This window comes from Eschrichtius robustus, chromosome 15 (genome assembly GCF_028021215.1).
Source record: "Eschrichtius robustus isolate mEscRob2 chromosome 15, mEscRob2.pri, whole genome shotgun sequence".
Taxonomy (NCBI): domain Eukaryota; kingdom Metazoa; phylum Chordata; class Mammalia; order Artiodactyla; family Eschrichtiidae; genus Eschrichtius; species Eschrichtius robustus.
The window spans coordinates 94293526-94365253 of record NC_090838.1 but is presented as its reverse complement, the minus strand read 5'-3'; the positions used below and the strand labels follow the sequence as shown (position 1 = coordinate 94365253).

General features: G+C 48.1%; 1 protein-coding gene across 1 annotated transcript; it reads left to right on the top strand.

Annotated features, from left to right (window-relative positions):
• Positions 1–19806: 19806 nt before the first annotated feature.
• On the top strand, positions 19807–43778 carry ST6GAL2 (ST6 beta-galactoside alpha-2,6-sialyltransferase 2). Its single transcript, XM_068564942.1, has 5 exons — positions 19807–20674; positions 28986–29083; positions 30555–30656; positions 33208–33382; positions 43525–43778. Exons 1-5 carry the CDS (start codon positions 19807–19809, stop codon positions 43776–43778), a joined length of 1497 nt encoding a protein of 498 aa, XP_068421043.1.
• Positions 43779–71728: the final 27950 nt, after the last annotated feature.

The following is a 71728-nucleotide window of genomic DNA, read 5'->3' as shown; positions in this document are numbered from 1 at the left end:
TGTCGTTTCCTTACCTTCTTATGCAACACCTTATCCCAGGGGCATGACTTACAGCTGATGTAACTTACAGCCCATTGTGTGTGGTGTAAGTTACGCACACACAGTGTAACTTACGTTGTTGGGGGGGGGGGGTCTTCCGGTCGCTGAGGTCGTGGGGTGGAAATTCCCAGACTTTGAGCCTCTGTGGGGCCCAAGCCCACAGAATGCTCACCCGCTGCTTCGCACCCACGTTTGTGTTCACCCGAACAAGCCCCCTTTGAGGAGGAGTGAATGTCTGCCTATCAGCACGTGCTCATCCAGCCCCTCCCCCTTCCCCACCAGCCCTGCCCTCATCCTTGGAGAGATTCCACCTGCCATGAAACACAGCCCCTTGACCAGGTAATGAAGTGTTGGGGAAAAGAAGCAGAAAGACTTTGAAGTTACATGAAACTCATCAGTTCTTTGTTTTTAGTAGGATTTTTAGAAATGCCTCAGCCATCCTTGTCTCTGAAAGTAGACGCTTTGCTGATTCTCCGTTGGGTGACATAGTTGTGTGTTCCTGGGTCAGAGTGATGATTTGCTCAGTGAATGGAGAAAATGCGGCTTCAATGATGCAGAGAAAATAAGAAAAAAGAGAAAAAAGTCAAAGGGGGTAAACACATAAGGGTCAGATGTCCAGATCGCTAACGTTGGAATCGTGACAAACATTTTCCGAAACTACACCAACCCTGCGGCCCTTCGAGGGAGGCTGAAGGAGATGCTGCCAAAGCCAATGGAATGTGAGGTCAACCTGGCTCACATCCTGACTCTGCCACTTACCAGCCATGTGACAGCGGGCTGGCTGAGGGACCCCAAGGGAGATAAGAAAGGACATGATACGGGCCCTTGGTCGATCGCGTTTCTTTCCACTTTGGGAGCAAGCTCTGGTTCTAAAAGGAAGCCTGGCCTCCCGGGGCTCTGGGGTCCCCCACTTAGTTACAGAGGTGACATGTCACCACGCACTCACTCTGAGTCTTGCTGAGCTGCCGTGCACAGTGGGCGCCCGGGGGTCCGTGCTCCTGGGGCATCATGGCTGCTGTATGTGGACGAGGCAGCAAGGGTGGGTGGTCACACGTGAGACACGCGTGCTGTGCACGTCTGTTCTGCTGGAGCACATGCTTCGTGGTCCCGTTCTCCCATCCAGCTTCACTTAGAACACACAGACTCAAAGACACAGCTGTGAAGAACTCCAAGACAGTGAGAGGGAAGCAGAGAACCAAGGCTGGCTCTTTGCACGTGGGTTCCCATGGGGCTACCAGCCACGTGCCCGTGAAGCCGGCCCTAGTGATGTCTGATGGATTCTTAACCTCTGTCTCCTCTTTGTAACATTGAGGCACTAACAGTACCTATAACTCATAGTCTGTCCTCAGGTTTAATGACTCCATTTATTGCTGACACAGTGGCACACTTGGCCCCTGGTGGGCTTTACCCTTTCCACTGCCGAGCGAGGCTTCAGACACAGATGGCCTGGTGCAGATGCAGCCGGGGCCACTCGGTGTCACGTCCAGAACCGAGCAGGCCGCACAGAGGCTTCTATAAGTCATGGAGGATAAATCTTATTAGCCCTTTGGAAATGAGTCAGTGTCTGTACAAATGAACAGCAAATAAAATAGAGCGCCTTCAGTGCTTTGAAGAGCAAGTGGTTTCATATAAGTACAAGACCCGGCTTCCAGCCCCTGTTCCTTTCCCGTGGCAGCTGGCTTCTTCCTCTGCATCTCAGCATTCTCACCTGCAAAGTGAGAGCCTCAGAGGCTTAGTGGGTCCTGAAACTTGGACATCATTTATCTTAGGTCCAGTCTTGCAAGGAGACTGGACCTAAGATAAAAGCAAAGACATAGCAGTGTATACAACAGGACGTGATGGGCACCAGTAAACCAGCTTTATCATCGCCGTCCTGTCACCTGGGCCCTGGCAGCGGTAGAGCTGGAGACCCTCTCCCCACAGCCGGGGCTTTGCCCACGTGCACCTGTCACTGCCATACAGACACTGGCTGTCTTGTAGCCGTATCGCACCCACGTAGAAGGTCTGAACTTGTACTTCCCGCATTTGTTTGAAGGACCCCGCGTGTATAAAGCCCTCCAACAGGGTGCCCTGGCGTAAACACTGTGCACAGTCGGCTTTTTCTGGGTGGGGTGAGGTGCCCTAGTTTGCTGCAGCTCCCTTGTCAACGTTCCGGAACTTTGTGAGCCACTTATTAAATTATATGAAAAACAAAGGCAGTCAGTTCTCAAAACTCGTCAGTTCCTAATGATTTTGTCACATTTTCTGTCCTGTCTCTTCCAGGAGTCCTTTACATCTATTTGCATCCGTGTGATACAAACACTGACCCGAGATGAGCTTCTGTGCATCTCTTCCCAACTCTTGAGTTCAGTGACGACACGTCAGCAGTTTGGAATTGGCCGTGGTGGAAATACTTACACCACAGAAATGGGCAGATGTTAAAAATCAGGTCTCCTCCCCCCACCCCCCTTCCCCGAGAGCCAATTTTAAAACGGTTGTCAGCACATTACTGAATGGGGATGAAATTTAGAGAAGTTCCTTTTGGAAGGTTTGTTACAAGCTGTGTCTATTGTGGACTATTCCAGAACCCACTAGAAAGTGTGGGGAAGGGAAAAAGGAAGAAGGGGATGAACATTCTTGGAGCATCTTGCCTGGCAGTACACTGATTGGTATAGAATCTAATGAAAATCCTCTGAAAGTCTGGCTGAGCTGTATGACGGTACCTCAGCCTTGCAGGGGAGGAACCTGGTCTCTGGTTGGATAACTTGCCCTTATTTATACAGCTTATCAGTGAAGAAATGCATGTCGGAAAAGTATTTGAATTTAGGTGTTTGTGACTCAGCTCCTTAACATCTTTCTTCGGTAGAATGGAAATCTAAATATGTTTTGCAAAGGTAATAGTGTTCAGTGCTCTGGGAAAATTTTTCTAAGTATAATTACACTCTCTTTTTCCTTTCATTCATTAATCTGTGCATCAGGCATGGAGAGTCCCGCTGTTGGTTCTGCCTGTAGGAGAAGCAGGCACATGTGCAGTGCCGGGTAGCACAGAAAGTGGCCAGGGAAGGATGCCCAGGCTGGTTCTTGAAAGGTGACAGCCCCAGTTTTCCTGCAGAGGAAACAGCCCTTGCAGAGGCACTTAGATGTGAGCCGGGCATTGCGTGTGGGATCCAGGGTTGCAGGTGTCAAGGTGGAGGCTGGTTTGGGGAAGGGTGACGGGGATTGTGAGATTGCGGTCAGACAGGCGTCTGCGGTTAGTTCTGTGGGTGGTTTGGGGCTTCCTGCGAAACCACCTCTTGACCGCACGGTGGGGCAGGGGTGCAGGGCCCGTCCTCTCTCCCGCCTTTGGATTGCACTCACTCACACCCCCCATCCGAGGGCCGACATCCAAAGGGAAGCTTCTGCAATGCAGGTGTCTGGTCCCTGCCCCTGGGATTTTGGTTCAGCAAGTCTGGAGCAGAACCCAGGAGGTTTCATTTTTAACATACGTGCAACAGTACACACAGAAATACGGTTCTAACTTCAGTGTCTTCACCACCAGGAAGAGAGGACACACACAGTAATAATAAGGCTCTTCCCAGCTTCACATCCCCTGTGACACCCAGTCTCCATCTGTCCCCACGATCACCTTGTGAGATGTTCAGAGCGGTCGTTACTCCTTATCTTACAGTTGAGAGAACAGAGACGGCAGAGGTTTATTAAGGAGCGCAGCTCCTGCCATAGCACCTGGGGGACCCACACTTCTCCCCATTTGCCAGCGTGTTTTCCTCGGGGACACAGGCCCCAGGAGTCCTGCCCGTGTGCCCTGGATGCCACCTCGTGGCGGTCTGCTCCGAGGCCAACCTCAGAACCATCGTGCCTTGAACAGGGGACCACCTGGGCTCCGCAAGATGTCTTGAGCTCCATTGGGATGATTCTACAGACTTTACAGCATAGTAATTTGATTCTTAATGTTCCTCCTATTCAATTCCCGCAGCATTCTGTTCAGCTACTGAACTTTATAAAATTGTGGAAGTAAAATCCATGATCCGATCTACTTAGTATCATTAGATGACAAGGAGTGTAATGCTAGTAGAAGAGATTTCTGTGGGTTTTAGGTATTTCCATCTATTTCCACCTCTTAATGACAGAGAACAAGACAGAACGAGGGTGTGAGCTTGAGCCCGGGGACCTGTGTTCTCATTCTGTCCACCACCAGCCAGCTCTGTAGCCGCAGATAACGCACTGCGTGTCCCCAGACCGTGGGTACCTCATTGCAAAAAAGAGGAAGTGGGAGTTTTTGTAAGGCCTCCCCCAGCTTTTGTGAAAGCTCCCAAGTCTCCCGGATGGAGGGGAAAAATTTATCAGCACGAATTTCAGGTTCTGTGGCTGTTCCAAGACAAACAACACATTTCCATTGTGAACAATGAACTCATCATTCTATCATTGTGTTCGTCTATTTGGGGGTGGGTAAAATAGAAATATATTTTATTCATCAAATTAATTAGATTTAAAGTACTTCAATGATGTGTTTTCTCAAGAGTTGAGTCACTTTTCTCTCCTGCCCTGCTCTGCATCCCTCTAGAAACTCGTTCTTCTTCATGTGACCCACCTGTTTAGTACCCGCGTAAAGGCACTAAATGTAAAGGATAATAAAATTGCATTCATCTCGGTCCACGCTTCTCAGTTGTCTTCACTTAGAACTGATACTTTGTTTTACTGTAGAAGTGGGACTAAAAATTTATAGTAAAATGAGAAGGGCAACCAAGTGAGAAGTGCTTTTTTAGCCTGTAAAGCAGAGTAGACCCACAGGAGCCATACATGGCTGAACTTGAACTTGACATTCTGAGAAAGCCAGAACATATTCTGGGGTGTGTTCTTTTTCTTTGAATTCAAGGTAATAACTGTACACTGTTCAGAAATGAATTCCAGATACAGATTTTTATCAAACTCATCTGACATTTTAAATAAATTTTAGGCCGATGAATTCAGTGTTTCTGTGGTAAAGATCGTAAACATTTTCCTTTTTCAAAAAGCAATCTGGGAGTGTATGTTTGTACTGGAGTTAATGCTGTGTTAAGTCATGGTAACATAGCTGCTGCAAACATTTGTAGAACAAAGAAAAAAGCCTTTATTTAAATCTTGCCAAGAGCAGAAATAAAATGAACAAACGCATACTGGCGGGAGAGGCAAAGGAAAGATTGGAGCTGTTTGATTACCGTGGTGCCGTGGTGCTGGCGTCTTGGTTAAGCTGCATGTACTAATATGGTATGACTGCTAATAATCTTAGGTCAGAGTGCTCCTTACAAGAGATGTTTGAGGAGTGAATAAATGTTGGAGCAGTGATTTTTTTTTTTTTTTCTGCTACAGAACTTTCACTTAGTATGGAAAGTAGATACAGAGACCCTAATTATTAGTATTTGTGTATTTACATAGAGTAAGAAAGAAGAAGAAATGAACATCATTTCCACTTAATAATGAAATGCTCTTGGCTGACACAGGCACCATGAAGACAGTGTTAGCGGTTATTCTCTCTAAATTATAGAATCACGGAGGATAGGACTGTGTCGTATCGTCCTTTTAATCCCCACCGTCTAGCACAGTGCCTGGACATATAATAATTGCTCGTACATTTTGTGTGTGTGTGTGTGTGTGTGTGTGTGAATTCCCATCAGGAGTGGATGGGCAGCTTATATGCCACGACTTAAATAAGAATTAGAAGAAAGCTCTTCCAGGCCAGAGAGAAATTACAGTAGCAGGAGGAGGGGCTGGGATGGGCGGGGGTGGGGAGATTCCCAGATTACGTGTTTGGCACAGATATTGAACCAGGATTCAGATGATGTGACCCCATCCATCACCTCAGAAGCTCGCAGTTTTCAGACAGCATCCTTCCTCTCCTTTGATGGACTGTTTCCCTGTCATCCTAGTTGGCTTTCGGTTCACATTCTGGTGACTTGCCACAGCTGTGGCCTCACCCTTCTGGTCTTCCTTGAACTTCTGCCCCCGACCCTTCCTGAGCTGGGCAGGCCTCTCCCCAGGGCGGGTCTGGGTTCCAGCGTTCGGCGTGGGTGCATCCCTCGGTGCCACCACCCCGTCCCGCTGAAGCCCTGCAAAACCTTTGAGCCATCGGTCAAGGCTGGGGAGTGTGGATATATTATTATGTTCACTTTTCTCTCTTCTTCCTGGTTCCATGTGTCACAAAATAAAACTTCCAGAAGTCGTACGTCTGAGCTCCCAAATCTCAGTTGTATGTCGTTCGGTTTTAGCTAAAACTATCTGTGAGGGAAGGTTTTTACTGAGCTCGGACGGGGAGGTTGAAACCCACTGCATTTTACTGCTGTCATTAGATGTGATGAAGACACTAAAATTATGGTGTTTCTCACAAGTTCTTGTTAGTATATTTCACAGAAGCCGGTGTATGTGTAGATTAAGAAACAGGTGGTTTGAACTTTATGGGAGGTCTGGGATATACCCGGAGGCTACCCAGATTTCAATTCTCAGCGTGCCAACTCCTCCCCGCCCTGCCTCCACAGCTCTTGTTCGGTGTGTGATGCGCCTGGCCGCTAGGTACCTGACTCCCCAACATCAGTTTGTCCTGGGCTAACACCTCACTGCCTGCACATGACCTCCCCAGGCCCCCCGTCTGGGCCGTGCCCTGAAGCCCTGGTCTCCCAGTCCTTCGTTCTTTACGTTCCCCGAGTGGCTAAGCATTTAGGAAAGATAGGTCTGCCTCCTGGGGCTCAGGGCCTCCTGGGAACATGGGGCCAAGTGTGGGAAGTGAGGTCAGAGAGACAAGCAGGACACGCACGCGTGTACCTCGTGGAGGTCAAGACCGCACGTGTCTTATAGGGGGAAGAAGAAAGGAGGGTTGAGAGCAAGCAACCAGCTACATGAAATCTCCATTTAAAAGTTCCACTCTGTCTCCAGAGAAGACATCCAGATGGCCAACAGGCACATGAAAAGATGCTCAACATCGCTAATTAATAGAGAATTTCAACTCAAAACTACAATGAGGTATCACCTCCCATTGGTCAGAATGGCCATCATCAAAACATCTGCAAACATTAAATGCTGGAGAGGGTGTGGAGAAAAGGGAACCCTCCTAACACTGTTGGTGGGAATGTAAGTTGGTGCAGCCACTATGGAGGACAGTATGGAGGTTCCTGAAAAAACTACAAATAGAACTACCATGTGATCCAGCAATCCCACTCCTGGGCATGTATCCGGAAAAGATGAAACTCTAATTCGAAAAGATACATGCACCCCAATGTTCATAGCAGCAGTATTCACAATAGCCAAGACATGGAAGTAACCTAAATGTCCATCAACAGATGAATGGATAAAGAAGATGTGGCACATATATACAATGGAATCTTACTCAGCCATAAAAAAGAAGGAAATAATGCCATTTGCAGCAACGTAGATGGACCTAGAGATTGTCATACTGAGTGAAGTAAGTCAGGCAGAGAAAGACAAATATCATATGATATTGCTTATGTGTGGAATCTAAAAAACGGATACAAATGAACTTATTTACAGAACAGAAATAGACCCGTGGACATAGAAAACAAACTTACGGTTACCAAAGGGGGAAGGTGGGGAGGGATAAATTAGGAGTCTGGGATTAACAGATACACACCACTACATATAAAATAGATAAACAACAAGGACCTACTGTACAGCACAGGGAACTCTACTCAGTTCACATAGGGATAGAGATATATATATATACGGATCACTGTGCTGTACACCTGAAACTGACACAATATTGTAAGTCAGCTAGACTTCAATAAACAGACACACGCACACGTGTCTCACTCTTCTGTTTCAATCCCCGTTCTCCTTTTCCATCAGCCCAGAGAGACTTTTCATCTCCCCTTGGGCAAGAGAAAACCGGTTCAGCAAGTATCCTTCCAAATTTTTGTCCTCCCCTTCCCCACCCCTTGAAATACAGCTTTTGAACTTAAACTCCAAGAATCTATGTACTGGGCTCCTGGTTCCTCTGGGACAGTCATCCTTGGGCATGGGAAGTCTTCTGTTTGTCCCTGCGAAGGCAGGAAAGTCAGGGGCAAAAGGGAACGTGGAAACAATCAGTTAGGATGCACAGTGTCCTGCCAGACTTACTTATGTACTTGGTGTCTGTCTTTCCCAAATCACTTTAGGCTCAGTGAGGGGGGATTTATTCTTTGATTTGCTCAGCATCGTATACCTGGAATCCAGCACGTAGCAGGTGTCCAGATGTCTGTGGAATTTACGAATGAAGGAAGTAGTGGAAGATCAGCGCTGTGCTCTTGGGCACACACGCACCAGATACAAAAACAATTGTTCGGCTCTTGACATGGGCACAGTGACCCAGTGACTGGCCGTGACCTAGGGTGGGTGACAATTAGGGGATGTTGTAACGAGTGGCCAATCTTCAGAGTTAGAAACTTCAGAAATGATTTCATAACCTGGAAACTTTTTACTGGTCTTGAAAATGAAAACTGGAGAAGCAAGCTAGAGGGAAAACATCCGAACCATGTCTGGGTTGCCCTGATGTCCGCTGAGTCCACTCCAGCCCCTCACACCTTCGCACAGGGGGCTCTGCGGATGGAGAACGTGGCTTTGGAGCTCACAGGGCAGAGTTGAAAGCTCCACACTGAGAACTGTCTTTGAAGTCTCATGTTTTATATTAAATCTTCAGGTTGATTTTCTATTTGACTCCGTGATATGTGTGTATATGTGTTTTAAAACACAAAAATTAATGTGTTTCTCCCAGCCCACTGTGAGCTCAGAGCTCTTTTAGGCCTTCGTAAATCACTTTAGCTTTAAGTTTTTCTTTTGCAGACTGATAACATTGTCACATGAAAGTTTTAACCAAAGCTGGCATCCAGCGTACAATGTTAGATTTCTATTTTGTGCTGATGTATTAGCAGGAATCATGACCTAAAGAGATTAGGAAATAGAGACATAGATATAAACACAATTAATGAGTTCTCCTTCTTGTTCTTACAACTTTCAGGACAAGTTTTAGGTTGACAACTTTTGTTATGTTTAAAATCATAAGTACTTTAAATCCACGTAAAATAGAGAAAATAGTAAGAGAGTTTCTGGTACCCAGATTGAACAGATGTGAACATTTTGCCATTTTCCTCCAGATCTTGTCTTTATGAGACAGGACATATTTGAGTGATAACTCAGGATCTGCCCCCTCCTCTCACCCAAGCTATTTCCCTCCCTCCTCAGAGGAGCTTCTAGCTGCAGCTTGTATCGGGTTGTCAGATTTTACATAAACAGTAGGATGTGCTGTGTTTGTTTTTGCAGCTCCTGTTTTTCCCTCAACGTTTCTCTGAGATTTATTTGCGCTGGTCTTTGGAGATGGAGCTAGAGCAGTGAGCTTGGTTTTTTAAGAGGCGGCTTTTGCCCACATAAGACACTTTCCTTCTGACGGGATTCAAGTGCCACGTGGGGTGTTCGAAGTCTCCCGAGAGGGGGTCTCCGAAGCACCCTGTCGTCTCTGGGCTCTTGTGAGATGCCCCAATTCCAGACTGCAGAGAGATTTTGGATTTTGAGTCTTCAGTGTACTTTTCATTCATTCGTCTGCTACTCAAGAATTTAAATCTAATGCTTCCCCAAGAATGTACTTTATTTCCTCAAGGGCAAAGAATCAGGTGATATCTATTCAATGTGACATTAGGTTTAATAACTATTTGCTGAATTACGGCCGCATAAATTACAATAAACTTCTGAGCAGGATGAAGCCATTAGAAGATGCCCATCAGGTATTCAGGCCACGATGGATCTACTTTTTACGACCGAAACGCCAGGCAGGGGGTTTACTGGGGGGCTCACTTAGTGCTTATCAGCTTGATCGGGGCCAGGTGTTTATCTAAACCAGGGCACAGCCATTTGGGGTCATTTAAGGGATGCCCACCAGTGAACCCTCGAGGGTATACACATGGGACCAATACTCACACGGTGAAATCCAGGCTTGGGTTACTTTTACAGAGATCCAAAACCTGGACTGAAAAACACTATTTCTTGAGCTCTCGCTGTGAGCCAGTCACTGCGCTAAGTCCCGTAGACCAACGAGGATCAGGCTGTGATGACGCTCGCTGAATGAAGAAACTGAGGCTTAAAGGATTATCCGAGGTGACGGGGTGGATGTGAACAGCCTGTCCCGTCCCAGGGCCTTCCGGTCAACCACACGCTGTAGAGTCCAACACGCAGAGTGTGGACCGGGGACGGTGGCCCTGAGCTGCCACCTGGGTGGTGCCAGCGCCCCTCACCACTGCACCCCACTCCCTGCCGGCCCACAGTGAGGCTCTGGACACCTCTCGGACGAGGAGGGGGGGCCCGCTCTTCCTAAGGAAGGGGGCTTCTGCTGCCACGGAGGCCTCCTTGTAAGAACCACCTGCCGGACACCTACACTCCCACTGCGAAGCCCACTTACATTTGAGGGATCGGGGGAAAAGTTGTACATCTCAGTGGCAGGTATGCAGTCTCCCATCCTGACTCTTCAGCATGAGCGTGAAGCTAGTTTACTGCTTCAGCCGTGAGCCTTTTTGGCACCTGATTGGTACAAAATGTAAATATTCCCATGATAATTATCGCAAAACAAACAGACCACTGTGTCCGGAACAGACGGCTGTGATTGAGGCAGCCAGAGGCCCCAGCTGGCGGGCAGCTTGCGCACCGCTGCACAGCCAGTAACGGGCATCAGGAACGCCTCCCCCTGCCCTGCTAGCCCCTGCCGCCTCCCTGCAGAAAGCCCCGAAAGCTAAAAGCTGCCCAGGGCCGCTCGCCTCTGTGAGCCTTTGCCTTTTAAACCCTTTCCCGTCTGCCTTGCCACCCGAGGACAGACCTTGGACTGCTGACCAGTTGACCCAGAAAGATGGCCCCAGGGCCTCAACGAGAGGGCACCTCCCTGTCCGGCTGGAGATCCCATCGCTCCTGGTCACCTGTCTGCTCACCAGGCAGCCCTGGCGCAGGTACGGCCCTGGCTGGAGGTGGGTAACCCCTCCCACACCGCGCTGTCCCTCAGTGTCCACGTCTGGTCCCCTCCTCTTTGACGCAGCCCAGGATGACGTCGGTCCTGGTCGCTCTTCTGCACACTCACCCGTCTTGGGACAGAGGAAGCAGTCAGCAGCATCATTTGTCTTCCTACCGAGAGAGCAAATCCCCTGCGATCGTGAGCCTTCACACCCGGAGCCTCTCTGGCAATGTCAGGGAGCCGGCCTCCCCTTCGGACTGGGCAGAAGCCGCGTGGTTGACGTGCCAGGCGAAGCTGTCTGCGGTGACCGCCAGCATGGAGCTGTGTGGTTCTGAGGCCCACCTGGGAGGCTCAGTGTATCCAGTGAACATAAAGAGGGATGTTAGGGAAAACGGGATTTTATCATCAAGGCAGGGAGCTAGGCTGAAATTCAGCATGCTACTTTGTGGCAGAAAGGAAAAAACATCTCATTCAAATTTTAAGCATGGTGCACTTTCCCTGGCTTCAAGATATAGCGCAAAAAGACAGGGTTTTGGAACAACGTACAGGAAAGGAACCACTCAGAGCCGAATGAGAATAATAATGTCTGTAAGGAGTTTGTTATAAAGATTAAACTAAAAATGAAGAATTAAAATGAGACAGTGTAGATGAGGCCCTGGGTGCAGTGTCTGGCCCATGGGGGCACCTGGTGATGGCAGAGAGTGATGCTGGTCTGGTCCACCACCCTGACAGCTACCGTTCATAATACCAACCCAGTCCGACCTGACCTAACCTGACCGCACGACACCAGTTACCTTTGCTGGGAGCCGCTCACACAGCTTCAAGCAGCTCACACTCATCTGCACTCATCACGCTCATCACACTCATCTGCACTGACATTGCCCCAGCATCCAAATTCTGAACGAAGGGAAAGCCTGGCACTGCTTTCTGTAACTTACACCTTTGCCAAGCGACCTCCCTCAAGTGGTCCAGCCCTCGCGGCATCCTTCCTCCCATCCGGGACTGCTCCATTCTTTCTGGGGCCTGGGGTCACGGGAAGACTGGCCAGAAGCCGCCAGCAGTGGGGCTGCCCTTTCCTCCCGGAGGATGAATTGCAGTCCTGCTGAGGCGGGAGGTGCGGAGAAGGGGCTACCCTCCCACCACCGCTGAGCTCTGCTGGACCCTGCTGACTTTTTCTTTCTGTTCTTGTAGACATTAGCTTAAGAATGGGCTGGGATGGAGAGATAATGCACTAGGGGGTGGACCCTTAGTGGCCTTGAGGACTCCTTACATTTATAGAAAATGAAAAAAGAAAAGAAACTGGGTCCTTTGTGAAAGGACCCCCGTGAGGCGGTAAAGAGGCTGGGACGGCACCCTCCCCGTGCTCTGCAGGCCGAGTGTGTTCTTGGACATGAGATGAGAGCTAATTTTAGAAAAATGATTCTTGAGCGAAAATGACTCCTGAAGGCTATTAAGACCCATGAGTGCCTCACTATAGCTCACACACTAAATCTTCTTTACTATTATTTCAGAGTTAAAACAAATACTTAGATTTAAGATCACCGAGACAACTTCTATACACAAAAAAAGGCACGAGTGTTTCTCCAACCAAGAGAAAAGCTGGCCAGATGGCAGTTGTAGCAGACGCATCAATCAACGTGTGTTTAAAAAAAAAAACTCTGCATTCAAGAAAACCAGTGACCAAGCTTGTCAACCTCAGGGTGTAGGAAGCACATCATTCAAATGGCATAGCCCAGAAGTAACTTCTCCTAACCCTTAACAAAATAAGAAGGTATTAACCCACAGCTGCATCGTACATAATGTCTGTCTGTGGTGGTGCTTACATTTCATAATTTCATTGGACAGCTTGTCATAAATTGTGCCTTTTGGGGAATGCGATTTCCTTCTGCATGACTTGAAGAAACATTTAAATACTCTCACGCTCCTCTGAACATCAATGCAGCAGTGGGACGCATTTCTTTGAGAATTAGTATCTAAGATCTGGGCAGCAGAATTCCGGAGCAGGTAGAACCATCAAAATGACTTCTAGCAGTGGGTCACTTTTTTGTTTTGTCTCTAATCATTGTCTCTGTGTTATCGTACAGGTTTCCTAGAGGCTTGGCTAGAAAGGCGACAGAAAGCGGGGGAAAGGTGGGATCAGAGAAAATTGGTTCAAATAGGCAGAGAGCATCCACTTGAAATCTATGCCCTAGCACGGCCGGGTGGTAATGTTGGGAATTGCTATGGGAGAGACGAGAAAGCCACACGGCACAGACGATGCATCTAACTTTGCCAGTCCTCTTCCCAGGGACCTGGCAGGACCTCAGCAGCCTCAGTCACTGTCTTCATCCCCGACAAGGCTGCATGAACCCGTGATCGATCGGGGGCCCATTTTCATCATCGCCTGGGGGCCTCTATTTGTATCTCCTGGATGCAATTTTTGTCCCCCTGCTGATGATGGGATGGAGCGGCAAGTGTAACAGACGCTACCTGTTTGAGCTGTATCATTACAGCATTTTCAGATGTGCTACAACACTAGTGGGGAAAGGTGTGTCTTTTCTGTTGTTTATCCAACATTTCTTCCCATTAGGCTGTTCGGTTACTTTAAGGAAAAGGCTGGTCCACGGCTCGGACTTGGACGGCATCCTCCACCTCTCTGTGTCCTGGATTTTTGCAAAAATGCTGGTGACTGGGGCCATGGTACACGTGAATGATTCCTACAGCATTTTGCTAGCAGAGGATTTGCGCTGCCTTGAGATTTCATCGTTTTGGAGGATGTTCCCTCAATTGACAGGAGAGGTTTGCAGTGACAGAGGGTGCAGGGCAGGCTGTGCATTATGGACAGCTGAAGCCTCGCCCGGAGCGCAGGCTGCGAGCCCACGCCGAGCATCAGGCAAGTCTCCCCTGACGAGAAGGCATCCTGTGCCTTGGTATGCTGCTCTTTTCTCAGCGTTCAAGGCCTCACAGACCCTGCCCTTTCCACCTCCCAGGGCACCAGGTGGAGGGGACCCCGGCTCCCCCAGAGTCCTGGCCCCTCACAGCCCCATCCGTCCTGCAGGGCTTTTCCTTTCCTCCCGTTGAGTGGCCCGTACCTCCTCTCATTACTTCGCTCCCTTTCATGTCTCTCATCCCCCCCACGAGGGAAACAGCTTCTCGAGCCTTCGGCTGGGAGCCAGGCGTTTCCGTGTAAAGCAGGCTCTGTGTGTGACGTTCTGAGTCCTGCCCTGAGATGTGGCAGGTCCCCTCCCAGCCCAGTTCCCGGGGCCTCCTGACCCCACTGGATGGAGGCAGCTGGGGGTCGGCTGGCCCAGGGTGCGCTGGCCCCCGGCTCCTCCCGGCAGGTCAAGGCTTCCCCCACCCCAGCCCTGGGTACACGCCTCACTTTGAGATTTCAAAAATAGTCTCTCAAGCGAATGCTGGAATAAGAAACCTCTGTTTCCTCTTCTTTAGTGATCCGCCAGGATAAGCCTCAGAGCTGTTCTCAGTGCAGGCAGCCAGGTAATAAGGATTTCCAGCCAGAAGCAGAAAGACTGCCTTTTAAATTAGCTACTACAGCCTTGCTGTGGTATAATGATTTGGTCTTTGTCCCGGTTCTAGGAATGGAGCTTCTAAAACCCTTGAATTTCCTGACTTATAAGAGTGTCTTTGTTATGCTAATGAGGTGACTCTTGGTGACCCCCAGGATGGGGGCCGATCACCAGAAAGACAAACCCTGTGATGAGGGGCTTTGGGCCAGCCTGACCTCTGGGGATGGGAGGGGGACTGGAGTGTGAATTCAGTCACATGGCCAACGGTTAGCTCAGTGATGTCCACCTAATGAAACCCCGGTGTAACTCTGGGGTCCACTGCTCAGGAGAGCTTTGTGGTTGGTGGACACATTCATGTCCCAAGAGGGTGACACTCCTCAACACCAAGGGTAGAGGACATGGAATCTCTGCCCTTGGGATGACCCCCACCCAGGCCTTGGACTCTGTGTATCCCTTCCGAAAAGACTGTGATCATTCGTTTCGCGCTTTCCTGAGTTCTGCGAGTCTTTTTAGCAAATTTTCAAACCTGAGGGTGTCATGGGGAAGCCCCCAAATTGGTAGCCACACAGTCAGTATGTTACCGAGTCCAAGCCCGCTCTGCTCGCTGCACGACAGGCCCATGAATTGGGAGACGAGGTGCTGAGGCAAGGAATACGACTTTATTCGGAAAGCGGGCAGAGCTAGAAGAAGATCGCAGACTAGGGTCTCAAGATAACCATCTTATCGGGGTTTGGATGCCAGTTTCTTCAATAGAACAGAGAGGGGGAGGAGATGAGGAAGTAAAGTACAAAGGCTATAAGATTTGCAAATATCCCCTGGAATGGCCAGCCTCGGGGGCGGGGGGGGGGGGGGGGGGAGGGATGTGTTAATTTCTTGTTCCTTGCCGCCATCCGCAGGTGGACAGGGTCCGGATGCTTCCCTGAACAAAGGCACTTCGGTTTAACCTTCAGGCAGAGGGGCGGGGTTCCCCGAGTCAGGCCATTGTGTACAGTCTCCTTTCAGTGAACAAAGGCAGCAGAAAGCAAAGGTGAAAGTAAAAGGAGCCAACAGGTAGTCAGATTTGGCTCTTCCCCGTTGCAAGAAGCGCAGGTGGCCTGGGGACCCTGCTTCAGGCTGGTGTCGGAAGCGGGGGCAGTCTCGGTGAGACTGAGTCCTTTCCCCGTGGGGTGCCCGCTAACTGCAGTGGTTGGTGTCAGAGCTGTATTGCACGGCACTCAGCTGGGGGGGGGGGAGCGGGATAACTGCTATTAAGGGTAATTTTGTGATTTCTAATACAAATGCTGAAATCCCGGAAACAGCTTTTAGATGGTCAGGCTGGAGCACCACGGTTTGAAGCACTGGCTCCTCAACGGACAGGTTTAGGAAGATCATTTAGCAGATGCTGCTCAAAGTGTGGTCCCCAGGCAGTGCCCGCCTGCACGCTGCTCGTTGATGAGCTATGGACAGAACTTGGTGAGTCCTGAGAAGCTTTTCCAGCATGGGGACATTGCCGAGACGGTCAGGAATGGAAATGTGAAGGTACTCAGATTGCGACAGTTTAGGGGGAGAATGATCCTTCCCCACAGACAGCTTAAGAAGGCGTATTTAGAATAGATGGCCTCACCTGGTACAGTCAGATGGAATCAGAACTTAGTGTTAAAAGTGTGAGCAGATGGGTTTTTATGTGCTATCTGCTGCTTGGTATCTCTGTGGCTTTGGGCAAGTTACTTAACCTCTCTGGGCTTCAACCTCCTCATCTATAAAATGGACATCGCAGCATTTCCTACCTTACTAGGTGCTGGGAAGACCAAATGAGATAATCCAGGAAAAGCATTAAGTGAGCACAGGGTCTGGCACGGAGCAAGTAAACTGCTGGCATTATTTCTTTCTTATTTATTTATTTATTCATTTATTTTTATTTTTGGCTGCGTTGGGTCTTCGTTGCTGCGCGCGGGCTTTCTCTAGTTGCAGCGAGCGGGGGCTACTCTTCGTTGCGGTGCGTGGGCTTCTCATTGCGATGGCTTCTGTTGTTGCTGAGCACGGGCTCTAGGCGCACGGGCTTCAGTAGTTGTGGCACGCGGGCTCAGTAGTTGTGGCTCGCGGGCTCTAGAGCACAGGCTCAGTAGTTGTGGCACACGGGCTTAATCACTCCACGGCATGTGGGATCTTGCCGGACCAGGGCTCGAACCCGTGTCCCCTGCATTGGCAGGTGGATTCTTAACCACTGCACCACCAGGGAAGTCCCTGGCATTATTTCTTGTATGTTCGTTTCTTGGCATCGTTGTTTCTGGCTTGGTGAGACCACGTTCTGTGTATGGGTTTGATGTATGGCTGCGAGGGAAACGTACAGGCTTGCTTTCACGTGACTGCGAGGTCAAGCAAACACTTGTTAAGTAGCCATAACTTAAACAGGTCACCGAATGTGGCTTTCACATAACCCCTCGGAGAGGCTAGACCGTTGGATGCATTCTGGGCTCCTCTCATCTGGCATTGCTCCAGTCACCGTTTCTGATGCAGCAAATCAGCTCGAGACTTAGTGGCTCAGAACAGCGACCTGTCATGATCACTCTTGGTTCTGTGGGTTAACTGGGCTCCGCTGGGTCCTCACTTGGGGTCTTACGTGCTGCTGCAGCCAGAGGCTGGCCAGGGCTGAAGTCATCTGAACGCTCCACTGGGCTGGAGTCCAAGGCAGTGAGAGGCTGGGACAGCTGGACATCCCGGGCTTGGCTGGGCATCTCTCGGTCCACGTGGCCTTTCCCACGCGGCTAGCCTGGGCTTCCTCACTGCATGGTGGACTCGGGTGAGAGAGACGTCTGTCTCTGCTGGGGGCTACTTCCCCCATCGTGAGCGTTTTAAAGGCAGGACGTGGAAGCTGCTGGACCTGGGCCTGGTACCTGGTCAGAGCCCTCCCCCTGCTCAAGGCGGGGAGACACAGACTCACCTCTCCATGGGAAGAGGGCAAAGGACCGTGTCCATCTGCAACAGGCATGTGGGCTTCTCACTTTCGCACATCTTCTTTTCCACCAGAGACGGTGTATAGCTTCCCCAGGTGACTACACGGACCTGGGGATCACCCACTTTGATTTCAGTTCTTATCTGAGTAAAACCCCCTGCCCTTGCATTATGGCCTTGCCTCCTGGTTTTCCTGGAGGCCGTTCAGCCTGTGGAGGTGGGGGAGGAGTCCCCTCTGCGAACCCCTCCCATCAGACGGGCTTCCGGAATGTCTGCTTGCTGCTGAGGCCTCCCTTACCCCACTTCCTCCCTGCCCCCCACTCCCCTGAAAGCCCCTGCCACCAGCACCTCCCTGCCTTGCTCAGAGACCTCCCTCCTCCCCATTTCTCACCACAGCACGTGGCCCCGACTTCCCAGTAGGCCCCCATCCCCACCCCCAAGGCTGGAAGGGGAAGCTTCCCAGCCTGCTTTCCCCCCAGATGGTCTCCCCACTTCTTCCAACACCGTCACCAACACACAGCTGTGCACATCTGCAGACACACAGCTCCCACCCCCAACGCACATACACACACACACACACACACACACACACACACACACACACACACATCATTCTTTCAACCAGTACTTATTCAGGGCCGGCCTGTGCTGGGCTCTGGGCTCCACAGCTTAAAGCTCCCGCAGCTCACTTTGCATTCCTTATGTTTGTCCTTTTCTGAGGCTTTGCTTGCATTCCTAAAGCTTAGGTGCATTTCTTTTTTTATTTTTCTTTCTTTAAAAATTTTATTGAAGTATGGTTGATTTACAATGTTGTGTTTAATTTCTGCTGTAGATCACAGTGACTCAGTTATACATATATATTCTTTTTCACATTCTTTTCCGTTATGGTTTATCACAGGATATTGAATAGAGTTCCCTGTGTTACAGAGTAGGACCTTGTTTTTATCCATCCTGTATGTAATAGTTTGCATCTAATAACCCCAGACTCCTAATCCTTCCCTCCCCGCACCGCCTTGACAACCACAAGTCTGTTCTCTATGCCTGCAAGTCTGTTTCTGTTGCGTAGATAAGTTCATTTGTGTCGTATTTTAGATCCCACATAAAAGTGATATCATACAGTATTTGTCTTTCTCTTTCTGACTTACGTCACTTAGTATGATGATCTCTAGTTGCATCCATATTGCTGCAAATGGCATTATTTCATTCTTTTTTATGGCTGAGTAGTATTCCATTGTATACACGTACCATATCTTCTTTATCCATTCATCTGTTGATGGACATTTAGGTTGTTTCCATGTCTTGGCTATTGTGAATAGTGCTGCTGTGAACATAAGGGTGCATGTATCTTTTCAAATTAGAGTTTTTCCTGATACACGCCCAGGAGTGGAATTGCGGAATCATATGGCAACTCTATTTTTAGTTTTTTGAGGACCCTCCATACTGATAGGAAAGGCCCCTTGTGAAGACTGGTTCATATAGGGACGGGGAAAAGAGCAAGTGCAAGTATGACAACTTCGTGATCTGGTATCAGCCGCATTAGGTGCATTTCTTATTGATATTTTGTCGTTTCCTTTAGTGCCAAGCACTGTGCTCGCTACCTGAGTAACAAAGAAGCGATGATCGTGGGCTGCGCTACGAGAAGAGGGTCCTTCTCTCTGACTCTGTATCTTGTACTTTCATCTCAGCCTCCTTCCTCACCCTCTCCCAGTTGGAGGCTCACCTAGCTCTCTCATCTCCTCCCGTGTTTAGGATTTTGACATTTGTCCCTCTTAACTCCATCAGAGGCTCATGGTGAGAGCGACTGGTATATCTCAGAGGCTCATGGTGAGAGCGACTGGTATATCTCAGAGGCTCATGGTGAGAGTCTGTATTTGGTATATCTCAGGGTCCCCCCCGTGGGTGTGTGCATCTCTTAGCCGAGATGGATTCTAGTGGAAAGGCCTATGGGTAGACTTGACATCACTCCCTTTTTGACCTCCAAGGAGCTTTCTAGTCAGGGAAGTCTCCTGACTTCGAGAATGAGGAATACGTGGTCTCTTACCTTCCGTCTGGGCAGGGCCCAGCCTCCCGTCTCGATTGTCCTGCTATTCTCCTCTGGGAGTATCGGGCCACAGGGAACAAATCTCCACTTGCTTACCTTGGGGGGGGGCCATCTACGTCCTGCCTCAGTGGGACCCCTTGTCTTGCAGACGTGATGAGGGTGGGGGGGCATATGACCCCTGAATTTAGCCGAAGCTCCGGATGATCCTGGTTTCTGATGCCCCTTCTAACCCTCCCGAGACCCTCTAAAGGGACCGTCCCCAGCGCTGTCCCGCGCGCCTCACCGTGACACCCGGCTGTTTTTCAGGTGCATCCCGCCTCCCGCCGCCTCGGGACACCAGGTGCTGACCCCGCGGACCTGCCATGAAACCACACTTGAAGCAATGGAGACAAGGAACGCTCTGCGGGGTATTCGCTTGGGGTCTCCTCTTCCTGGTGGTCTTCCTGTACTTCACCGGCAGCAACCCTGCCCAGCCCGCGCCCAGCTCCTTCTCCTTCCTGGAGACCAGGAGGCTGCTGCCCGCGCAGGGAAGGCAGCGGGCCATCATGGGCGCCTCGGAGGGCCTGCCCGAGGGCGCGGACGCTCGCAGGGGGCTGCCCCGCACACACCCGTATGGCCCCCTGCACGCGGGGCCGGGCGACCTGCGGGCGTGGGCCCCAGACGGCTTTGAAAATGAAGACGACTTCCTTTCGCCCCAGACGGGGAGAACATCGCAAAGCGCTTTCCCCCCGGAGGACGCCGCTCCGGGCACGTCGGGGGGCCCGGAGGGGGCTCGGTCGGCGCGCCGGGCCCGGGGGCGGCGGGCGAAGCGAGGGGCCCGGAGGCAGAGCCGGAGCGCGGCGCCCGGGGTGGGCGAGGACGGGGAGCGGCTGTTCGCGTCCGCGTCCCGGGCGCTCCTGCGCCGGCTCTGGAAGGGCGACGCGTCGGCGCGGATGCTGGACCCGCGCCTGCAGAAGGCCATGGGCGCCTACCTGCGCGCCAACAAGCACGGCGTGCGCTTCCGGGGGCGCCGGGCGGCCGGGCGGAGCCGCGCGGAGCTGCTGTGCGCCCTGCGGGGCCGCGTGCGGGTGCGCACCCTGGACGGCAGCGAGCCGCCTTTCTCGGCGCTCGGCTGGCGCGCGCTGGTCCCCGCCGTGCCGCTCGGCCGGCTGCTCCCGCGCGGGCTCCGCACCTGCGCCGTGGTCACGTCGGCCGGCGCCATCCTCAACTCGTCCCTGGGCGAAGAGATAGGTGGGTCCCCGCGGCCCCGCGGCCCCCCGCCCCCAGGGTGGCCGCTCCGGCACTGTGTTTCTGGAAGGTCTTAGGTCTTCGTCCTTCCCTGGGACGGAGTGAGCCTCGGCGGGTGGAGTCCCAGCAGAGGTCTCCTTTGCGGAGACTCGGAGCAGAGACGGGCATCCTCCCAGGAGCTGGGGGCCCGGGAAGGGGAAGCCCGCGGCCCTCTCACCGCCCCTGTCTCAGGAGCCACCTCCTGCAGAGCCCACGTTCTGCACTGACAGCTCCCAGCCGGGCCTGCACCCCTGATGAACCCTTAATGTGGCAGGATTATGGGGGAGCAGAAAGGACAGCAGGGGAAACCCCACTGGCGACGAGCCTTAGGGGGCAGCTCCGAAGAGGAGTTTGCAGGATGATCATTTTAATTCGCTCAAGGACTAAAATCCCTGTCCCTGGGCTCTGCAGAGAGCCCGACAGCTGGTGAGAGCATTGATCCGGTGGGCACCGTCACCTCCAAGGTTGGCACACACCCAGCCTCTGGGTCCCAGCCGCCTCCCAGGGACCTTCTCCAGGATGGCAGATAACCAGTTGCAGCCTGGGCTTCCATCTTCCCTTCTAAACTGTCTTCAAATCCATGCCTGAGCCCTGGAGAACACCCCTGTTAGTCTGGCCTCTCCAGAGAAACAGACCAGTGGGATATGTGTAGAGAGAAAGATTTATTTTAAGGCCTTGCCCCTGCCGTCCTAGCGGCTGGCAAATCTGAAGTCTGCAGGGCGGGAAGGTAGGCTGGCTGGAAATGCAGATTAAGAGTTGATGTTGCTGCCTGAAGCCCCAAATCTGCGGGGCAGGCTGGCAGGCAGGCAGCTCGGGAGGGTTCCTGCATCTGGATGCAGAAGCCCTTCTTCCCCAGGAACCTGCAGGCTAGTCTAACGCCCCGAGTCCCCTCAGCGCCCAGCCCATCCTGGTGCTGCACCCGTGACCCTTTAGGCTCATTTAGCAAACACGCGTGTAGCCTCTACTCTGTGCTGGCTTCCGTGCTACGTACCAAGAAAACAAGTGTGGATCAGACACAGCGTCTGCCGTGAGGCCAGATGTAAAACATACATTCTCACAGGTGGATGGTGTTAGCTCGTAGCTGACCTGGACGTGACCTTCAGGGGGCACTGCCCACTTGATAGAAAGGAATCGTTGTTTCAGGGGCCCATTCATTGTTCCGTGTCCTCGAAGAGTGGCTGATACTCCAGAGCCATCTTGAAATAGGGTGACACCCTTATCATCAGGTTGCATAGCCCAGACCTCCTCCCACAGGCTCTTGGGAATGAGGCTGAATGTGAAAGTTTTAAGAAGTTGAAAAAACAAGGCCCAAGTCTGGACTTGCAGCCAGGGGTCCCAGTGTCCCCGAGCTGACATTAAGCAGACTCATAATCACGCTGTCTGTGTGTCACATAAGCTTGCAGCCGAAGCCGAGTCGAGCGGCTGCTACCAATTAGGAAGGAGCATTGGTTCAGAGGCCCCCAGGGCCAAGTAAAGCCACACTTCTCTCTGGTTTCCGAGGACCATGATTAATCATGGAAGAAGGAATTTAAGCAGCACGCTTTAAAGCAGGCGGTGACTTGCTCTTGGTTTTTTGGGGGTTTTTTTGCTTTGTTTTAAGCCCCACCGCATCATAGCTGCACATTTGCCGTGCTCTCACCTGCCTGGAGAATTCCCTTGCTCTATATTCTGGTGTAAATATCCCTGACCCCTGACCAGAGTCTTGTAAACTCTCCTCTATTCAGAATTTGGAAGAGAGTGTGAAAGACACTGGGAATTCCACATTTCTGGGGAACATGGCACGTCATTTATATCTTTGTTAGTTTCTAGTATCCACATTTAATTGATAGCGTCTGCACTTCTACAAAGGTTCATGATTAGAATCGTAGAAAGGTAACTGAAGAACAAACACACTCAGAAAATTTTTTAAATTCTCTATTGTTTTGCCTCAGTTCCTTGGAATCCAATTTTATAGCTATCGATACCTTTTTAAGAGTGTGTAACGTAACACAGTTCAACTTGTAAAGACAAGAAGTCTCGCTTTTTTATAAGCTGGCATCTCTCAGCATCAGCCCTTGTGCCTGCCATGTGCTGACATCTCTCCTTCCGACTCTCCTGAACATACAGAGGCTTATCAACACACAGTTGTTAACACCTCTCCTAAAGAGAACAAATTCACATAGCAGAGTCCTTCGGGAAACTTGGAACCGGGCATGCTGTACTATTTAGCTAAATTCATCTTCACCCCTAAGCATCTACTTGTGAATTGGCTAAGTGAAGATTCGAAGTCTTGCAGGAGGTCGTGGTTTTATGAAAAACTGAGGGCAGAGCTAGAAAAGTTCCTGCGGGTTGCCCCCTGTCTGCCCCCCCCCCCTTCCTTAAGGCTCAGCCCCTGCCCCTCCCCCAGGGGACCAGGGAGGCGCCAGGGTTGCAAGTGGTTCTGCTGGCTGCTCCCTGGGCAGTGCCGTCCTGTTTCCCCAGTGCTGTTAGACTGAATCATACCTTGTCATTGTTTAAACACCTCCACTTTGAATATGTTATTGAAAAGCAAACTGAACTGTTTTGGAAACATGGAACATTCTTTTCTAGAGTGGTGAGATGATCTTTTTTTCACCCATTCCTGTAAATAATAATAATCTGGTAGTGAGATCACTAGCAGCAATCCCGTGGAAACACACTGCAGATGAGAAAAGTACTCTGAACTTAACAGCTGTCGCCTTGAATGGGAGGTCAGGATCTGTTACTTGAAACTCGGATTCTGGGAAGTGTGTGGGAAATGGGAGGGTAGGGAGGAGGCTGTGTAGGGAGGGGGCATCTTCCCGTAGCGAGCTTGGGATTTGGCGTCCTGTTAACCTTAAAAAAGCAAGAAAGCAGGTCATGTAGTCATTCAACAAGCATGGGTCCCCAACTCTCCACCCGATACTGTGCTCGCCACTAGTGACAGAAAGATGGATGGGGCCCAGCCCTAACCCTCAAATCCTCTGCTTGCTAGTGGGAAAGACAGACTATAAACAGACAATTCCAGTATCACGGTTAGAAGGACAGAAAGATGCGCAGACAGACAGAGAGGACATGACTGCGGAATCCCGCCCCACCGCGAGGGCAGGTGTCTGAGGAGGGGAATCCAGGCCAAAGGCCAGCAGAGCAGTTGGATGAGAAACAGCGCAGTGTGTGGGTGATAAGGGCTGGGGACCACTGTGGGCTGGGGGTGGGGAGCAGACAGGTAAGCTGGACAGGGGGGCAGGCGGTCAACCGCCTCTTGCTCCTGGATGTCATTCCCCAGAAATTAGACTTCTCATAATGATTGTAATAATAGATACCACTTATGCGGTGTTTACTGCAGGGAAGGTCTCATCCTCAATGCTTTTATCTGTGAACAAGCCTTGCGATGCCAAGTGACAGACACGATTATTCCTTTTTTATGGGTAAGGAAACCAAGGTACCCAGAGACACAGAGGGTAGAGCCAGATTTGAACCCCAGTCTGGGTCCCAGAAACTCCAGCTCCGGCCCCTTGGCCTCATGGTGCAGAGGCACTGAAATCTTTGAAGCAGAGGAGTGATGGGTCAGTGTTTCTTTACGGAAAGATTGCTCCAGAGCCTGGATTGGAGTAAGCACGTTGCAGGAGTCCCAGTGAGGCAAGACAGACCAGGGCGGTGGGTTTGGGAGAGAGGAGAATCACCTCTTTGGCAGGCCATTCCCTGTTCCCCAAAGACTGAAGGCGCTGGCTGCCCTTGCAGACTCCTGAGCTCAGGAAGGGAAGGGGGAGGTGGGGATGCAGTGCCCAGGGCCGGGCAGGGATTTCGCGCTGCTCCGCCTTCTGGCTGGCTGCTCCTTGCAGGGTTTTCACCTTCCTCAATGATTCTCTTAGTCTGGCTCTGCTCCCAAGGTCAACGTGAAATGGCTCCAGCCTGGAAATGCCGTCTCCAAAAATGCCGCTCTGCTTTCTTCCCCTGTGCCGGCTGTCTGATCCGTTCCTCCCTCTGTAAATGTGAATGGACAGCTTAGTTTTGAAGGTGGTTATCTGGGAGAAGCACAGGCAGGTGCACATTTACGAATGTGTCCACGTGACGGACTCTCTCAGCTCGTCCTCCCCACACGTCCCCTCCCATCCTGGTCCATTCTTCTCCCGGCCAGCTGGGGGAAGTTCAGTCTCATCCACAGCAGCCCCGTCCCTACCTACCTCTCTGTGTCCTCCATGAAATTGGCTTTTAACTCTTCAGCCTCATACGACTTCCAAAGGAGTGAACCTAGATTACCCTTCTGTGCCCTGTGCTTTGTCAAGTTGTTCTAAGGCTTAAAACACACCTCAGTGTAGAACACCGGCTTTTAAAAGCTGGGACATTTTCCGGGGTGATATTATTCGTTAGGAATTTCTACGTAATCAATTAGAAATGTACCCACTGCTTGGCATTCTCAGTTTGTTCACCTTACCTCTAGACGGAGGCCGTATCTAAGGGTGGCGTGGTTCGGTGGGAGAACTGGTCCAGGAGTGCCAGCATCCTGCTTCCTGCCCTGGTGCCATCCTGGTTAACCTCTGAGTGCCAGGAGGCCACCCCACTGTCTGGGCCCCCCCCCCTCACTCCCTGCCTATGGGAGAGTTGCCCCAGGTGAGCAGGTCATATAGTGTCTGGCCTTGCACTTGGAGCCCCCATGATCCTTTCAGGGGCTCACAAGGTGAGAACAATTTTCATCATAGTACTCAGAGGTCTTTTTAACTGTTCACATCGGAACGGATGATGCAGGAGCAATAGTGGATAAAACTGCTTCTTAGCACAGATCAAGGCAGTGGTACCCAACTGTACTAGTGCCCACGGAATGTTTTCCTGCCAAGCTTAGCAGTGAAAGCAAAGCATGCCAGTTCCACGTATGGATGTCCTTAATGAAGCAGTAAAAATGATTCGTTTTATTAGAGTTCAGTCTTTGAAGTACATGTGTTTTTAAGACCAAATGGGAAATAACATGAAAGCATTTCTGCAAACCAACCCCCGATGGAAGGTCACTGATGTGATTGAGCTGTGAGTGGCACTAGCCACTTTTGTCACAAAACACAATTAAACTTGAAACAGATGACTGATAGACATACGTAATTTAGACTTGGACATTTGGCAGATATTTTCTCAAAAAGGAAGTAAGTAAGCCCTCACTTTTAGGAAAATAACTGACAGTGTTTGTTGCCAATGATAAAATTAAAGCTTTCAACCCTGAGCTCGGAAGCTTCCCAAACTTAAAAAGTGATGAGATCCATGGTGACATTCATGATATTTGATACTTTATAATGAAATGCTTCAATATTTGAAAGATCTGCATTACTTATTGAACTGATGGCTTCCAAATGACCGTTGCACAGTGTTACAAAATATACATGGATGAATCATTCTTTTTTTTTGTAATTGAAATATATTGGGATGGCCAAAAAGTTCATTCGGGTTTTTCCATACCATCTTACGGAACTTTTTGGCCAACCCAATAGTTGATTTACAATGTTGTGTTAGTTTCTGATGTACAGCAAAGTGATTCAGTTATACATACATAATATATTCTTTTTCAGATTCTTTTCCATTATAGGTTATTATAAGATATTGAATATAGTTCCCTGTGCTATGCAGTAGGTCCTTGTTGGTTACCTATTTCATATATAGTAGTGTGTATATGTTAATTCCAAACTCCTAATTTATCCCTCCCCCACCCGTTCCCCTTTTGGTAACCATAAATTTGTCTTCTGTCTGTGGGTCTACTTCTGTTTTGTAAATAAGTTCATTTGTATCATTTTTAAAGATTCCACATATAAGTGACATCATATATTTGTCTTTCTCTGTCTGACTTACTTTACTTAGTGTGATCATCTCTAGGTCCATCCATGTTGCTGCAAATGGCATCATTTCATTCTTTTTATGGCTGAGTAATATTCCATTGTATATATGGACCACATCTTCTTTATCCATTCATCTGTCAATGGACATTTAGGTTGCTTCCATGTCTTGGCTATTGTGAATAGTGCTGCTGTGAACATTGGGGTGCGTGTATCTTTTTGAATTAGAGTTTTGTCTTTTCCAAATAAATGCCCAGGAGTGGGATTGCTGGATTATATGGCAACTCTATTTTTAGTTTTTTAAGGAACCTTCGTACTGTTTTCCACAGTGGCTGCACGGACTTACATTCCCAACAGACAGTGTAGGAGGGTTCCCTTTTCTCCACACCCTCTCAGCATTTATTACTTGTAAACGTTTCTCTTTTTTTTAAACTTTTGGCCGTGCCGCACCGTGCAGCATGCGGGATCTTAGCTTCCCGAGCAGGGATCGAACCCGCACCCCCTGCAGTGGAAGCAGAGTCTTAACCACTGCGCTGCCAGGGAAGTTCCTATTTGTAGACGTTTGGATAATGGCCATTCTGGCCTGTATCAGTGGTACCTCACTGTAGTTTTGATTTGCATTTCTCTATTAGCAATGTTAAGCATCTTTTCACGTACCTGTTGGTCATCTGTATGTCTTCTTTAGAGAAACGTCTGTTTAGATCTTCTGCCCATTTTTTCACTGGGTCGTTTGTTTTTTTTGATGAATCATCCATTTTAAGAGCAAGATTAACTAATGGATTTTAATGTAACAGCACAAAAATTGATATTGTTTCACATTCCACACTGCCACTAACCTTTCAGAAACTAGCTCTTGTGGAGTTACGATGAAGTATCAGAGGAGAATATTCCTAGTCATCTGGAAAGACTCTTGAAATACTCCCACCATTTTCAGCGATATATCTGAGTCTTCATATACTTCAACTAAAGCAATATATTGCAGCAGATTGAATAGAGAAACAGGTATATGAAACCAACTCTCTTCTAAAAAGCCAGGCGTTAAAGAGATTTGCAAACATTTCAAAAGGTGCCCTTCTTCTCACGATTTTTTGAAATGTAGTTATTTCTCATAAAAATGTGTTATTTTACAGATAAATTAATAAATAAGCATTTACAATTTTTCTGTTTTACTCACTAATGTGATATATTCTGAAATCTGTAATCCAGATAAACAAAAGGTCTCTGGGTTGTCAGTAATTTTCGAGAGTGTAAAGGCATCCGGAGACCAAATAGTGAGAACCACTGCTGTGGGTGATCTGATGTTTCTAGCTCAAGTATCATTTGAATTTTTATGACAAAATCCTATTCAATAATAATAAATAATAAGGCAAATGTTTACCCACCCAAATTGCAAATGTGTGCTTAAATTGTGAAGTAAAGAAAATTGGAAGTATTGGGGGGTTTTGGCATCATTTATGCAAAGCATAGATCGCGTCGAATCTGGAGACTGGCACACCTTTCTTTTCTTTTCTTTTTTTTTAAGAGCCAGGTAGTAAATGTTTTAGGCTGTGTGAGCCATAGGGACTTTGTCACAACCCTGCTGTTACAGACGACAGATAAACACCAGTGAGTCTGTGTTACAGTACAACTTTATTTACTAAAATATGCCATAGCTTGCCGACTCCTGGAAAATTTCCCCTAAAAGAATGTTGTAGGATTTTTGGATGGCATGGGTTCCAAAAGTATAGTGATTTTGATGCCCAAAACTGGCATCCAAATTCTTCTGAGCTCTGAGCTTGTGGAGAAGGGCAGGCTGTTTCGTAACGTGGTTCTAATGCTGGCATGCCCGCTGAGTGCTGCTTAGGGAAGGTGGAAGCAACCTCCCAAGGAGACCCTCAGAAGGGATGGCAGATGCGCAAGAAGAAGGCCGGCTGCTTTAGGGGCTGTTGCAGGCTCTGGCCACAGTGCATGCAGCGTGGACCTAAAAGGCTCTTTGACAAATCAGAGATACGTTATCGCGCTTCTCACTCTCTCACAGACAGGCTTTGTTGTTTGTTCCAAGTTAAATTAGGAACGTGCATGGGGCTTTTGAAGCTGAAGAAAACGCATAGAAATTCCCTATCGCTGATGAACTCTGCTTTCAGCCCTGTTTCTGGGAAACACATTAGACTTCACAAAGCAGTCTAGATACACACATATGTCTTGAAATTTCCTGTGTAAAGCATGTCTTTAAAGACCGTGAACACATACCAAGTATCTAAATATAACTTAGATGATATAGGACCACTTGTAATGGATTGATATGTTTTTATGTTTATTTGCCCCCAGCCAGGACCTCATTCTAAATAAATAGTATGCCAAACAGTGTGTGGGTGGGTATCTGAATTTTACTGGGGTCGAGCTAGCTTCAGGTATTGAAAGATTTGCTTTCAGATATTTTCCTAGATTATGCTGATTTTTATGCAGAGGGAAAAAAAGAAGTAAGTTTGTCACTCATGTGCCCTCAGATTCCCACGATGCAGTTTTGAGATTTAACTCTGCTCCTACACGTGGCTACGAGAAGGATGTTGGAAATAAAACCACCGTCCGCATCATTAATTCCCAGGTAAGATGGGTGGACTGTTTTCACGGTGGACTGTTTTATAGGTAAATAGCTTAACTGGGTGAATGAAGAGAAATCACCCAGTTATCCATGACCGCGGCCTTGCTTATTTCTAAAGGTCTTGTAATTATAAAGAATTAGGGAGGAAAAATGCAGAGAAATGGGAATTCGTGTGTGCTGTGAGTAGGAAAAAAGAGTAAATAAGATCAAAAGGAAAAATCAGAGTAGAGGTACAAATATATATATGTAGCATATTGCATTTTGTGAACTGAGGAAAAGAAAGGTAAACAGAATAAATCATGGGGATGGAGGGGAGAAAAGCAAAGGAACAGAATTCAAGGGTCAGAAGAACAGCTCAGAAACTTTACTTTGTTATTTGAACATTTTAAAAAGGAAAACATCTCTTTTTTGTATGTTCTCAATAAGAATGTTTTCCAAAATTCATAGCAAAATTAGTCTCAGAACAAACCACACCAATTTCTAGAGTTCCAAACTGTATAGAAAAAAAATGGGGTGATGAGCGATTTATGGTGAGTTTATTGCAGAACCAAAGACCAGCTTTCTTCGTCGGGCTCTGAGCTCGCAGCCTGCAGAGGTGAGAAATAGGCCCCGGTTTCCTGAATTCAGAGACACCACTGATTGAAGATTCCTCATCTGTCTGACGACAGCTTTTAAGAGAGGAGGAGATAAGCCCCAGCAAATTAAAATACAGGTCCCTTGTGAGATACACCCTAACTTCAGAAATATTAAAATGCCAAGGAAAAGAGGGCATCTTAAAAACTGTGGGAAAATTCCATCTTAAAAATGAAGCAAATCAAATGCATCCTTTTTCCCCCAGACTATAGTTGACCAGAGGTGATTAGCAGGTGAGACTGAAGGACTCACTCAGGACCAGAGAGGGGCCCAGAGAGGGGCCCAGAGGGTGGACAGTCATACCGGCTGGATTCACGTCTCCTGGCCTCTGGGCCCAGTTTGTCCTGAGGCTGGCACTCGGCAGGTGCCTAAGAACCCCGTCCTTCTAGGCCTGCAGCTCTCTCTCCAGTGGCCAGTGAGGGCAGTTGTTGTTGATGGGGGCTTACTCAGCCAGGAGTTCCATCAGGAGCTGGTGCCTCTAGATGACTCCAGTGCAGCTTTTTTTTTTTTTTTTGGCGGCGCCACGTGGCTTGCGGGATCTTAGTTCCCCGACCAGGGATTGAACCCAGGCCCTCGGCAGTGAAGGCCCGGAATCCTAACCACTGGACCGCCAGGGAAATCCCTGGTTCTTTTCTTAAAAAAGCAAGCCCTCCTTTGTCTAAATATTTCCTGAGTGCCTTAGCGTGTAAAGCCTGCCTCTCTCCCTCCCCCCAGAAAGTCTGAGGAACATTTTTTATTTTTCTTGCTCCAAAACTCCTTTTTAAAATTTTTACCTCTTTTAAAAATATAATTGTGAAGGCCCAAACCCTTGTTTTGAAATGATTCTGCTATGTATTTGCAGATTCTGACCAACCCCAGGCATCATTTCATTGACAGCTCATTGTATAAAGATGTCATCTTGGTGGCCTGGGACCCAGCTCCTTATTCTGCAAATCTTCACCTGGTGAGTATTTCCTTGGTGCCCCTACCCTTGAGGGTCAGACAGTGGCCTTTGACCGATACATAATGGGAGTGAGTCAGGGATGAAACTTTGACAGGCAGAGTGAAACCGAGTGTGGGTGCGAATTAAATTCACATACGTTCACACGGTTTGAGTCCCGGTTGCAGTAGCACCCTTGCTGAGCAAAGTCCCTCTGACGCTAAAGTGTTTTTCTGGAGGATTTCAAAAACAAAAACAAATGTACAATGTCTAGATGTTCAGAAGGTCCTAGCGACACCAGAGGTTGGGCTGCTTAAACTCCGAATTTTTCCATTGTGAGACGGTTACATCACCTTTCAAGTAGTTACAAGACCTTTTGAAATACATGGGAAGTTCTTGGCAAGAAAGGCTAAGCTTTGTGAACCCTTATTACTGAAGTGGAACGTGTCACAGGCTTTTCCTGAGTGTGCCACTCTTGGCTTCTGCCTCCAAATCTTTTTAAGCTTATACGATACAGTGTAAACAAGGTTATTACTAGCCATCAAAATATAAGCAAGTTATCAATACAACCACGGCCTCTCTACTTGTGGTGAAACCTGGCATGAAGAGTCAGCGCACTTGTTCTGAAAGGGGGCTGGGAAGATCGGTTACGATTTAGCCCCGTGAGCGATGCTGTCAGCTGTGCCAGTGTCTGTGGACTTGTTCTGCCGTGACCCAAGAGGATGCCAGCTTCCTAAGATGAATGTGGGAACAGATCTCAGCCCCACCAGGGGGTAACTATCCAGGAGAGCTGCCCACAGTCGATGGTCCCTCTGGAAGGAGCGTTCTGTCACCATGCGTCCTAAGACGGAGGCTGGACACACAGCTGGCATGATTATAACTGTTCTCAGCTAGGAGTTCACATCAGCATCATCTGGAGAATCACTGTTCAGAGTATCCGTCAGAGCCCATTTCCCAGGAATCCGGGCATGTCCAGCCTCCAGGTGTGGTTTTTTAAAAAAATATTTATTTATTTATTTATTTGGTTGCACTGGGTCTTTGTTGCGGCAGGTGGGCTCCTTAGTTGTGGGATGCGAACTCTTAGTTGCAGCATGCATGTGGGATCTAGTTCCCTGACCAGGGATCGAACCCGGGGCCTCTGCATTGGGAGCACGGAGTCTTCACCACTGAGCCACCACCAGGGAAGTCCCCCCATGTGTGTTTTCGAGAATGCTCTCTGGTTGATTCTCCTACACACCATCTCCTGAGAACCAGCATCAAGTGGGTGTTTGAACCTGTCAGCTTCCTTCCAGCCTGAGGTTCTGCGGTTGTAAGTTCTGACAGCTTTCTTGCTGTTGGTGGAGCCATGAGAGCCTCCGGCTGTTGGCCCGTGTTCCCTCCTGCACGGGAAGCAGCCCAGCCCAGGGCACAGGGCTGTCCAACCGATGGACGTGGGCAGAGGGGCTTGGCTGCTCTCAGGGGCACGGGCTCTGATTCTGCTGTGTGAGGGTCTGGGGGAGACGGTGCAGACTCCGAGCCCCGGGGTGCCCCTGCTTTCCCTCTCCCTGCCCCGGGGTTTGGGCGCACAGTTCACTAAAGATGATCTGGCCCGTCCTTGTCAAAATTTTTAAAGCCACAGACCCCATTCAACCAGGGACTCTTCCTTGGGAGCTTCATCCGAGCCCATCTTTACCCAAGGTGTCTGTTTGAAAGGCCCGTCAGAGCCCTATGAGCTGAGCCTCTCCCCACACACCTCCAAATCCCATTTCTCGGTGGCACCTGAGACACTCCTGAACCTTATTGTTTATTTTTTCCTTACAGTAATTTATGTGTAACCGATTAAGTGCACATTTTGATGGGTAGTAGCAAGTGTATACAGTCCTGCATCCAGCACCACAATTAAGGAACAGAATCTTTCCACTGCTCCAGAGTCCCCCTGTGCCCACCCATCCGTCTCCCAGACCCGACCCGAAACCCAGGCAATTACTGACATCTTTCTGTGCTAGAGATTAGATTGGGAAAACATATTTCTGAAATACAGTGATTGAAACTACGGCCATCCGGCCATGTTTTTTGTTTTTGTTTCTTTTTTTTCCCTTCTTTTTCTTCTTTTTGTTTTTTTCTATTTTTGTCCTTCCTTTTTTTTCTTTTTGTTTTTTCTATTTTTTTTTTTTTTTTTTTTGGTTTGCCCCTGTTTTTGTAAATAAAGTTTTATTGGAACACAGCCTCGCCCATTCATCTTGTACCCTCGGTGGCTGCTTTCCAAGTAAATACACAGCAGAGCCCAGTAGTTGCAGCAGAGACTCTATGGCCCTAAAACCCTGATGTGTTTACTATCTGGCCCTTTCCAGAAAAGTCCAGTGGCCCCGCCCTAGCCCTTCTCCCTCATTTTACTAAAGAATAAGGCACCAGCCCCCCAGGCCAGACCCCACCTCTGTACTCACCCCCTCATCCAGTGCAGAAGTGCCTGCAGAAGAGGGGGTCCGCATCCCCTCCCAGCCCGACCCCTCAGCCTCTAAATACCCCCCAAGGTGGGCGCTGCCCGGCTTCCTCTTCCCGGCGTGGTCCTCTGACTGTGTTATTTTTTCCCTCTTAGTGGTACAAGAAGCCGGATTACAACCTGTTCACTCCGTATGTTCAGCACCGTCAGAGAAACCCAGACCAACCGTTTTACATCCTTCACCCCAAGTTCATCTGGCAGCTTTGGGACATCATCCAGGAGAACACGAAGGAGAAGATCCAGCCGAACCCGCCGTCCTCGGGCTTCCTTGGTAGGTGGATGCCAGAAGGCGGGACGGCTGGGCGGCGGGGTGAGGCTTAGGGTTTAACAAGTATACATTCATGTTAGATGATAAGAGCACCTAGAAGGTGGCTTTAGAGGGAACACAGATGAACTGAAAAGGGCACAAGGACACTGTCCTAGTTTCCAGTGGGCACGTAACAACTGCCCCAGCCCAACCTTTCCAAGGGTGAAACGAGAACTGCTTTACCTTCCCTCGTGACGGGTGGGTCAGGATGGGCCCGGCTGGGTGACCCCTTCGTTCCACAGGCCTCGTGGGGTCACTTGCAGGTATTCAGCTGCGTCATGGGGTGGCCTCACTCCCCTGCCTGGCCCCTCGGTGGGGACGGCTGGGAGGCCGGCTCAGCTGGACTGGTGACCGTGTGCCTGCAGGCGGTGGCCTCGTGGGAATTGGACCCTTGACGGAAGCTCAGGGCTCCTGGCAAGTGTTCCAACGACAGGAAATCGAAGCTGCGGTCTCTCAGGGTGGAGGCCTGGGGACTCTCTGTGGGTCACCGAGAGACTCAAGGGCTGGAGACCCCAGGGCCACCCCGGACCCACCACCCACTCGCGTGCACGTTGCTGATGTGGGCCCGGATCGAGGATGGGAGTTTGTGGCCAGAGGACCACACCCCAGACATTGCAAGTTTCCTGGTAGGTCTGGGCTTTGAGTAGCCGGATTCTAGGGCCATGTCCCACTCTCTCCAGCAGACCCGCCAGCTGCGATCTGAGAATGGACTTCCTGTAACAAGGGCATCACACTTGGCTCTTGTGTATTTTTCTGCAGACAGGCTTCAATCCACAAGTTTGTGGTCTTAACCCACATCTCTTCCTGTGTTTCAGCCTCTTACCCCAACATTTCCTTGGTTTTACCTGAATAGGGTAATATTAAGGGAGGTCTTAGATCCCCTTGGCAATATGAAAGCTGCAGTGGAACCAGAAGATAGTAACTTTGTCCATAAACCACTGCTAATGTTCTCCACCCTAACTTGGATGAATTTCCACCCTGCACCTTAACTCAGGCGCACAGTAGGTCCTCATGACTAAAGGAGCATTTGTGGAGGTGACACGCGCTGGTGAGGGATGCAAGGCGCAGGAGTATCCGAAGCGAGGCTTGTGGGTTTTGAAGCGGGTTCAAGGTACTATAATAATGTGAAATATTTTACGCAGAATTCAAGACAGATTAACGACGCTGCGTGCTATTTTCCTCAAGCATAGCTCCTCCCACCCATTTTATGTCGTGCCGTCAAGATGCTTTGTTTCCAAGTCACTTTGCGAAATCCTAAGTGCTGTATCTTTTGTGCGGTTTCACGGAATCCTGCGGATTTAGGGAAGAATGTGTAACGGGGTGGAATGATGCTGAGATAGCATAACAGGGACGCGGCCATCTGATCAAGCCTTTTTGCCATCCGTGCCTCCCCGTGAATTCCTGTGGCCGATATTTGATTACAGCGAGAGCTTGGGAGACCAGTGAGGGCTGTCAGGTACCCTTACTGTCGACTTGCAGTTTGAAAGTTTCCACTGACATAGTCGTAGCTGGAGAACACTGTTTCCTCACGTGTTGAAAGAAATCCTGCCACGTGTGGACAGCTTCCTTTCACAGCTATTTGCTGGGCGTTTGTTTGGAGTTTTCAGGGGCTGCTGCTTGCCTGGGTGGCATCCTTTCCGGGATGAAGGGGACTGCCGTTGGATGTCACTGCAGGGGTGGCGGCTGGGCTGAGCGACAGTCCTTCTCTGCTGTCACTGGGTTTCCAACCATGGGCGAGTCACTTACTCGTGTGAAAGTCCCTGCGCTCCTGGGAGAAAAGGGAGTCATAACACCACCTTTTTATCAGGCCGTTCGCAATCGTTATTATTTTCTAGCACTGTCCCGTCCAGTAGAGCGGCTACTAGCCACAGGTGGCTGCTTAGATTTAAGTTAATTAGGATTAAATAAAAGGAAAACTTCTCTTCCTGGGTGCACGAGCCCCATTTCAAACTCTCAAAGCTATGTGCTCCTGGTGGTTCAGTCCTAGGCAGTGTAGACGGAGACCGTCTCCACCACAGGGAAGGCTGTAAAGGACAGCACTGCCACATCGTGCTGACCACAAAAGGATGAAAGGGAGCTCGTGGAGAAGGTATCAGGGTCCCACTGGACACTGCGCCCTGTGGGTGGGGACACACGTGATAGAAGCTGTTTGCTATTATCAATCAGATTTCCTGAAGATAAATTCCCAGGAGTATGAGTGCTGAGCAAAGGGGATGGCGTGTCGATCACTGTTGGGAAGCGATGGCTTTTCTGCTTTTTCTTTGAATTCTGACCAGAGGCCATATTTGTCCTCCCGGGTCACAGAAGAACAGCCTTACAATAGTCAGTGCATCAGAGACGTATGCCGTGAACCGTCCGCTTCTCCAGAGCAGCAGTGAAGGGATTCTTACCCCTCCGGCACTGCACCTGTATTTTTAAAATTAGAAGGAAGTAGCGTGGATCCAGGCGATTTACATACTCCATGGACCGGCTTCTCTGGAACAACTCCTTCACTTCGTTAGGGCCCTCACCCTCAGCCCGCTGGGAGCTGCTTGTTCACACATGAGGGACATTTCTCTTTCATCCCCAGTTGGATACTGGAGGTTTTCTCTCGTTCTTTGGTACTAGGAGGTGGTTTTTGACCGCACCATGGCCTGGCTGAGGATAGGGAATCATTTCCTTGGAATCCCATTGTTTCGGTGTAGCTCTCATACAGACAGATGTTGTCATAGAGGGTCCGTGAGCTCGTCTGGGGTCCTGCAGCCTGGCCGGATGGTTTTGCCACCTGAGGTAGTGGGGCCTCCAGCCAAGCAGGAGGCCCAGCTCCACCCCCTGGGGCCCGGGGCTGAGCATTGTCAGGCAGACGGGCCTGGTGCACCGGCCCGACCAGCAGCATAGAGCGGGGACCCCTCTAGCCTGCAGGGGACAAGGCCTTTAGTGTACAAACCCCCAATGCCTCCTCCTACCTCTACTGATTATATCATAAGGAATGTTTCTAGAATTCACAGATGCAAACGCTGTAATTTCAGCCTAGTTAATACATGCACAAGAATAATATGCTTAAAAACAGGTCATAACTTGCTTTCTTTTCCATTTTATTTTGAGTTTGGGGTTCTAATTTTCCAATATATCATCCAAACTCAGATGTTAACACAAAATAATAACACATTAACCCAAACTGATAAGCCGCTTAACATCCATATTTATGAGTGTGTAAAATCAATCACATTATGTTGGTCAGGAACAGTTTTTTACATTTCCCTGTAAATAGTGAATCCTTATCAAATAATACAATATAAATGAGCTAAAAACTTGGCTTTCAAGTATTACTTATGCATTATATGATTTTACTTAATATAGTAGATGCTTCTTAAATTATTTTATTTCATGAAATGCAAATTTCCAAACCACTTTTTAATTACAGATATTTTCTGGAATTATCACTTAAAATGTCATTTGTGCTCCTTCAATAATCTTAAGTATAGTTCTCATAATTTTCCATTTTATGATGAATTTATGGGGAAACCACAGAAGAGCTGCTAGATTTCCATTAGATCAGCATATTCAATACACTTAACCTTTCACCCTCACCCGTCATTCCGACACATGTTTTGCAGTGTTTTATTGGACATGCTCAGAAATTTCTAGTTTACCTCACATATGAATTATGTTCAAGCGTTACCTGGAATGGATGAAAGCCAGTATTTTTCCCGTCACTTGCATTAGGTTCTGTTTATATCCATAGCTTATTTTGCTCCACGTTAAAAGGATCCGTTCATCAAGGAAAAAATTCTATTACTGTGAACGATTTGGGGTGTTGTTACTTTAAATATTTTGCCAGGTGCAAAGTAAGACGATTTTCGTGTGAGCACAATTAAGGTAAAGGCTCAGTGATGAAACTCTGCTGGACTCTGACACGTATCAAAGGCATCTGTATATATGCAAAGTAGAGTTTTACAGGGGAACCTTATTCATTCAGGATCTGTGATCATCTGAACTTGGGTGGAAGTTTGCTTTTTATCCAGGTTTTGGACAAATAAGTGAGTGTACATACTGCTTGTTATGCTGAGTCATATCATGTGACATTTTATTAAGACTATTGGAAATGCTTTTTAATTGGTTTGATAATTATATTGAATTATACAATATTTTAAAACCTGTCATTTGGCAAATGAATGCCTCTTGAGTCATAATTGCCCAGGAAAATTTGTACTTTTTTTTCTTCAAATGAATCCCTCCTCATTTGTAAAAACTGGCCAAAAAACTGAACATTAACTGAATTATGAATTATGGTCAAAGATTTTTAAGAACTGGCTGCATGCCCATTTTGATTGGCTTGGAAAAATACATTAAAAAGTGTCTCAGTATTGAACCGCCCATCAAAAAGTCTGGCTCCACGTTGAAAGCAGTAAAATTTTATTAGTGATGAAAGCAGTTACTTTTTGGTAGTCCATAAACAAAATTATGTAACATAAAAGTTCCTTAAGTGATTTTTTAAAAAAATTCTTTACTGAATAGCACAGCATTAGATGGTTTGTATTCGTTTCGCTTTTTGGGTAATCCTGAGCAGTCCTAAGAAAGGAAATGAAAAACACACAAAAAAACATTTTTAGCATAACCAGCTGTGAATTCCCCGTGTCGGCCTGGCATGGGGAAATGATTAGGAGCTAACATGATACTGTGAATTTCCAGGTATATACGGCATCTGTGCAGAAAAGAGCCACCGTGGCAGGCCTGACTGCCGATGGCTGGGAGCCCTGCTTGCAGGGTTGACCCTTGGCTGGCATCTGGAAGCCTGGGTTTGGGGAGGCCCCCTCAAGTGCCAGGGTGGGTCACTGTGCCCAGATGCTTATGCGGCAGTGGGTCCACGCCCAGCACCTGCTTCCTTCTGGAGTCTGGAATGCTGGTGTGTGCCAGGCACAGCAGGCCTGTAATAAATCGTTGGCTACGTGCTGCGTCTGGTGGGTCCTCCTAGCAGATCATCAAACCCAGAAGTAAGCTGGGGCCTCCCAGCACGGTACCTTGTCAGTGTACCTCAGAGAACATCTGAGGACCACGTGCTGGTGTTGACGTCACTTGTGGATGACAGAGCCCAGCATCACAGCACGTCAGAAGAGATGCTGGTGGCAGTGCTCAGACACTGTTCTCAGTACAGTAGTTAAGACGCTTTCTTCAAGTTGTCCTAAGAAATGTAGCTTATGAGCTTGCCACTTATTGTGAAACTTAAAGTTTCATTCTTTAGTTGGGTTTACTTATTTTTTTTCTTAAAGAAACTTTCTCCAAATCCCCAGTTTTCAGCACTGTGCCCAGTTGAATACATGTGTGAGTTTAATTGAAAAGGCTTCTAACCGTGCTTGACAGCTCTGGTCCCAACCCTATAGGTCCCGCACTCCCTCCTCCCCACACACATGCCCCGAGCTGTGCCAGGACTGTTATACCCCTCCTGACACTGAGGTCCACCTAGGTCCCCTTTGCAATACATGAAGGAGTTTCATCTTCAGGGTTTTGTGTGTGACTAAGTACTCTTAACTCCTAGGAAAAGTGATGTGCAGATATAACCACATTTAATATGATTTTCAGTATTTATTATATGACAGAGTCTGAATCTAAACTCAAATTTATGTGTGATATCGGCCTTAATAAATTAATAAGCAGAGTATACGTATGCCAAATGAAATGACCATGCTGTCTAAAAAAAAAATTTAAATAAGAAAAAAATATCCTCCACCTTTGATTTCATAAATCTTGTCCACCTTTCACATGTACCAATGAGTTATAAGTTGATTTTCCCTTCCCTTTGAAGGTGCTGCCATACCGATTCTGATATCAGTACTACAGCTGGCTGTCGTTTAATCACTTAGAGCAGATTCGGCTCTAGCTTACATTTTAGGGTGCTCTGGACCAAGGCTCATGGTTATAGGAACCCGCAAGTTCATATGGAAGCACAAAATGAGATGCAAAAACCAGGAGGACGTACCCAGATAACTCAAAATAAGACACTTCCTGAACCTCTGTCGGCCTTCAGTTTGGACGGCCGTGAACTACCTAGCAAATTTCAGTATTTCTGAAGCTCTAGAAGTCACTTTAAAATATAAAGTATTTATATATGAAAATGCAAAAATACACCTATTTACTTACAGTGAAACCATAACTTTTTGCCCAGCCATATGATGAAATCTATATTGTCTATTTAATAAATATGTGATTTAAAATGTATTGATAGTAGTTCACTAGCAGTAAGAGGAAACCTTGTCTCTGGAAAACTTTCCAGAAAACAATAACCAGATTCGAGCACGTAGTAGACCTTTGAGGCCAAGTAGATAGCAAGGACATCTAGAGAAATTACTCAGACTTCTTCTTACTTGGGTGTGGGTAGCAGTTCAACTCTAGGTTAGTTGTCTAACACGCAGAATGTCTGTCCAGCTACTAAGGAGACACCTCCGGGATCCTTACAGTAGAGTTTTTCAAGGAATACGTGCGTGAGACCAGCCTGGTCCTCCAAGTGTGGTAAGCAGACCAGCATTGGTCCAGGAACGTTTGTTATTAGTCTACGACTAGATCAGTGTAGAAACTGAAAGTATTTGGAAGGCTTTATAGCAATTTGACATAGCATGGCAACCTAACATGTGATCATTTTTCTAGTAGTTCATTGTTCGTGTATTTTACAGAAGTATTGGTCTGTGATGGATAGGAATTTTTTTAATGGCCCTTCACCACAGGTAGTTTAGGAATGCTTGTTAAAAATTCCATTTCCTTGGGAGTTCCCTGGTGGTCCAGTGGTTAAGACTCCGCCCTTGCAATGCAGGGGGCATGGGTTCGATCCCTGGTCTGGTCGGGGAACTAAGATCCCACATGCCACGTGGCATGGCCAAAAAAAAAAATTCCATTTCCTGGACCCCAACATACACCAGGGAACCCAGGTCTCTAGGGACGGGGACAAGCCCGGGAATCTGCATTTTAACAAGCTGCCAGGTTGTCCTTTCACGCTGAAGGCTGAGAACTGCTCTCGAGGGAGGACAACAGCATCTCGCAGGAATGACAGTGGCTTCTGAAAGGCATGCACTTGGAGACTGGAGTGGCAAAGGCGACAGCTAGTGCACGCCGGTCGCAGCCCCCGTGGACGAGGCTGTGTTCTGGGCTGACAGTAACGAGAGTGTGGTTTCTAGACACAGCTCCACGCTCATTTATCAGAAGCTTTTGTGCAAAAGACACCCTTGAAGGGGGCTTCCCTGGTGGCGCAGTGGTGAAGAATCCGCCTGCCAATGCAGGGGACGCGGGTTCGAGCCCTGGTCCGGGAAGATCCCACATGCCGCGGAGCAACTAAGCCCACGAACCACAGCTACTGAGCCCGTGTGCCACAACTACGGAAGCCGGTGCCCCTAGAGCCCACGCACCGCAACGAAGAGTAGCCCCCGCTCTTCGCAACTAGAGAAAGCCTGTGCACAGCAATGAAGACCCAACGCAGCCGAAAGTAAATAAATAAATAAATGTATTAAAAAAAAAAGAAAAAAGATACCCTTGAAGCCTCTTCACTGCGCTGCAGGAAAACTGTTGTAATAAATGTACAGAGGGAAGATGTTCAGGGTGTGAAGGATTCTGGGATGCTTTGATGTGGTTCCTTGGGCACAGCTGGCCACGCGCCACGCCCAGGGAAGGGAAGGGAGCCAGTGCGAGCCCTGACGGGCAAACACTGAAGCGTCCTCAGCTCCAAAGACACAGGCCTGTGACTCTCACCCAGAGATGCACACGGCAGAGGCGGCCTTGCTCATCAAAGGTTTAAAGTCACAGGAATAAATGAATGTAATTCTCCGGGCACATGGCTTTCTCATCCACGGTGTCAATTCCTCATGGGTGATTTTGTGAGGATGAGGAGAAATGTACACACAGCAGGGATACCACGGGGGAAGGAGGGGGCAGGATAGTTAGGGAGTTTGGGATTGACGTGTACACACTACTATATTTAAAAGAGATAACCAATAAGGACCTACTGTACAGCACAGGGAACTCTGCTCAATATCCTGTAATGACCTAAGTGGGAAAAGAATTTGAAAAAGAATTAAAAACAACAAAAGAGGCAGAGATCGTATCGCCTGTGCGATGCGGGCTGGTGCCCACCCCCTCGGTGACTTGAGGAAGGAGGCGCTGGTCCTCGGTCCTCTCTTGGCTCCACCTGGATCACGGTCACAGCGGGCGGGCCCACGGACGGGGAGGGGAGAAGGGAGCCGGCAGAACTGGGAGGAAGAGGGGGACTGACCAGGGACTTGAAGTTCCGACGCAGCTCCTGGGAACAGTGTCACTTCCTAGACCTTGACCTGAAGAATCTCTGTCTCTCGTTAGGAGCATGGTTTACTTTCAGCCACAGCAGCTTTGTGGCCCTCAAGGCACATCCTAACGTCTTCTCAACAGGACACCAGGGTCCTCTCTGTCATCCTTTCTGCTTCCCCTCCCCTTCTTCCCCCCGCCCCGCCCTGCCCAAGGTGGTACCTGCGGGTTCAGGCCTCACCTCCCTGGGGACCTTTCTGGAGCCCCAGGCAAAACCAGGCCCTTCCCACTGCTCCCCTGGGCCCCTCGTGCCAGACTTTCTCCAGTTGTGGGGATTTTCATGATGCACGCGCAGTTGATCAATCAGAAATACGATTGTCCTCTGCAGAGAAACCTTGTCTGTAACAGGAGGTAACTGTGTGACTTCATGTGTTTTTCATAACAAGGGATATCCTTTCATAAATGGGCTAAGCATATTTTTTTTTTCTTTTGCTTTCCTCTTGGGGTTTTTTTTTTTTTTTTTGGCCGCGCCATGCGGCATGTGGGATCTTAGTTCCCCGCCCAGGGATCGAACCCACGCCCCTTTCATTGGAAGCGTGGAGTCTTAACCACTGGATCTCCAGGGAAGTCCGTATATTTTTTAAGTTTAAAGAATGTTAACAAAGATGATGGTGGAGCTAGGAAAAGAACGCTCTTTAGCATAGATCCAGAACGAGATCTGCTCAATGATCATATGGTTTTATAGCTATTTTGAACATTAAAAAAAAAAAGAAATGAAAGCAACTTTAATATTGATAGTTCCAGTGAGAAAAATAATTTTAATATTAATTTTGAACTCTGTGTCTCCATCTCTTTCATTTAAGCAACTATTATAGCATCAGGTTTTTTTTTTAATTATTATTTATTTTATTTATTTATTTATGGCTGTGTCGGGTCTTCGTTTCTGTGCGAGGGCTTTCTCTAGTTGCGGCGAGCAGGGACCACTCTTCATCGCGGTGCGCGGGCCTCCCACTGTCGCGGCCTCTCTTGTTGCGGAGCACAGGCTCCAGACGCGCAGGCTCAGTAGTTGTGGCTCACGGGCCTAGCCGCTCTGCGGCACGTGGGATCTTCCCGGACCGGGGCACGAACCCGTGTCCCCTGCATCGGCAGGCAGACTCTCAACCACTGCGCCACCAGGGAAGCCCCAGTTTTTTTTTATAACATGCATCTCCTTGGTATATCACAGTCCTCCTGCTGCAAATCGGTTGGACCTGCATGTCGAAGGTGGTACATGATATTCTGACTTGGGGATGCAGATCTGGCGCTGACTGTCCTTTCCTTAAGTTTGATCACTTTGTCTTTTCTTCTCTCATTCCTGGGCCCCCAGTGGTCAACTGGACAAGTGAATGTTTAATAGCATCACGTCTTAACACGCCCCCAGCCCCCAAACCGCACACATGCCACTCACTGGAAGTTAGAGCCACAAGGTGAAGCCGACGAGGCAGGGGGCACAGAGCAGGAATCTCCTGCCCCAGCCGTGCCCCTCCACCCCCGGCCCTTCAAAGACGTCCCCCACCTCGTTACCTTACCTTTAAAAAAAGCAAGAAAGCAGGTCATATAGTCATTCAACAAGCATGGGCCCCCCAACTCTCCACCAGATACTGTGCTCGCCACTAGTGACAGAAAGATGGATGAGGCCCAGCCCTAACCCTCAGATCCTCTGCTGTCTGGTGGGAAAGACAGACTGTAAACAGACAATTCCAATGTCACGGTCAGAAGGGCAGAGAGATGCACAGACAGGGAAGACATGACCGCAGAATCCGGCTGCAGCGTGAGGGCTGACGTACCCCCTCCCGAGTCGCTCACGGCTCTGGTTTCTCCCGCAGGCATCCTGCTCATGATGAGCTTATGCGGCGAGGTGCACGTGTACGAGTACATCCCGTCCGTGCGGCAGACGGACCTGTGCCACTACCACGAGCCCTACTACGACGCGGCCTGCACGCTGGGCGCCTACCACCCGCTGCTCTACGAGAAGCTGCTGGTGCAGCGGCTCAACACGGGCGCCCAGGGCGACCTGCACCGCAAGGGCAAGGTCGTGCTGCCCGGGCTGCGGGCCGTGCGCTGCCCGCCGGGAGCCTGAGGGGCTGGCCGGGCTCCAAGTCCTGGAGATGCTGGAAGGTGCCCTGGAGGTGGCGCGGCCTTCGGCCGCCAGCTGTGACTTTGTGGTGGCCACGGGGCTCCTTCCCTTTCTAAGCCATTGAGTATTAACGACTGCTTTGAATATAGAAATGGAACTCAAAGAAATAAACTAGAAAGTTGCAAAAAACTTTTGTAAAGAATAGCTAGAAAAAAAGCAAATGTCTAACAAAGGGGTAAATAGCTCCAAAATGTTAGCCTTCTCTTTCCTAGGGCTGGTTTCAGCAGCAGGTGTCAGGGATACACCTGATGGATGACACAGTTTGTACCTGGGAGCACCCACGCTGAGGGACAGGACATGTCCCATCGACTGCGCCACTTGTACGTGCACTTGTCATGAAAGAGGCTAGAGTTGATGACGAACGTCTGCATTAGCGCCCAGGCGCGTTTACACTAACAGCGGAGCCCGCGGTATATCCTTCGAGGGGTTTCCAGCCCTCGGCATCCCCATCTCTGCTCCCAGCTGCCACCGAGGGCTTTGCTCTTTGTGTATCAGACACATTTCTAAAACCATAAAGCCTTCCTCCTGAGCAGTCCAAGAAAAAGCCAACCCGGAAGAGCAGCACAGGGGAAGCACTTTGTTTTCCTGCAATATTTCCTTACTTGACTAGGAACGCCCCCAGGCGGACAGGAACATCCCTGGCAGGTAAATGCAAAATCGGGGGCTGCAGGGTAGCCCAGGGCAGGACGGCCCCGGGCCGCAGCTTTCCTGGCCTCCTGACCCGCCAGCCCTCCCCATAGCCTTCGTAACCACAGGCGCTGATGATTAGGACACCCCCGGGGGATGTGGGCGGTGGCTTCCAGCCTCTAGCTTTTACCCTGTGCTTCTGGGGATGCACACCTGTCTCTCTCATGCTTTTTTCTTGCAGGTTAATATCAGCTATTGGGATCCTGACGGTGATACACTGATTTTTCACTGATTCTTCCTACAGACAGATGTTTAGGAATCCCACCCTTGTTTTCACAGACCTGTTTTATGTCAGCAACATAACAAAGCCATGTAATTAAATACAGTTGTGTGAAAGCATCGCTCTTTAACAAATAGGAAAATAAGTATTAACATGTGCTTCAGAGGGAGAGGCAGTGAAAGGGAAGATTGTCATCCCAGTGTGTTAGCTGTATCAGTTGGTTTTGTTGTAATCTCAACTTCTGTCACTGATACATCAAAAAAATATTTTTTTTTTTTCTTTTTGGCTATAAATGTAGTGAAACAGAAACATTTTGGAATACCTTAGTCAAACATGCAATTTCAATCTATAACTAAAACCTATCTCAGTGGTACAGTTAAGACTTCTTGGCCATGACAATAGCAGCTTAATTAAATATGTTCTCCTTCGCCGTTGTGTGAACATCAGGAGAGTTTACTGCACAAGGTTTTTTGTTCCAGGATTGGTTTTTTCCCTGAGCAAGAGTGGCTGTTTGGTTGGTCTACTCAGCAGAAATCAGGTTGGGTCCCAAGCATCTCCTACAGCTTATTGTTATAGTGAAGGAGGGTGTCATTGAAAAACTTCAATCATGACAATATCCACTAGAAGCCCACTTTGAGAGCTCTGCTTCCGGATCTGTGAGAAGGGATGGTAATTCTGTTCAGCACATTGGCTTACGTCTGAGCAGATGTGGCCAGGCCACTTTCCTTCCTGGTTTCCTGAAAGAGCGTGCTCCTGTCCAGTGTCCGGTGAGTAACATTTCGGTGACTCTGGGCGCTGGGAAGTGGCTGATGCGGGGTGAGCGGTCCAGCCACCCTGGTCCCCCCCTGGACCCTCCAGGCTCTGCCTTCAGAGGCCCACGACACTGAAGTTTCTGTAATAATCTTCCTACTGGATTTCCCTACCGGCCTCCTTATGTCCAGGACAGCCCCCCCTGGTGGCATGAGATCATGAGTAGAAGAAAATTTACTGGGGGTCAATGTAAATATTCAAGTTCAAAAGCCCCAGAAAACACTGCAAAGATCTGTAAGTATTGATACCCTTTATTGTGACACATGTACTTTTAAAACGTACTTTCAAAACATACTTTCAGTGTCACCGAGGTTATAAGATTGAAGAGAGTAAAGAAAATTTAATTAAAAGTTTTGGATTTATTATGGCCTTAAAGACCCTTGGGAACCAAGGTCTGCTAAACATTGAGAAAATGGGGTACACGTATTAATACAACGTGGGCTGGGCATTCTTCTATTTAAAAGTTTAAATTGTTTAACTCCTTAAAAGTATTAGGAGGTTTTAGTTGATGTGCCGGCTGCTTCTAGTATGAATGAAATCGGCCCTAAGAGGCAGCGTTTTCCCAGACACTGATGAAGCCCTCAAATGCCACGACGGCAATAAACACCCGGCCTTCCGTGGAGCAGTTACAGGGAACGGCGCCCAGCTGCATTTCTTCCAGGCTTCGCCTCTTCCAGACCCTTCGCCCTCTGCTGAGGAGGGATGTTTGATAAACCGAAGCCATTAGGTGGCCCTTTTCTTCACTCTCAGGACTGAAGGAGGTCACGTTGCTTTACATCTCGAGGTAACTTCACTTGATCTTTTGTTGCTGCTATTGTCACAATGAAACAAACACTGACCAAGAATAACAGCTCACCTGCATCCAGGTCCTTCCCCAGGTACAAGCGGAAGGTCTAACAGGTGTGGCATCCTCACTGTCCCCAGGGACGCCAGCGCTGGTCCTGTGTGTCACCTTACAGGGCACAGGGCCCGCGGGTTGGCAGGTAGGGGTTGCAAGTAAGCATCCTACCCCCTCAGGGCCCGCGAGGGGCTTAGGCTCATCTTTCGGTCCCGGGGTCTACCCTCGTCTGCGGGACGCAGGGCTCAAGGAACCTCGGCTCCATCCTCCCCATGTGTCCCTCGCCCTCGGCCGGCCGCCGGACCTTTAATCCACCCTGGGCTCCCCAGTAATCTTCTGTCATGGTAGCCGTAGCATCTGCACAAAGCAATGCTGAAATAAGCGTTAACCTTTTCCAAATTGGGAAATGAAATCAAGTGTTTAAAGCCGCCCCGGGTTACTCTGTTACATGATCACGAGCCGGTTCATTCTGGTGGAACAGATTAGCACCTGATGTTGTGGGTTGACCCTTCCGGGCAGGACCACTTACAATCACTGAATTAATTAGGTCCCATCTGGCTGCGGCAGTGGGATCGGGCTCACGTGAGTAATGCTAGGTGATGGAGGAACTTCGTGTGCACAAGTGACATAATGAAAGCTCGCTCTCTCCAGCCTTTTTCTTAGAGATCAAGGCACCGTGCGTGGTTGAGACTGGTGGCCAAAGTGACCTGGTCTCATTGCTGCTTAGCTGTGGGAAGAAACGGAGCCAGGAGGTGGGGTGACTATCGAGAAACACGTGACTGAATGCACAGGCCAGATAGGGTCTGCATACATTCACTCAGGTTGTCTGTGTCGACTTCTCACTTTCTGATCCTTTAGGACTCTTGCCCAGTGGTTCCACAGCTGATGAGGGCAGCTGCATGTAGAAATTCAGTGCTTAGGGAAAGTGTACCTGAGTTCAAACTCGTGCTTTGTACTCCAGATATTTCCTTTGTGAAATTATTCTGCATGTTTCTGTCTCTCGGGCATTATTTTACACAACTGGTAAATTATTTTACACAATTGGTAAATGAAAGGTATTTATCTTTCAAGGAAATAAACTGTAAGTTCTGATTCTTGCTTTATTAAGTGAATGAAGCCTTTTTAGGAAGAAGAAATCCAACAAATTAGCTTGGGCTAATGGAATTTAAAGAATTAAAGATATTGATATAGTTCTTACTCTTGTTATAAAAAGTGTGCATGTAGATATAGTTATATAATTGTATATATACGTATCTACACACATGGTGGCTTTTATATTGTCTTTTTTCATCAAACTTTATTTCTGAAACCTTTACAATAAATTGTTTTAATTATGCAAACACCAATTTTTTACGAGAAATAAGCAAACGTTACATAGCCTTCTGTCAAACAGAAATCCAGTCTTCCCACGCACTCATATTTCACACATTCTGGCTACATTAAAAAGTCTGGCAGAAAAATTAAAAAGGTGCTCTGAGGGTAGAACTATGACCTGAAGGTTGTATCATTACCAGAAGTCTAATTGAACTCTGACCTTTGATGGGTAATTGATCTATAGCTCATGGCTTTTGCAAGATTAGGGGAAGAAACACTTATTTGGTTCTATGGAAAGTAGTCTTCTTACTTGGTAGGTTTCACACAAATTAACTGCATTGCAACTGTTAAAACCTAACATTTATGATACCACACAGCCTGTTTTACTCTAGATAAAAATCCTTATGAATTTTTTCCGGTGGAAACCAGTGAAATTTTTTAACAGCTTTGGGAATTTTTTTGTATGATAATTTTAAAAATTGAGATGTGTACTCTTCAAATGAATTAACTAAGGCTTGAGGTTTTCCAGGAGCCACCTTTTAAAAGTGTTTGTACACATTTTAACACTTTGATATTTTCTAGTTTGGTTTTGTATATTTTTACGTGTACACAGTGTACAGGCTTTTTTCTTGTAAATAAAACGTTTTCATTTGTCTAGAAGTTTCTCTGTTTTAATTTGTAGAAGTTGCACAAAATAGTGAGCCACCCCTAGAAAAAAAATGGCACAAAGTTGAGACCTAATTGGAAGACTGTAAAAAAAAAGTAACACCAGCAGGCCTTCAAACACTGAGCGTGGACACAGCCCGGCCTGAAACAGAGGTTACGTCAGTGTTCCTCACCCAAGGGTTCACTGCCAGACCAGGAGAGAGGCCACGGCGAAATCCAGCAGAAAAGGCAAAGTTAGGCTAACAGGTCCTGATGTTGGCTTAGTAGGCCAGCATTCTGAGTAACTTATTGCCTTGAGGGACGCTGCCAGCGTGACAGAGCTCTTAGTCTTAGAGAATATAAATAAGTTATTAGAGGGAAGACTCACCCACTACCATGTCACATTAGCCCTGGTATTTTCACACTTGCCACGTGAAGGGAAATCAGTTAATTAGGCTCCTAGAAGGAAATTCCCAGAGGTTTGTTGTTTCCGGTTAGAATGTGAAGAATCCTTGAAGGGGAGCGTCCAGGGTTCTGTGTGAGGAAGGATGTGGGCAGCTGGGGAGCCGGGGGCCCTAAACCCCCTCTGCAGGACGTGCTGGCTCCGAGGGGACACCCACACCTTGGCTTGCCATCATTTTTCTTTCCCCGCAAGATGGAAGATGCCTGCTTCCAGGTAATTAAAATGCAGGCCGGATTCACAAGGACCGAAGATGGGGCCCTGGAAGGATGCCGGGATGCGGCAGCCCGGGACCGAGGTGTGTGCACAGGAGACGTGGCAGCAAACACAGGAGCAGGGGGGCTGAGTACCTCTGCCTCAGGCTGGCGACGCGTCGGGGTGACGGCCCTGGGCGCTCCGTGCTGTGCTCACGAAACCCCCGGTGCACAGAATCCAGCAGGAGGGAGGCCCTCCGGCAGCAAGCCTCCGCTGACCCCTCATCCGAGCAGGGCTTGGCAAACGGTGGCCACCGCCTCCTTTTGTCAATAAAGTTTTATTGGGCCGCAGCCACGCTCGTGTGTTGACATCCTGGCCGCGGCTGCGCCAGACAAAGAGCCCGGCAGTTGCAACAGAGACCGTATAGCCGCCAAGCCTAAAATATTTATTATCTGGTCCTTTACGGAAAGGATCCGCGGAGCCCCGATTGTAAGTACAGTATATGAGACTAGTTAGGCAAGCCTTGTGGCAGATGGCGGGTAGGTGGTCCTCACAAACCACCTTGTAAGGTAGGTATACCATTAGCTTCAGGAAAGCTGGGGTCAGCGAGGTTGATTCATCAGCCTGCAATCCCACAGACAGGAAATGACGGAGCCCGGCCTGCGGTCCCCGTCTGACTCAAAGGCCCCGCTCGGAACCCTTATGTCAGGCTTTTTATTTTATTTTTATTTTATGTTAGAGTATAGTGGATTTACAATGTTGTGTTAGTTTCAGGTGTACAGCAAAGAGATTCGGTTATAAATATACATGTATCCATTCTTTTCCGGCTTCTTTTCCCATATAGGTTACTACAGATGTTTGCTTAGCGCCCCCTGTGCTCTCCAGCAGGTCCTTGTGGACGGGCTTCCTAAAGCAGCCTCTCCCTGAGGTGCTGCTCTGCTTCTCAGATGCCCCACGGACCCAGCTCTGGGAGGCTCATTATACTGTGAATATTTTGAGAAATTGTGCTTTGAAATTTATGGAGCAAACAGAGTTCTCTAAATCCCCAGAACACTAACAGGTATCTGAACAGCATGTGTCAAGGGCAATTTCTATCTTGCGATCAGAAGCCAGTCTCTGTGTTTGTCACAGCCCAGTGGAAGGAGGAGGTCTGACGTGCATGGAGAAAAGCCAGCACAGGGGAATGGCACCCATCAACTCCACTCGCAGCTCCCGTCCTAACTACACGGTGTCATGCTGGAGAAGCAGACTTGGAAAATGAGACACGAGGTGTGAAATGATCACAAACGTCAAAGGGACAGAAAAATCAATGACTTTGAAAATACATCCTCTCCTGTCACGGCTGCCTTGCTGGCACCCAGGAGGGTGGAGGAGAAAGAAGGTTAGAAGAGCCGCGTGGCCCTCGTCCGCTTTAACGCGATGCTGGCACGAAGGGGTGCGGGATCGTTCTCATCTACGAAGCCGGTTGGAAGGAGCCCAGCAGGGCACTGGCAAACCCGCAGGAGACATTCGGAGGCCTTGGCGGCCACGCTGGGCCCCAGGAGAAGACGAGCCAGCAGAGATGGTACAGCCGCTGCCTCTCTGTAGGGACCAGACAGGCTGACTCGGAGCTCATCCGGAATAACGGGCAGGCAGGGGGACCTGGACAGCTGTCATCTAACTACACCCCAGGTAGGTAGAAGAAATGCGACTCGGGAGGGGAGGGGAGAGATCAGCTAGGAGTTTGGGATGAACAGATACACACTACTATATGTAGAATAGATAACCAACAAGGACCTACTGGAGAGCACAGGGAACTATATTCAATATCTTGTAATAACCTATAATGGAAAAGAATCTGAAAATGAATATATACATATAACTGAATCACTTTGCTCTACACCTGGAACTAACACAACATTGCAAACTAACTATTCTTCCCGTTTAAAAATGGTTACAACGAGAAGAAATGTAACTTTAGTTTCTCCATAACTAAACTTAATTTCTGTCTTGAATCCCCTTCTCAACCCAAGGTGAAAACTACCATTTTTCATCTAATCTAAGACATCATTCAGCATGAGATGCACCTGTCTTTTGTGAACCACTACAAACAAAAATGCTGTCATCAAACTAGTGGACCCTTCGGTGTGTGCTGTGAACACAGTAGCCACACGCCACCGGAGGATACGGAACAGCTGAGTCTCATCAGAACTGAGACGTGGAGTGTAACATACACCCTGGATCTCTAAGACTTAGCGTGAAAGGATGAATGTAAAATATCTCAATAATTTTGTTATATTGATACGTTGAAATGAAATTTGAGATGGAAGGGGTATTCGTGGTTCCGGGAGATTGGAAGGCAGAATAACTTAATAAAATTTAGAAAGCTGGCCCACGACAGGAGCAAGATCTAATCCAAGCAGCTGGTTCCACAGCCCCTACTCACTTTGCTGCGATGCTTCTGTGTCACCGGCTGCTTGAAGGAGGCCACTAGGACACCACTGAGCCGCCAGGCCCACTAGACCACCATACTTAACGGTCGTCACGAGACAAATAATCAGAATCTGAAAACCAGCCACCCTCACCCTTCCCCAAGGAAAAAAGAAATCTGGAGAAAGGAATCAGCACTGAACCTGGCGCTGAACACCCAGTGTGTAGCAGATTCTGGGCCAATGTGATCCCATGAATCCTCAACAACACCCTTGGGAGGGATCGGCACCCCCATTTGAGACACAAGGAAACTGAGGCCCCAGGAGCCTTGGACTGGACGGAGCTCATCGTGACACAGCAGGGTCTGAGTTCAGGCCCTCTCAACCCAAAGTCTGTAATTGTTTCACCTAACCTTTCTGTCTAAGGAACAAAATGAATTCCAAGGATAAACACTGGGGCTCGCCCTAGGCAGAAGACATGGGGACACCCGCCACGAATTCATAGTATTTCCAAGGAAATGTCCTTCACTCTTCTACAACCCAACTTTGCTGACACACCACCGAGTACGAAGCCTCAGGGAATTCCACACAGCTATGAAAGCCATGGCTAAAAAGACAAGTAATAAGATAGGAGAAAGTGCATGGTATAATGTTAAGGTCAACAAATAGGATAGAAGCTGTATATTATAATTAAAATCTCTTTCTCATGTATGTACACACACATACGCATATATTACACATTTATATACATATGCACATATATGAGCCATACGTAAATACATAGATGACTTAAAAATATTTTAATAGGCCAAAATAATTAGAACAAGCGATTATCTCTGCATGGTGGGAAAATGGGTGGTTTATATCTTATGATCTTACCTTACTTATCTTAATTGTACTTCATTTTACACATTTTTAAAAGATCTATTGAATATAATTACGAAAAGCAAATTTTAAAAATATTTAGGAGGTCTTGTGCTCTAGTGGGAAGAGATGGGCTTTGACAGCATGGCTGGTCAGAGAAGAAAATCCATGTCCTGCTTTGTGTTTGTTCATTTATGTGATCCAGGTATGACAGGGGATCAGAGCCCCCCAGGTATTCGCAGCAGTACAGGCTAGCTCATCACCCAGCACCCAGCAATGTCACCACCAACTGCCATCAAACCCTGTGGCAAGCACCTGGGGTCACATTATTGATTAGAAAGGCAAGGTCAGTGCCTGCTTCCTGTGCTAGCTACGCGAACTTGTGTACATTACTTGTTCTCTCTGAAGTTCCGTTTCCTCATGTGCAAAATATGTGCAAGAGGTAATAACAGTGCCTACTCACTGAGTTATTGCAGTGATTAATTTAGGCAGTGCATGTAAATTATTTATCACAGAGCCTGACACCTAGTGAAGCTGTTGCTGGTGTTATTGTTATTTTTATATTTTGATCTCCTCAGTCTAATATATCTAAATAATTAATAGAAGAGAACATTCACAGATGCTAAACATTGCAGATGGTTGCTTTCTCAGGGAAGTTTCATCTGCTTAAATTTTTTAGGTAAAATAAAACTATGTCTTTGTGGTGATGATTTGTTTTCAAGGCTCTCTAAACAAAACTCGGCAGGAATCCTCTTTCATGAAATAAGAAAGCCCAGGTCCCTATGTTTGGGATTCTTTTTTTCTTGTTTCTGTCCTTCTGTGCCCACACGAGGGTCAGCACCTGCTGTCAGGACGCCTGCGGTTTATTGCCCCAAGGAAGCTGTTACTCATCCCGCAACGATTCTGGTGAGCATACACACAAACTCTCACTAAATGGAACAAAGCAGCAGCGAGTGTTGTAAACAGCTCGGTTCCTATTTGTTTCCTCTTCTTCACAGCTTTCTGCTCTCTTTGAACGTTCGCACTGTTGGTGTATCAGTTATCTGTTGCTGCAAAGCAAGCTATAATGGCTCAAAACAGGAGCCGTGTGCTGTTCCTCCCACTGCGAGGGTCCGTCGGGCAGTTCCTCTGCTGGCTTCTGGGTGGCCTCCCGGGCTACGTGCAGCTGTGGAGTCACCCAGGCTGGACGGTTCATCTCATTCCCACATAGGACGGATGGGGACGGGGGAGGGGGAGTGAAGGAGGGATGGTGTGGGTGTTTGGCGTTAGCAGATGCAAAGTATTACACATAGAATGGAGAAACAACAAGGTCCTACTGTACAGCACAGGGAACTATATCCAATATCCTGTGATAAACCATAATGGATGGGCTTCCCTGGTGGCGCAGTGGTTAAGAATCCGCCTGCCAATGCAGGGGACACAGGTTCGAGCCCTGGTCTGGGAAGATCCCACATGCCGCGGAGCAACTAAGCCTGTGCGCCACAACTACTGAGCCTGCACTCTAGAGCCCGCGAGCCACAACTACTGAAGCCCGCGCGCCTAGAGCCCATGCTCCGCAACAAGAGAAGCCGCCTCAATGAGAAGCCTGCACACTGCAAGGAAAGAGTAGCCCCCGCTCTCTCTCAACTAGAGAAAGCCCGCACACAGCAACGAAGACCCAACACAGCCAAAAAAATACATAAATAAATAAATATATAATTAAAAAAAAAAAAAAAAGACTAAGATGATAAATTAAAAAAAAAAAAACAACCATAATGGAAAAGAATATGAAAAAGAATGTGTGTGTATGTGTGTGTGTGTGTGTGTGTATATATATATATATATATATATATATATATATAACTGAGTCACTTTGCTGTACAGCAGAAGTTAATAAAACGTTCTAAATCAACTATACTTCAATTAAAAAATGCCACAGTTTAGGGCTTCCCTGGTGGCACAGTGGTTGAGAATCTGCCTGCCAATGCAGGGGACACGGGTTCGAGCCCCAGTCTGGGAAGATCCCACATGCTGCGGAGCAACTAGGCCCGTGAGCCACAACTACTGAGCCTGCGCGTCTGGAGCCTGTGCTCCGCAACAAGAGAGGCCGCGACAGTGAGAGGCCCGCACACCGCGATGAAGAGCGGCCCCCGCTTGCCGCCACTAGAGAAAGCCCTCGCACAGAAACGAAGACCCAACACAGCCAAAAATAAATAGATAAATTTAAAAAAAAAAGAAAAACTTTAAAAAAAAAATGCCACAGTTTATAACGATAGGTGATAGACTATTAAATTTGCTGGGAGGCATTATTTATACTGTTTATGAAATGTGTCTCAGTTAAGAGCATTAGCCTTGGGTTCATTTTCAATCATTTTACTCTTAACTGTACTCTTAAAAAAATTCCTGAATAAAATACGGGTTTTTGCCACTCACAATGGAGAGGGAACATATCAGAGAAGAAAAGGAAAATAACCATCAGCATTGAACAGACCAGAAATTGTACGTGGGTGCCTGTGTGAAGCATTCATACAAAAAAAATAGCATTGGGCATGTCCTGTGCACCAGGTATTATACTATCTGCCAGGGCATTCGGAGGAGAGAAACACAAAGTCTCCGTTCTCTGGAGATCTCACAGAAGAGCTATACATAAGTGTCAACAAGTAGAACACTCTTCCTTGTTCTCTCGCTCCCATGACACCCGCACTGGTCAACACCGTGAAGCCAGGAAAAGCAAGGGGACACAGTGACGGAGAGTGATGTGCTTGGTCACCCCCAGGGCCTCTCAGGAGGAGAGACAGGCTGGCAGACGGACAGCGCGGGTCCCTGCTCTTAGGGACACCCTCCCTGGAGGAGTGGGATCGCGGTACCTGAGGACTTTCCATTGGGAAGTGCGGTCCATGCGGGGTTCCATGCCAGTGCAATAGAGGATGGAGCGCCCGGCCAGGTGGGTGCCCAGGTGACCACTGTGGGGCTCCCATTAGCACAGGTGGCGCCCCCAGCTCTACGGCGAGTGTCCTGCAAGGGTCCCTGACCTCTAGAAGCTTACAGTCCAGGGAAATAACAGAACAACAAAATGTCCAGTTAGAGAGCGTGTGAGTGATTCAGCATCCAAACCACAGAGACTCTGGGTCTGTTGTGTGGACCTTGCAGCCTCGTCCACACCTGCTCCGACACCAGCAGCGTGTCAGTGGGTAAACCACGTAAGCTCCCAGGGGTCTCCTTCTCTGTGCAGTCAGGCTACGGGAACAGCACCGACACTTGGGGAGGTGACGCTCAGTGAACCAGCCTCGGGGAGAGCCCAGGAGGCGCCCGGCCAGGTGCTCAGCCAGGTGTGTCCCAGCAAGCTGAGCCAGGCTGCTGAGGCCCGCCGCCAGCCCTCCAGGCAACAGTCCCCTAAACGGTCCTCACTTCCCGATGCAGACGCAGAGGGAAGGGGGTGGGTTTCAGAGGGGCAGTGGTGGCCGGGTCTGCACCTGCATACGGAGGGCATCGTGACCTCTCCCTGCGAGTAGGGCTGTAGGGGTGGGGCTGGTCCTCCCCGGGTGTGGCTGTCCCCTCAGCCATCCTCTGAGACTGGTGGCAAAGCGACACCCCAGGACGGTTTATTTTTTCTCAAATAAAAGACTCCCGGGCTTCCCTGGTGGCGCAGTGGTTGGGAATCTGCCTGCCAATGCAGGGTACACGGGTTCGAGCCCTGGTCTGGGAAGATCCCACATGCCGCGGAGCAACTGAGCACGTGAGCCACAGCTACTGAGCGTGCGCGTCTGGAGCCTGTGCTACGCAACGGGAGAGGCCGCGACAGTGAGAGGCCCGCGCACCGCGATGAAGAGTGGCCCCCACTCGCCGCAACTGGAGAAAGCCCTTGTACAGAAACGAAGACCCAACACAGCCATAAATAAATAAATAAATAAATAAATAAATAAATAAATAAATTTAAAAACGTGTCTACATTAAAAAAAAAAAAAAGACTCCCGATTCCTTCGCCTGAAAACTGCTCTGCAGCAGCAGCCCAGTTGAATTAAAGGCGTCTCAGGGCTTCAATTAAAGAGAGAATAAGGGCTTCCCCGGTGGCGCAGTGGTTAATAATCCGCCTGCCAGTGCGGGGGACACGGGTTCGAGCCCTGGTCCGGGAAGATACCACGTGCCACGGAGCAACTAAGCCCATGCACCACAAGTACTGACCCCATGCGCCACAACTACTGAGCCTGCGCTCTAGAGCCGGCGAGCCACAGCTACTGAGCCCACGTGCCACAACTACTGAAGCCCGCGCACCTAGAGCCCGTGCTCCGCAACAAGAGAAGCCACCGCAATGAGAAGCCCGCGCACCGCAACGAAGACTAGCCCCCGCTCGCTGCAGCTAGAGAAAGCCGGCACGCAGCAACAAAGACCCAATGCAGCCAAAAATTAATTAATTAATTAATTTAAAAAAATAAAGAATCAGGTTATGTTTTTAAAAAAAAGAAGAAGAAGAAAAGAAAAGAAATGCTCCTAAGTAGCCGAGAAAACATGCAGTGAAGACGGCGAGGAGGACCCGGGAACACCCAGTGGCTACAGCCGGGGACACCCAGTGGCTACAGCCAGGGACCTCAGGCAGCCCAGCACCGTCTCTGGGAAGCCTGATGCCTTTCCACCAGGCTTGCATTCATTCATTCATTCACCCACTCACTCGTCCATTCATTTGTGGGATAATGAATGGACACTGAGGCATTCTGCCACACTTCGGGGGCACAGACATGAATTAGACGATCACTGTCTGTCTTGGGGGTTAGGGAATATCCCGGCTCCAGTCTCCTACAAATCTGCCCACCTCTCTCACGAGGCCAGTTATAAGTTCCGTCTTTATTATTCCTCCGGTAATAATTTTTTTAAGTTAACACGTCTTTTCATTTTTCTTGGATCTACTCAACAGACATTTCAGATACTAACTTGAGTAACTTTTTAGGGGATCGTATCCAGTCTCAGAGCCTGAAATGCTCTCCAAATACCAACAACTCCCAAACTGATTCTTCAGCACTTGGATTCTGGGCTCGTGTGTCTCCTGACATGTCTTTTTTTTTTTTTTTTTTTTTTTTTGGCTGCACCTCATCTTGCAGGATCTTAGTTCCCTGACTCAGGATTGAACCCGGGCCCTCGGCAGGCAGTGAAAGTGCGGAGTCCTAACCACTGGACCACGAGGGAATTCCCCTGACATGTCTTCTTGAATGGACCTCAGAGTTAACATATCTGAAGCTGATCTCAGTCTTTTTCCCCCAAACCCCCCGCAGACCCCCATCTTGATGAATACAATCTCCTTTCTTCTATTTGTCCGACAAAGTCATCTTTCTCTCACTTCCCATGTTCAACGCCTCCGCAAATGTTGTCGGTCTCCTAACTTCGTCAGGTCCCGACCATCCCCACTGGTCTAAGCCACCTCTCTCTCTCCTGAGGAATATTCCAGGAGCCTTCTAACTGGTCTCCCTGCTTTCTTTCTTACCTGCCTTCTGCGTAAACAACTTGAAAACTGAAATCGTTCTAAACCCGGCACAGGATAAGCATTCAATTACTGTTTGCTATTGAATAAAGAATGTTGGAAGTCTCTCACAACTGAGCAGCCAGCATGCACGTCCTGCGGGTTTAGTGCACTGGGGCCACATCAACTGGATGGTTTCTTTTCTGAACTTCAAGATACGATAGTTCAACACGGAAAATCATACCACGCTCTGTTCTTAAATTCCGAAGAGCCCCGTCACTGCAGTAGTAACTCTGTCTCCTGTAGTCCTTTCTTGAAGGATGAGTGGGTCCACTCCCTCAAAAGGCGGTGGTACCACTCCGTGACCAACACCCACTTCACAGCCTCGGAAGGCTGCTGTGTCCTGTCTCATCCTGCCACTCATCACTCTGGCCCAGACCCACCGGCTCAGACCCACCCTCTGAGCCCCCCCTCCTGCTGCTGCAGCTGCAAACTTCAGGCTGTCAACAGCCTCCCTGGCTGTTTTCTAGCTCACTGATTCTCCCATTTCGTTTTAAATCCCAACCGAATATCTGCTCGGATGTCTTGCCTGGGATTCTTTGGTCCCTGCCTCCATGCTGTATGCTTTTCAGGTTGTCATTATCACCTAAGTCAGTGGAAGAAGTTCAGGAGAGGCTTGAGACAAAACATACAATTCCTAACGAAGCTGTAAGGTGTGTTTTTATTGCCCCCATTACCTTCCTATCAAGAAGGAACTGTTTTTAAGGGATTAACAGATGATGCTGAGAATTCGGGAAAGTTAATCAATATATGTGATTTGCTTTCTGGAAGAATTTATAGGAATTCTTCGTAGTCTATAATTTTCAATATATGCCTGAATTATTACTGTAAGGGAGCAAACCTTGTTGTGTGGTTAGACACACGCTTGGGGTCGACGGTTCAGAGCCAACCCTGGCTCCCCCATGGACACAAGTTGTGTCACCCACTTCACCCAGCTGAGTCAGGGCAGAGCCAGTGCTCCTGAACTCAGTGTCTTACAATTCTTCACCCCCAAACTTTTAACCCAAATCCCTGGATATACGACCAGCAGCGCAGACAAGTTTGGCTACTGATGTTATAGGACATTTCTCTCCAAGCCCTCCTGCGCTGTTGGTGAGAATGTAAGTTGGTGCAGCCACTATGGAGAACAGCATGGAGGTTCCTTAAAAAACGAAAACTAGAGCTACCATATGACCCAGCCATCCCACTCCTGGGCCTATATCTGGAGAAAACCATAATACAAAAAGATCCATGCACCCCTATGTCCACAGCAGCACTATCCACAATAGCCAAGACATGGAAACAACCTAAATATCCATCAACAGAGGAATGGATAAAGAAGGTGTGGTACATATATACAATGGAATATTACTCAGCCATGGAAAAGAAGGAAATAATGCCATTTGCAGCAACATGGATGGACCTAGAGACGATCACACTAAGTGAAGTCAGTCAGACAGAGAAAGACAAATATCGTGTGATATCGCTTATATGTGGAATCTAAAATATGACACAAATGAATTTATCTACAAAACAGAAACAGACTCACAGACCTAGAGACTTGTGGTTGCCAAGGGGGAGGGGGGTTGGGGAGGGATGGATTGGGAGTTTGGGGTTAGCGGATGCAAACTATTCTATATAGGATGGATAAACAACAAGGTCCTACTGCAGAGCACGGGGGGACTGTACTCAATATCCTGTAATAAACCACAGTGGAAAAGGATATGAAAAAGAATGTATGTGCAGTGTAACTGAATCATCTTCCTGTACAGCAGAAATTAACACAACCTTGTAAATCCACTATACTTCAATTAAAAAAAAAAAAACAAACGGAGACCCTGCTGGCTAGGATGGAGGGGAGGAATGATTTCAAGCTTCATCCTAAAAGGTCATGCCCCCCACCCTGCCCTCGCAGCCCCACCAGACCCCACCACGGGACACGTGGCGCCGGCCACTGCTGAGAAAGGAAGCGGCCGTCTCAGCTCCCTCTTCTGCCAAACGCTCCCTGATCCCCCGTCAACGCCAAGGGTCAGCTGTCATCTCCTCATTTCTAGGGCGGGACGCAGCCGAGTGTCTGCACAGCCTGGAAGAGTCTGTGCGCCGGGCCGGCCGCAGGTCTGAGGAGCGCGCCGCACTTCCTGATCCCAGAGGCCTGCTTCTCCCGTGACGCCACCTCACGGCGGACCAGGGCCCAGGGAATAAACCGTGTCTTCTAAAAACTGAATACCAGACACACGAACAAGTGCGGTAAAGAAGTCACAGCTGCCCGTTCTGGCCCAGACCTTAGCTCGTTTGTGTGGCTTTTGTCAAGGGACGGTCAGGCTGCACAGCTTATCAGGCAGTTCCCCAGGAATTGATTTCCTGGCAGCAGAGACTTCAGCACAGAGAGAACGTCCCAGAACCACCTCGAGTTCCCGTTAGGACCCATGGGGGCAAGAGAGCTCCTCCTCCACCAGCAGATGTCGGCCGTCACGGAAAATAATTGTCCTCCTGACACGGTTGCCAAAAGCCACAGTAAGAAGAGGCCCTCGCACTACATTTATTCTTCGTTCAGACTTCCACAGCTTTTATTATCTTCTGCTTTACGGTATCAGTGCTCACTAATTCCACTTTTAGAAATGTCTCCTAGCTGTATATTAAGAAATGCACACAAATATTTACAAACTGTGATATTCATCACATCATTACATGTATTATCACAAAATGTTAATCTAAATGTTAATCATGGTTAAATAAATTATGATCATCAATAAGGTGAAATATAATGCAATTATTTTTAATGCTTTCGAAGTCTATTTAATGATATTTTCATGACTCCAGTAAGCTCTCTTACCCGTGTGCAAAAGAGGCCTTATTAGAGTGAGGAAAATGCTCTAAAACTGATTTATGGTGATGGCTGGACAACAAATTAGTAAATTTACTACGTCACTGAATTGTCCACTTGAAATGGTGAGTTATATGATGTGTAAAATATGCCTGAATACAGTTGTGAAAAAAATGGCCAACTCCTGGGGCCCTAGGACATCACCCTCGTGCTCTGGTCAGAGCGGGGGGGTCACGAGTAAAGGGTCTGTGGGACTGTGGACCCGAGTTCCCCTCGCAGCTGTTGACATGGGGCCCCAGCCCCTCCTGTAATTGTTCTCCTGGCTCCACAGGGGGATACGTACTCGGACTAGTTCTCCTCAGTACCCGGAGCGATTCCCACGTTGGCTCCTGGACCCACTGAGTGGGAAGGAAAACTTAGAAACCCAAGAACCCATTATATCATCAGCTATTTTGAAACTATCATCAGCTATTTTGAAACTATCATCAGCTATTTTGAAGTTGATGATATATGTCAATATTTTAACGTCCAGTAAGTGGATAAAAGAACAGAAGGGAGAAAGACCTTTACTAATAAAGTTACAAAGGCTCCTACAAGCTGCTCCCCCCTCCCCCTGGATTCAAATTCCCACAGACACCTGGCTGTATATCCCAGAAGAATTTAACAGAATGAGTGTGAAAAGCAAATATGTGATGTTTGAGATGTTGGCAAAATGACTGGCGTTCAAAACCTGATCAGTTTGACTTTAAAAAAAAAAAAGCCCAATGACAAAACAAAACACACCACACACACACAACTCGGGACCTTTTTAACCATAACATATACAAAGTTAGTTCTTTCATGTTATTTAATAGCTTTAAGTATCTCAAATTCAATTTTGCAAACATAAACTGAATTTTTTCCAATATTCAAATTCTGACCTTTGATTCCTCAGCCCAATAAGACCTTCAGCAGGAGCTCCCTTGTCCTTGAGCCACACCAAGTAGAAGTACCCTCAGGAGACAAGTCAGACAAATGTGATTTTCTTCTTTCAAGGGTCCTATTCCCTCTGATTGTGGAGCGGGGGTGGGGAAAGAATGCGTGTGACAAGGAAAGCTCTATTAAGTGAGAAATGCTATTCCTAAAATGAAAAATAAAAAACTTATTCTTGCATGGAGAATAATTGATTTAGAAGAGAATTTGCAGATATGAAGGATCGTTCCAGAAGTTGAGGTAGCAGAACTACTCACTGTTGCCTAAAATCAAAGTCAGCTGACATCGTCGACTTCATCCTTTAGGGATAATGAATTTTTAGAAACCACATTTCTATATGTTACCGAATAAAATCTGAGGTGCCTCAAAACCCACTAAAAAGTTATCTTCACACAATCGGAACCGTGCAGAGACGCAGAAGGAAACACGATACCAGAAGAAGGTCATCGTCCTTCCTGTGGGCTTTTTTAACCAGAAGGAAAATTTCCAGGTGGACTTGAAGAACGTCTAGGCCATTGTCTTTGTTACCTGTTTCTCGGACCCTTTCCAGCTGTGATGGAATAAGCGGGTGGAGGTGGAGGGAGAGAGACAGACAGCTTTCAGTTTTGAGCTGACACCACGGTGCCCACTACTCTGTCTCTCTCCAAGAAGTTGTGAAATGGGCATCGATTAGAGGAATGGGAAGTCCTTTCCCCAGTACATTCTAGATTTTCATTAGCTCTCTCTGCTAATGTAGAGCACCGTGCACGGTTCCAGCCTGCATGGGCCAGTGGGGGGGGAGGTGACAGCATCGTGTCTTCAGAAGGAAACTTCCACTGAGGGACGCTGTCCAGAGCCGCTGCCTGGAATGTCAGTGGGGACGGAAAAGCCTTTTTCTCTCAGGTCCAGCCTCCATCTTGTTCTTGCCCCTAATCCATCCTTCTTCTCCTGGGCCCACAACTGCACACACTGATAGACTCAGTACTGACGCGTGATGGGAGGTCACCTGCTGGTGAGCACAGAGGAAAGGGGATCCAGACAGGGGAGGAATGACACAGGTGCATCAGCCAGGGGTCATCGAGAAGACATTTCAAACAGAGGCATTGAACTTTGTGAATCGGTATGCAGGCAGTAAAAGAGCTGAGGACCCAAAGCGTGGGTGGTCAGGCAAACCAGGTGGTTTGTCCCTCCTTGGGCCAGAGGGATGAGGGATGGGGTCCAGGATCCAGAGGCCAGAACTGCAGCCGGCCAGCAGGTGAGAGCTGAGCCCACAGAGCCGGGGCCTTCCCGGGGCGCCCAGGCCCATCGAGGGGACTCGGTCCCTCCCAGGAATGCCACAAAGCCGAGGGGAGGAGGGAAAACACCCTGGCATCACGCCCACCCCGGCACCTGCCCTCCAGTCTCGGGCAGGTGCCTCCCACTGGCTGAACCTGCATAAATGCCAGAGGCAGGGAGACCTGGGGAATATGATTCAAAGGACTTTGAGCCTAAGAGTGGGCTCAGCGGAAAGAGTTCCGTGTTCTCTCAGTGTCGTTTGGACTTGGTGCGGGCTGCGGTAGCGGGTGTGCCCTACACTTGCCCTTCATCGTCTGTGGGTTAAAGCCTACACTTGCTGCATCTTCTGCCATCACTGCTCCTATTCTCAGCTCCCCAGATGCAACCCCACAAGTGGGATCTCCAGAACCCCACGTCGAGGGTCACTAGCAATCAACAAGCCCCTGAATTTCCCTGATCTTCAGCCTCTCCTTCCCTGCCCCTGTTCCCTGCCTCACATGGACCAGGTCTTCGGGAAACACCAGCAGATGAATGTGAAACTGTTTTCCCCTATGTTTCTCCCTTACGTCTTTTACTTACTTTAAATTCTGCATTTGCATTTTCTCCCATACACCTCTGCAATCTAGCGCTCTTCACTCACCCTGAATTTGAGGGCTTTTTCTCTGTTTGAATGTTTGTCACAGCGAATCCCTAGAATTCTTATCTGAGCATATGAAGAAACGGTCCCGTTGATTTAGGTGGGACGCTTCAACTGAACTGGTTGTAAAAACGTCTCAGAGCAATACTGAAATTTTCACTTTATTTCACCTTTAATGATCAATGGAAGCTTCTAAAGATTTTCTTTTCTCTCTTTTTTTTTTTCTTTTCTTTTTTTTTTTGCCACTCTGTGCAGCTTGTGGGATTTTAGTTCAAACCGTGCCCCCTGCATTGGAAGGGTGGAATCCTAACCGCTGGACCTCCAGGGAAGTCCCTCAATGATTTACTTTTACTGTAATTGCTAGTTTAAACTCACAATCTTCATAACTTGAGTTTCTCATAATTATGAAACAAGCAGTTGATCTGATTAGTGTACTTCCCTAAATATATTCCATGATATCCTCTTGGAATCCTTTTACATCTGCAAAAGCCCTTTTCACTCCCACCAGGATAGGGAGGTGAGGCCTGCAGGTGTGAACCCACCACCTTTTGGTTTCTGGTCCTGCAGATGTCTCCCCAAGGCCATTGTCCTTGTGAGTAATTTTTTCTGTCCAGATCTTGGTTTTTATAAGACTTTCTTTGTGATTCAGGATTTCCCAAAGAAGTTCATCCCACCTGGGAGGTGATAAACCCTTTCCACACGCCGCCCCAAATCCTTCTTTCCTCTTCTGGAACACTCAAATTCTAGCCAGTTCTTCTGAGTAACGTGAATATCCTCTCCTGCCTTTTATGAAATAAATCCTTTAAAAATCATGTGTCTTGGCTCGAGAAACCTCTGTTTTGACCTAATCAAACCCCCTGAATTGCTGCTGGTCCTTTTTGTTGCCCGAAAGCTGTGACTTCTTTACCCGCTAAATTTCAGTGGCAGCCCTCTCCCCGCCCAAGTGTTTCGCTGAGCCCCTCCCCGCTCTGATGGCCACATCTGCTAGGTGAGGGTTTTGTGGTTTTGCTTTTTGTTTCCCTCTTGCCTGCCTTTGGCTCTATGAGTTTTTTGTTGTTGTTGTTGTTGTTGTTAGACACTCCTACTTGCCTTCCCTGTGTCCGCCTCGTTTTGTTGGGGGGCACTGGTGTGTGCCCCCAAGGCACCCAATTTCCCAGCCTGCCTCAGGAGGGAAGGCGCAGTCCTGGCTGGTGGGTGAGGGTGGGAGTGCTGGGTGGACAAGATCGCTGGCAGGTGTGCTGGCTCCCTACTCTTTCTACCCGCAGGAATGGTACCCGACGCTGCAGGCAGAGAAGCCACATTCTAAGCACAGGGAACAAGCCCGTCACCTGCTCTGCGCAGGTCACCAGAGCAACGGAAAGAGCCTGCGTCTCTGATGACATCGTGAATCTCTGGACTAGCCTTGGGATGCTGCCTCTGGTCGTCTCGTTCCAGGGGAAATGTAACCCCTAATTGGTTTAAGCCGCCCCAGATCAGATTTCTGTCATTCACAGCTGGATGTAGCCCTGAATTAACAGTCTCAGCTGTTACCATCTCTCAAGAAACCAGCCAGTGTCGGGAAGCTAGGCGATCTCCACCCTCCGAGCCGCAGTGGACGGTTGCCCCAAGTTGTGGGCCTCCAAGGAGGCGTCTCGGTGGCCAGTTCTCCCGTGATGTTGAGTACCAGCCCCGAGCAGCCCGAGGCACTGACATAACAAAGAGTACCCTCGGCTAGCACGGGGAGGGGTCTGGAGGTGGAGGGGGCCTTAGGGATGAGCACACAGACCGCCATCCACGTCTAAAGCTGTGCTTCTCGGATCCAGGGGCCTTGATGGTCCAGCTGTTTTTGCTATTTAGAATCACTCACAGCACAACTGTGAACTAGATCTCCTTCTGAAAAATTCTCTGTATCGAAAAGTCCTGAACTCCTTAAGATTTCCCTGCTTCACGTCAAAGCCACAGGCCCATCCTCATGAACTGCCTGGTCCTTTCAGAGACGGAAGGGAATGAGCTACTTTGCGGTCTGTTTGATGTTCTTCCAAAAGCATAAATTACCAGCTCAGCCCACCTCTAGCACCCAGGTCAAACAGACTCAGGGAAAATGAAATAGAAGCAGACAAAACCTCACCTCCTGAACCCTCCACCAAATACTTGGAAAGTGGAGCAGGAAAAAGGCTTTGTCTGTAAGGGCTACGGTTTGAGGAATTCATGCAATTTCTTCCTCTTCTCCTCTGTTTTCTGAAGGCTTTTTTTTCACTTCCTCAGTCAATAAAGAAAGGCTGAGTGACAGCTGTTTCGTATCTCGCTCCTATAAACTGGAAATGGATTTTTAGTAACTCAGCAGAATTCTGTACCACAAAAATCGGTAAACCCCACAGACTGGGGGCGAGGGATTTGACCTGTTTAAGGGAAGCGCTTAAAGGATTAATGAAATACAGGGGCGCGCCCTAGCACTGGGCGTGCGTCTCTGGCCTGGCCCTCTCCACCTGCCTGTCCGCCTGCGCAGGGGCCCACGTGGGGCCGCCTCTCTCTGTGCGCACGCGCGGGGCTGAGCTCTAATAGCTTTCACACCAGCCCCGCCCCCCATTCCCTGCATCTGTGCGGCGCTGTCCCCGCCTCAGCATCCCTCCCTCCACGGAGCCCCTCCCCCTCGGCATCCGGGAGCAGTGGGTGAACCTTCCCTGTGGCACAGGGCTGCGCTCGTTCCTCGCCACCTGTCCTCTGCCTCCACTCCTGGGGTCCCTGAGGCCGGAGATGACACCCCACGGGAGCGGTTCTGAACCAATCACTTGAGTTCAATCAGGATTGGCTGGGACAAGCACGCAGCGCTCTGCTCACCTCCTCGCATTATCCGTCTTGTTCCACATCTACAACGCCTTCCCTCTGTCCTCTCCAGCTGCTCCAATACTAACCATCCGCTAAGAACAAGCTCGATTCCCACCTCCTCCGTAAAGCCCTCCAGGACTACCCTCTGTTGATTCTTTTCCCTCTGAGATCCTACAGCACACTATAACCACCAGTTTTCAGGGGGAAATTCTTTGCCTCTCCTCCTGTATGTTCATCTTTTCTCTCCGACTCGACTATAGGGTTCTTGAACAGAAATCGGTATGACTGACTGACCGAATATACTTTTCACAAGGAAGAAAAATCAACTTACGATTTTTTAACTTTACAGTAATGCGAAAGCAATACGCATTCAGTAGAAACTACTTCGACTTTTGAATTTTGAGCTTTCCTCGGGCCCGCAATATGGGGAAAGACACTTCCTCCCGATGCTGGGTGGCAAGCCCCAGCTCCCCACCAGCCATGCGACCACACCAGGAGACAGCTGACAGATGCAACCATCACGGACCCAGACAAGCACTCTGCTTTCCACTGTCAGTACAGTAGTCAATAAATTACACGAGATGGTCAACACTTTATTATAAAATAGGCCTTGCATTAGATGATTTTGCCCAACTATAGGCTAACCTAGGTGTTCCGAGTGCACTGAATGTAGGTGAAGCTAGGCAGTGATGTTTGATTGGTCAGGTGTATTAAATGCATTTTCAATTTATGATATTTTCAACTTACCATGGGTTTATTGGGACGTGACCCCATGGTAAGTTGAGGAAGATCTGTACAACAGAAGCATCAGCCAAGGAACCAGTAGGAGAAATAAGGGTTTTTATTTCAAGCCAGTCACGGAATTATTTTATCAATGTATATGAACTTGAATTATCTTAAAGCATATTTTATCTTTAAAACTTATTTCTGTTAGGTTAAATATTCTTAAAATTTCATTTAAGTTCCAAATTGAAGGCAAAAAAAAATTTTAATGGTTGATTTTTCTGAATGACAATGAACAAAAAAGTTTATTTTTCTGAAAATTATGACAGTACTTCTCAGTTCAAGGAAAATGATAAATTTTGTGGGGGAAATGAATTTGCAGGATCAGGATTATTAGGGTGTTCTGATTTGGAGTTTTTTTTTTAATTGAGGTCTAACTGTCATATAACATTATACTAGTTTCAGATGCACAGCATAATGATTTGATATTTGTATATATTACAAAATGGTCACGACAATAAACCTAGTTAACATCTGTCACTATACATAGTTAGAAATTTTTTTCCTGTGATGGGAACTTCCAAAAACTTATTCTCTTAGCATATCAAATATGTAAGATGGTATTATTAACTATAGTCACTATGTACATGAAATCCCCATGACTTACTTATTTTGTAAATGGAATTTTGTACCTTTTGACCCCCTTCCCCCAGCCCCTGCCTCTGGCGACCACCAATCTCTGTGTCTATGAGCTCTTTCTTTCTTTCTTTTTTATTCCACATATAAGTGAGATCATACAGTATTTGTCTTTCTCTCTCTGACTTAATTCACTTAGCCTAATTCCCTCAAGTTCCATTCATGTTGTCACAAATGGCAAGTTTTTTTTCCTTTTTATAGTTGAATAATATTCATATATGTAAAGAAAATGTTATATATCTATACATATATATATGTGTGTGCATTTTCAGCCACTGGTAGACACTTAAGATTGTTTCTGCATTTTGACTATTATGAAGCACGCTGCAATGAACATGGGGGCGCAGAGATCTTTTTGAGCTAGCGCTTTTGTTTATTTCAGATGCAAACCCAGAAGCGGACATGCTAGATCACGTGGTAATTCTATTTTTAATTTTTTGAGGAACCTCCATACTGTTTTCCACAGCGGCTGAAGGGTTAATTCATGAGAGAATGTGCAATACATGAAAGAGAGCCTCCTTCAGAGTAATCCGGTTGGCGGAAAATGAGAAGTTCACATACACACACACATACTGGTGTAAGACTTTGAGGGAAAATTATTTCTTTGAAGTAGCAAATGCCAAACCCTTTCTATAACTAGGACCGTCTTACACACAAACGAGGAGCTTATTACCACAGTTTTACAGATGATGCAAGAAGACACAAACTCCTGGGTCCAAGACAAACGATTTTATCACTGAGAGCACAGCAGGCAGCATAACCATTGGCCTGCTCGCCTTTGTTCCCCGAACCCCGATCCTCACAGGGCCAGGTGAAGAGGTTCAGGTAACACCTGCATTCATCACAGGATGCACTGCAGGAACCCAGGTATTTTACGATGGGCATGAAGCCTGCCTGAGCTTCGTGTCCCAGAGGGAGACATGACCTTGTTTAGTGGACACTGGAGAGATCTGCCCTCGGCTCAGAGGAAAGTGCTGCACCTTGCAAAGCTCTTCACTACTCAGACAGTTCAGAGCAAAGGCAGCCAATGCCTCTGCTTGCAGACACGAGACGTTTGAGAGAGCCGTAAAGAACTGTCTCCCAACAGCTACTTCAGTCTTTCTCATCGCTTAGAAAACCCACTCCCCTGACCCCCTCGCCCCTTCAGTCATCACCCCTCACTCTCCTTCCCCCCCAGGTGACTGTCTCTGAGAGTTTCCCCTTGCCCACCATTCAGGCACTTCCCAGGACATTGCATCTTGGCTCTCACGGCTGCTCCTGAAGCCTGGGGGCGCTTTGCCATTCTCAACCTGGACCCTCAGCAGCCGTCACACTTAGGACGCCTTTTTCCTCCTGGAAGCGCTCTCCTCCCTGGCTTTCCTGAAATCACACAGCTGCACCCTTCCTCCTGACTCTGGTCGCCCCCCCCCCCCCCACCCCCCAGTCTTTTGGCTGATTCTCCTCTGGCCCATATGAAACTCTGGATCTCCTCCAATGCTGGACCTCTCTTGTGACTCTACACTCTGCCCCTGGGTGGTTTTATCCACTACCACATCAGCGTCGTTGTCTAGGTGCTATTTCTTCCTATATCTTCATCTCTAACCTAGTTTGAGTTGAATATATTCAATTGCCCTCTTGACTTTGCCACTGCACAATTTTAACAGATCAAAATTGAACCTGGGCTTCCCTGGTGGCACAGTGGTTAAGAATCGGCCTGCCAATGCAGGGGACACGGGTTCGAGCCCTGGTCCGGGAAGATCCCACATGCCACGGAGCAACTAAGCCCATGAGCCACAACTACTGAGCCTGCACTCTAGAGCCCACGAGCCACAACTACTGAGTCTGCGCGCCACAACTACTGAAGCCCGCGCACCTAGAGCCTGTGCTCTGCCACAAGAGAAGCCACCGCAATGAGAAGCCTGTGCACTGCAATGAAGAGTAGCCCCTGCTTGCCGCAACTAGAGAAAGCCCGCGTGCAGCAACGAAGACCCAATACAGCCAAAAATAAAATAAATAAATAAATTTATTAAAAAAAAAAAATTGAACCCAAGAACTTTCTTTTTTTCCAAAATTGTTCTGCCTCCAGTGAGCCTCACCTTGGTGACCAGAATCATCCCCTTAGTTGCACAGATTTAAAAAGAGGTGCCCCTTGCATAAGACACTTCACTCCCACAATCGGAAATTTCCCATGATATATTAATTTTATTAGGATAAAACACTACCTCCACTAGCTGGAAAACTCTTGTTATAAAAATAGGAAAAATCCATGCTGTCAGTGGTATAAATGGCATCCTTTAGAAGCAACACCATCACCCACTAAAGCACACCTGGTCACCCTGAGGGACTGAAAGGTGACATCCCTGTGAAAATACTCTGCCGCATGTTATCCAGGCATTGGTCCTGCATGTTCACTTGACAGAATGAAAAAATTAACCCAGCTACGTTCATGTTTATAAAAAAGGAAAAGAAAATAAGAAAAACAAGACCTTGTTAAAATCACACTCTTGAAAGCTTCCAGAAGTGAAAAGGAGCAGTGCCCAACATCCTTCTCACTGTGAAATTCATCGCAAAGAAAATGAGAGGTCGTTTATCCGTTCTCTACGTGATAGTTTGCATCTGCTAACCCCTGACCATCCCAGTGCATCCCTCCCCCACCTCGCCTCCCCCTTGGCAACAAGGTCCTACTGTAGAGCACAGGGAACTATATTCAATATCCTGAAATAGACCATAGTGGAAAAGAATACAAAAAAGAATATACATATATATATAAATATTATATATATATACAACTGAATCATTTCGCTGTACAACAGAAATTAACACAACATTGTAAATCAACTACACTTCAATTAAAAAAAAGAGGGGTCTCTGAGAAGAGGGTTTTTATCTTCTCTCCTTTCCCTGCCTGTCTCTTTCAAATGTAAATCTTGACACTGCAAACACAAAGCTGACTCTGAAAAACAAAATAAAAAGAGAGAGGGCCTGAAATGTTCCAGCTTGAAAGAGCAACAGACAAACAGCTATGATGATGCAGCTGTACAAACGCTGATTAAAAAGGCAACTTGAGAGAGAACAGCGATGTTCAAAACAATTATTAACACCGAAGGCCTAGAGACCATTGGATAAATCATAGCTCAAATGAAAGTCTCTTCCTGCAAATTCTAGCTGGGTGTACTTGAATCTTCAGGAAATATTAAAATGCAAATCTCAGCAGGCTTAGATCTAGCATCTGCATCTGTGTCTCAAAAACTGCGGGACCTATTTTGAGTAACATGGAATATATCAATGAAGTGATGCCATCTTTGGAACTTTTTATTGATCCCATCTTGTCATTGCCCCAGAAATTAGATTCATATTCCATCCCTTTCAAATTTGAATACATCATTGATTTTTGTCTATATTAACATTAGGTATGTAATAGTATTTTATGAACATGTATGATGTCATTTAAATAATAATAGTATTATATATTATGAAATACAACTATCAAAGAGGAAATAGGATATATTGTAGCTCATCTGCAGAAGTTTGCCGATTTACACTTGGTCATGCTAAACCGCCACGTTCAAGCTGGCCCTTTGCAAAATACAGGAAATTGTTTGAGGTCGTCCAAGATCATTCACGACAGCCATGCTCAGACACGTCCATTCCGACAATGCACCTGCCTTCCTAACTGACCATGAAGAAATAACCATGCAGTAGAGGTAGGGGCGGGCAGCACAATTAAATTTCAACAACACGTCTACAAGGAATTTAACTATGGAATAAAAAGTGGGAAATAAGCTAAGAAAAAAGAGGCTGCACCAAGCACCCTGTGGTCATCTCAGAGTTTTTAAAGAATGAAATAAGAGCTCTACACAAGAAACCAAAGCTTCTAACGAGGACCAGTGGGACCTGACTTCAAGATGTACTGTAAAGCTACATAATCAAAGCAGTTTGGTGTTCGTGAACGGAACAAACAGATGGACAGGACAGGATAGAGAGCCTGGACACAGACCCAGTGACAAACAGTAGACAACTGACCCTCGAGAAGGAGCAAAGGCAACAGAACGAGGTGTTGGGGAGGGGGGGGGGGGGTCTTCTCGACAAATGTGC

Bases quoted from the DNA above. Each gene is read 5' to 3' on its own strand.
- ST6GAL2 (XM_068564942.1), top strand. From the start codon at position 19,807: ATGAAACCACACTTGAAGCAATGGAGACAAGGAACGCTCTGCGGGGTA. The intron at 29,084-30,554 runs GTAAGATGGGTG...ATGTATTTGCAG, and splicing joins TCCGCATCATTAATTCCCAG to ATTCTGACCAACCCCAGGCA. The intron at 33,383-43,524 runs GTAGGTGGATGC...TTTCTCCCGCAG, and splicing joins GCCGTCCTCGGGCTTCCTTG to GCATCCTGCTCATGATGAGC.